At 51.5% G+C, this 71,650-nt stretch overlaps 1 long non-coding RNA gene across 1 annotated transcript; it reads right to left on the reverse strand.

Annotated features, from left to right (window-relative positions):
• Window positions 1-18,173: 18,173 nt before the first annotated feature.
• LOC129655772 (uncharacterized) lies at window positions 18,174-53,974 on the reverse strand. The gene is made up of 3 exons (XR_008716118.1): window positions 53,472-53,974; window positions 19,743-19,811; window positions 18,174-18,985 (listed from the first exon to the last, which is right to left on the reverse strand). It is a non-coding gene; the product is annotated as an uncharacterized LOC129655772 (long non-coding RNA).
• Between the last annotated feature and the right edge of the window lie 17,676 nt (window positions 53,975-71,650).

Below are 71,650 nucleotides of genomic sequence, written 5' to 3' on the forward strand. Positions count from 1 at the left end.
CCACATTAAAAAAGAAGAAAGATCTCCAATCAGTAACAGAAAGTTACATCTTAAGGGGCAAGAAAAGAGAAGAGTAAATGCAACCTGGAGCTCACAGAAGGAAGGAAACAGACTGGAGCAGAGAGAAGAGAAATGGGGAACAGCACAGCGATAAGGATCAAAACAAAAGCTGATCTCTGAAAAGATAAACGAACTTGACAAGCATTTAGCCAGAATGACTAAGAAACAAAAGAGATTTATTCATCTCACTGTCTCCAGAACTTGCAAAAAAATCCATAATCAATTCTTGAACTCTACTTCATGATAATCAGGTAAAAATATTTGAGGAAAGGGGTGAATGCATTGCTATGAATGCATTTTCAGTCATGTCCGACACTTTGCAACACCATGGACTGTAGCCCAGCAGGCTCTTCTGTCCATGGGATCACCCCAGGCAAGAATACTGAAGTGGGTTGATATTTCCTCCTCCCGGGGATCTTCCGGACCCAGGGATCAAACCCGAGTCTCCTGTGGCTCCTGATTGGCAGGTGGATTCTCCACCACCTGGGAAATGCAGAAAATAAAAGATGGATGGGCAAATGGATAGGCGGATGGACAGATGTGTTGACATGTGATAATAATGTAAGTACAGCAAACCTCAGTAGCCTAGGTGATGAGTTTAGGGTTGCTTGTCAAATGGTTTCAATTTCTCACTGAATTTGAAAACCTCCACAATAAAGTATTTGAAGAAATGACCATCCACGTGTCACCACCCACTGTGCCATCCCAGCTTTGTCACATGCTTCCTGCGGTGGAAAGACCCGGATTACACAGATCACTCCTCCAGAGCCACTCTGAGCACCCACAGCTGTGCACCAGACACTGCGTGGAGGCCTGAGCATATCAGCAAATGAACCGCACCTCTGAGCTCGAGAGCTTGTGATACGACAGGGAGACAGGCGATGGTGGGACTAGCCAGGCTGCATGGCCAGGCCGGGTGGGCAGTGCTGTTGAGAATCCCGTTCTGGACACGTCTAGTCAAGCATTTCAGAGGAGCGGGGCATGCTGTGTTTGGCTGGCAGGTGAACTCTCGGTTCGAGCCCTTCCCAGGAGGTCCCTCTGAGTCCCCCCCACCCTGTGGGTGGATGCAGTACACAGAGAAGGCCTCTTCACCTGCTGCAAGGCACGCAGCAAGCCCCCTGCAGATAACAGTGTACTATAATTTTGGTGGGATGGTGGGGGGATGCAGGAGGGGCCCTCAGGAATTTGAGGTCTAGTTCTCGAAGCAGTGTGGGCAGGGAGGGCGTGGCATTGGCGAGGCAGTGATCTCTGCTATCAGACACGATTCTGGTCAGACACCCGGCACCTCTCTGTCAGGACCCCACAGGCCTTCAGAGTGTAAGCGCTGGTCACGCAGCTACCGCCAAACCGGCAGGAGGTCTGGTGTCTCCTGGCAGGAGCAGGGTCTGCCCAAAGGCCAGGCCACCATCACAGGGGGCACTGCAGATGCAGGCAGAGTGAGTCCCTCCCCGACACCAGAACGAGCCCGTGAGGACAGCGTTGGGGGTGGAGCTGCTTTCGAGACTCAGCCCTTGCCCTCGCTGGTTCATCCCTGGGTGAACGCCAGCAGCCTTGAGTCTCTCTGTGCCACCTTATTGATGTGGTCTGATTTAGTAGAGCACCCCCAGTAACCATGGCCATCCAAGGCCATCCAAAGGTATTCCAAAGGTAAAGAAAACCAGAATTTGCAGAGTTTTCTGAGTATCATACAATAAAAGAAAAATGATCACTTAGCTACAAACTGGTGACATTTTAAAAAGTCAGAGATGAAGAAATCTACAAAAGAAGGTATCCACAGGGAACAAAACCTTCCTTGACTTCAGATTTCTCCCACACTACAGTGAACAGAAAAGGCAGCTTACTGACATGCAGGAGCTCTTTATATGTGAGGCTGACTACCATCCAACATGCTTCTGCTGTTGTCTAGCTGTGCGTGTCTGACTCTTTTGTGACCCATGGACTGTAGCCCACCAGGCTTCTCTGTCCATGGGGTTCTCCAGGGAAGAACCCTGGACTGGGTTGCCATTCCCTTCTCCAGGGGATCTTCCTGGCGCAGGGACTGAACCAACATCTCCTGCATTGCAGGCAGATTCTTTACTGCTGAGCCACCAAGGAGGCCCACCATCTGGCACGCATGTCGCCAGTCCTTTCCTTGTTTGATTTTTGACTTTTAGATGTGCTTCTGGTTGGGTTTTTGGTTTTTTTTTTTAATTATTTTGCCACTGAAATTTTATATTTTTGTGTAGTCATAATTTCTTTCTTTAGTGTTATGTTCAAAATATCTTTTTATCATTTTTAGCATATTAAAAATATTCACTTAAGTTACATTGATCTTATTGGTGGCTTCTTTAATTGTTTGGGTTACATTAAATGAATGCATTTTTATGGGAAAAATGCAGACATTATGGGAACTCATGGGCCCTCTGCCCTTCATCTTTGCATGAGTGCCAGCAGCAACTCTGCCATGTGTCGCATCAATATTTCTGCTGTGTGCTTATCTTTGTACATGTGTAGGTAAAACACCAGAATTACAATATGTGCTCACTGGCTTGTTTTTACATAAATGGAATCATTCTGTATTATTCTATAATTAGGATTTTTACATAATGTTATGTGTTGAAATTAGGAGATGCTTGCTCCTTGGAAGGAAAGCTATGATAAACCTAGACAGCATATTAGAAAGCAGAGACATCACTTTGACAACAAAGGTTCGTATAGTCAAAGCTATGGTTTTTTCCAAGAGTCAAGTACAGAGTTGGACCATAAAGAAAGCTGAGCACTGAATGCTTTCTAATTGTGGTTCTGGAGAAGACTCTTGAGAGTCCCTTGGATGGCAAGGTCAAACCAGTCAATCTTAAAGGAAATCAACCCTGAATATTCATTGGAAGGACTGATGCTGGAGCTCCAATACTTTGGCCACCAGATGGGAAACGCTGACTCACTGAAGGCAGACGGAGATGGGGGCGGCAGAGGATGAGATAGTTAGACAGCATTACCAACTCAATGGATGTGAATTTGAGCAAACTCCCGGAGATGGTGAAGGACAGAGAAGACTGATGTGCATGGGGTCGCAAAGAGCTAGACACAACTTAGTGACTGAACAACAGCAGCCCCTGTTGGCCTGGTCCCAGGCCAATCCACTTATCTGTTTTACGTGCTCCAGGTTCTGCATGGTGTTTCAGAGTAGATACCTGGAGTTTATTCAACCATCTTTCTGACCAGTGGATATTTTTTATAAACACCCTAATATAAACACTCCATGATGACATTGGACCTGACTCCTAAAACTCCTGTCACTGACATAAAATGCCAACAAGTTCACGGCTCAGACACAGCCAGTTTCCCTCAGAAGTCCCATGGCCATTTACACTCCACTCACAGGGGACGAATCCCTCTAACCCCCAGGGACACCACCAGCGATTTCTCCTGGGCTGGCAGACAAAACCTGATGTCTCAGTGCTGTTTGCTTCTCACTGATTACTGTGCAGTTAAGCAAACCTCTTTATACTTTCTTTCTGTGAGTTGCCTACATGTGTCCTGTGTCCATTTAAAATTTATGTCCATCTTACCTTATTGCTTTGTTACACTTTATGGGTCTTTATATGTTGTCTGTTATATAAATTGCAAGGGTTTTCTCCTAGACTGATACTTGTCTTTTAATTTCAGTAACCATGGATTTCATTCTATTGAAGTTTTAAAGTTTCATGTGATAAAAAATGTCCAATCTTTTCCTTTATGGTTTAGGGATTCCAGAAGGACATCTCCATTCAAGGCTTTACGACATTCTGCTCTTTGATGCTTTGATTAGCTCTTTAATCATCTGGTATTAACTGTGGCTGTGGAGAGCAGATATCTATGATGTTTTTCTCTGTGACTGGTTGCCCACCCTTCAGGGATCACGTGCCCACTGTTTTGAAATATCTGTCTTTGCCCTTTATTAAAATCCATATATCAGGGAATTCGGTCCACTGATGTATTTGGGTACTACTGTGAGCATAACAGACATTTTATATGACTAGTAATAAATCAAAATATGTAAACAAACATAAATCTCAGCACACATACACATACTGTTCATGTGTGAATGTGGGTGTGTAAGGATATGTGTGTATTGTGTATACACGAGTGTCTGTGTGCACACAGTTGAAGTGTATCTGAATTCTGGGAAGCAGACTGGAGGGTATAATGGTGATTTTCTGGGAGGCGATGGTCATATGTAACACAGATATAATGTGAGTGTGTATTTCTATGTCTGCACACACATCAACCCGCACACCTGGTGATCCCTCAGAGACGGTAGCCTGCGTGGCATCCGCAGGGTGGTTCTGGGAGGCCTGGCTCGGGCTGTCTTTCCTGGGTGGCAGAAGGCACAGCAGGGGGGCTTGTGGGTTAGTTACACCTTAGGACCTGCAAGGTGACAGTGGTCAGAGGTTCCGGCGTCACCATCACAAGGCATGTCCAGAAGACTTTTAGTGGACTCAGGCATCTGCCACCTGGAACCCAGGAGGACCAGGTACCTCCCTGAAGCCTTGTGGTCACCGGTCAGCCACCTGCCGTTCCTGAACTTCAGTCCCCAGAGGACACTGCAGAGAAGCCTAGCACCAGCTCAGAGCAGAAAAAACTCCGAGCGGTGCACCTCCCTGGCCCACCTTCCGTGGAGTCATGGGGACATCGTGCCGTGGGCCATGGCACTAACGCCTCTCGGGAGGACGATCCTGGGATCCATGTCAGGGTCCACACCCCTTCTAGACTCTAGATCCTGGATCCATCCTAGGGTCTACACCCCTTCTAGACTCTAGATCCTGGGATCCATGTCAGGGTCCACATCCTTTCTAGACTCTGGATCCTGGGATCCATGTCAGGGTCCACACCCTTTCTAGACTCTAGATCCTGGGATCCATGTCAGGGTCCACACCCCTTCTAGACTCTAGATCCTGGGATCCATGTCAGGGTCCACATCCTTTCTAGATTCTAGATCCTGGGATCCATGTCAGGGTCGACACCCTTTTTAGACTCTAGATCCTGGGATCCATGTCAGGGTCTACATCCTTTCTAGACTCTGGATCCTGGGATCCATGTCAGGGTCCACACCCCTTCTAGACTCTAGATCCTGGATCCATCTTAGGCTCTACACCCCTTCTAGACTCTAGATCCTGGATCCATCTTAGGCTCTACACCCCTTCTAGACTCTAGATCCTGGATCCATCTTAGGCTCTACACCCCTTCTAGACTCTAGATCCTGGGATCCATGTCAGGGTCTACATCCTTTCTAGACTCTGGATCCTGGGATCCATGTCAGGGTCCACACCCCTTCTAGACTCTAGATCCTGGATCCATCTTAGGCTCTACACCCCTTCTAGACTCTAGATCCTGGATCCATCTTAGGCTCTACACCCCTTCTAGACTCTAGATCCTGGGATCCATGTCAGGGTCTACATCCTTTCTAGACTCTGGATCCTGGGATCCATGTCAGGGTCCACACCCCTTCTAAATACTAGATCCTAGAAGCTAAACATGACAAGCTGACACTGAGGAAAGGAATGCTCTGGAAAAGAGGAATAAGATCATTTTAGCGAGACCAATAGCCCCCAGGCCAGAACATATTGTAAATAAACACCTTTGGTGCTGCCAACACACAGGGCTGGCCAGCAAAGAAAGTCTCTTGTCTCGAGCAAGGTCTGGGCATTTTGGGGTGTCCTTCCAGGGCATGGCTGGAGGATGGGGTGTGGTCAGGTGGACGTGGGTATCTGCTCCACCTGGCAAGTCTACCGCAGTGGGGAAATGGTCGCATTAGCTAGATGTCCCTGTACAGGAGGCCCAGCTGCCCTCTGGCTGAGGCCATGCTCTGCTCAGAGCAGAGAGGATGCTGGCTGTTGGGCATCAAGCTGGTTAACCAGGCAGCAAGTTTGCCTCACTTAACACAGTGATTTTATAAAACTATCAATATATGTAAACGATCATAAATCTCAGCACACATACACATACTGTTTATGTGTAAATGTGGGTGTGTAAGGATCTGTGTGTATTGTATATACATGAGTGTCTGTGTACACAGTTGAAGTGTATCTGAATGCTGGGAGGCAGACTGGAGGATATAATCATGATTTTCTGGGAGGCGATGGTCATATGTAACACAGATGTAAGGTGAGCATGTATTTCTATGTCTGCACACACGTCAACCCGCACACCTGGTGATCACCTGCCCCCAACACACAGAAAGGTAAAACGCAGGGTGGCCCAGTTACTTACCCGAAGCATCCCTGTTAGCCAAGGGTGGACCTAGGATTCTAGGCTGTGTCCACTCGATTCCAAAGCCCTACTTGTGATGCTGCCCTGAGACCCGTCCCCTGGAAGTCAGCAGGGTTGGTCCCACCTGGGCTGCAATGGGACTGGGCCTCTGGACCAGCTGAGCTGCTGGTGAGGCCACCTGGGCCCTTCACCACCAACAGCTGGTCGTCGGCCCCTCAGGGACAGCCCGAGCTGCCATCAGCAAGCCTCCTGGTGGAGGCAAAGACTGGCCCTATGAGCACAGTCAGGGCCCGGCTCAGGGCCTGCAGAAGCTCCCCAACCCAAAGTTCTGGGAGCTGACCAATCAGGGGCACAGTGCCCTGGGATCCTTGGTGAGCCTCCCGATCCCCCAACTCTGCAGAGACTCACCTTCCTGAAGAAAGAGAAGTGGAGGGAAGCCTGAGTCGCCTACTTCCCAAGTTTCTTTCTTTTTTCTTTCATTTTTTTGGCCATACCATGTGGCACATGGGATCTTAGTCCCCCAACCAGGGATTGGACCCGTGCTCCCTGCTGTGGAAGTACAGACTCATAACCACTGGACCGCCAGGGGCTGAGAGAAGCCTGCCTGCTCCCCAAAACCCTGCTCGGGGAAGTCCATTCCCAAGTTTCTTTAACCTGCTCCCAGTCCATGCTGCCTTTTTCAAGGAAGTTGAGTATTCTGCTTCAGGCCTATGATTCCAGCACGGAGCCCAGGAGGAAACAGCAAAGGAAGCAGGTTTCTTATTTCATTCTCCCCAGTTTTCTATAAGGGAAAACCAAGGTCTACAGAAGTTGAGGACCACTTAAAGTGAGCAAGACACGAGTGGCAAAGCCCAGAACCAGCCCCTGCAGACGCTCTCTGCAGGACCCTTTCACATCTCACCGTGGGTGTGTCCCAAAGACTCCACTCACTTGAAGCCTATGAACCCAGAATCCACCCGCAGCCGTCCGGGTGGGGTTCCACACCCACCGTGAAGATCAGTATCACAGTGGTATCATCCGCATAGACCCCAGTCTGCATGGACCACCGTTTCCTGTGAAACAGCACAGATACTATGATATGCATGTGTCGTATTCCTCATCTTCAAACAACTCAAGGTGCTTATTGTCCCTGTGGATGTGGGAAAATTGGAGGGAGATTCTCAAGCCCCTTCCTTCGTCATGGCTGGGTCTTCCAACCCTACAGCCTAAGTCTTGCTTCAGCTCACCGTACATGGGGTGTGTGTGTGTGCGTGTCAAACTGGCCCTGGCCACTGAGCAACTCCTCATCTTCCTGCTCAGCTGGAGGGACCCCAGGCCCCTGGGGAGCCTCCACCACTGTGTGGGCAGCAAGCTCAGCCCTGGTGGGTGAGAACTGTGGGAAGCCGGTCCAGAAGGAGAAGGGGCAGGAAGTCCCCCGCAGGGTGCCGGGCACCTCCCAGGAGTGGCTTTGCCTGGGGAGCTCAGTGTGGACAGCCCAGCGCGTGGTTGCTGCCCTCAAGCAAGGGCTTGGGGAGCAGGCAGGCTTCTCTCAGCCTCAGGTCTGTACTGGAGGCCACCGGTCCCTGCCAGGATGCTCTGGCGCCAGGTCTCATGGAAGGTGCTTCATAACGACCCTGGGTAATCCTCACCACAGCCAAAGGCCAGGTCCTGTTGCAGACGAGGACCCTGAGGCTCGGCGAGGTCATGTTGTGCTGGGCCCTGGTCTCGACCGTCTCAGTCTGTGTGTGGCGCTGGGTCACTGCGCCCGTGGCCCCTGGACAGAGGCATTGGAGCCCTGGGGACGAGGAGATCAGGGAAGCTTCCCCAGCAGCACACGTGTGTCTACAGCTGCCACGAGCCCATGAGACCACGACGGACACCACCCCAGGGCACAGGCCAGGGAGGAGGGGCCGAGTGGCCACAGGGTTGAAAGATCAGCTGCGCAGCTGGAGGACAAGTCCTGCGTGTCTCCGAGTCCTTGTTCGGAACTCGGGGAAGCCCCCTACATGCCCAGGCCAGACAGAGCATCTTGACCTGAGGCTGGGGGTGGCGTAGCCCCCTTTCTGTCTTTGCACTCCACGTGCTTCATGGGCAGATGGGTGAGGGGGCGGCCTCCTCGGGCTTGTGTTGGAGGATGGAAGACCGAGCCTCGGGCCAGAGCTGTGGAGGACAGGGGTGTGCCGGCCGGCCAGGGGTCCCTGAGAAGTACTCAGCCTTCAGGTCCTGCAGGCTGTGAGGATGGGACGGAGGCTCCATCCTGAGCCCCACCCCCACCCCCGGCCAGTGGCTCCCACCCTGATGGGAGCCAGCGGACCCCTCAGTGCCCACGCTGGACAGAAAAGAGGCTGGCAGAGGCCACCTGGTTTGAGCAACTCAAGAGTGAGCTGGTTGTGAAGGGGGAGGAAACTTGTTGTGTGATGAACAAATAAGGAGGTCAAAGAAGGACCACCAGGCCAACCAGGGAAGAGGCAGCAGAAGCCACCAGGGCTTTAAACAAGCAAATCGACCATGGACGAACGGAGCAGGAGACGGAGGTGCCAGCGTGGGCAACACTGTCCCGTGCACGTGTTTTCTGGACGAGGGCAAGTCAGGTTGGAGAAGCAACTCGGCAGCAGCAAGACTGGCTGGTGGTTGACACAGGGCGGTCATGGGCACACAGGAGTCCTGGTCCCACCTGGGAGGCCTGCTGCCCAGCCCATCACCACCCGGCTGAGTGAGCTCAGGCCCAGGCAACACCCCTCTGGGCCTCCGGATCCCAGGTTGCAAGGTTTGGTTCAGAAGCCAGACCCTTCGGGGGAGCGGGAGGGCAGGGCCTGGAAAAGGCCAAGTTTCCTGAACACCGTGCAGAGGGCTGACGGTGTAGCTTGTGTGCTGGACACCAGCTAGCCCTCGTCTTGCCCTAGCCAGCGCCCTGCTGCTCCAAAGAGTCCAGGACTTATTCTCATGGATGCTCAGTTTGACCCTGTGGGATGGGGTGGACTCACCCCTCCTGACCGGTCACACCCCTTGTGCGGCTGCAACCTTGGTGGGGGTAGTCTCTGCTCTGTCCTCCTCATTCTGGAAGTCTCCAATGCCTCAGCCGTGGTGCCTGGTCCTCCAGGAGTCCTTCCCATTGTCAAACACCCAGCAGCCCCCCTGGAGGGGCAGCACCTCAGTCTGAAGACGCCAGGTGGACACTGGTCCGCAGGGCACTCCACGCCCCAGCACACACGAGTCACCCTCCAGCCGCCCTGGGAAGCAAGCCAGTGCCAACACCCAGCACAAGGAGCGGGTATCTCCTAGAACAAACTCTCAAGTTTGGGCTTCACGAGAATTTCCGCCTCCTCAGAAGCATGTCTCCACCCTCTCCTGCCCGCAAATGAACCACAAGCGTCTTTCTTCTGAGCACATGTCCCGATGAAAACAGTGGAAAGTGCAGAACCACGGCCCGGAATGTGAGTAACACTGCAGAGCAAGCCCTCTGTCCTTCCGCGAGTCCTCTGTGCTCCCCAGGATTGGCCGGGGGGTTCCATGCCCTCCACACTGCCCTGCCACCCACAGCCCTGACTGGGGCTGCAGCTCGGAGACCTCACAGGATAAGGCAGACCTCTTACCACTCTCCTGGTAGTGGTCCTCCAGGGCTGGAGCAACCAAGGTATCAATCACAGTATCAATCATAAAATATGCATCATTACTCCTTCCCCTTCCAAGACACCTCGGGGGGCTCACAGCGGATTTCAGCTGCTTACTCCAAACCAAGCAGGGTGGGGGTGGGGAATACAGCCAGCCCCAAACCACGCTCCTCCCCAGCCTCTGCCTGAGCTCTCAGGGTGAGGGTGGGGCTGGCTCCCCAGCCTCCCCGTGTAAGCCCATCCTTACCCACTGCTGCCTGTCTGTCCCGCAGAAATGCCACTAGGCACCCGCGCCCGCTGTCCACATCCACCAGTGCACACTCGGCCCCGGTAAGTGCACGGTCATATTTGCTGGACAAACTGGTTGTGAAGGTATTAAGCGTGAGCTGGGTGCTTGGTACACCTGTGTTATGTATGCACAAGATTACTAAAAATTTAAAGATGAAAAAAACAAAAACTCGGAGAAGTTAATAATGCAAACTAGACTTTCAAATCCAGATATTGGTCTGTCTGAGATATTTTGTCAGTAGACGCCAGAGGATGAGATGGTTGGATGGCATCATTGACTCAATGAACGTGAGTTTGAGGAAGCCTCAGGAGTTGGTGATGGACAGGGAGGCCTGGCGTGCTGCAGTCCATGGGGTCGCAAAGGGTCGGACGCAACTGAGCGACGGAACAACAACAGCAAGGTGTATCACAGAAAGGCGGGCATGTTGCTTCTGCGCTGACCTGGAGATGGGAAGCGGATGGGTGGATGAGCAGGCGGACGGATGGGGCAGATGAACAGATGGGGCAGATGAACAGATGGGAGGAGGATGCATGGATGGATGAGTGGATGGAAGCCAGACGTGCTCAGGTGTTCATGACTGTGTTTTCTCAAGGACTTTTTGAGGACTACCTAGGCAACTGAAGCATCTGTGAAGAGAGCCGAGCACCATCTATGAAAGTGGAGAACGTTCCCCAGCTACGGTCAGAGAGAAAGGCAGCAGCAGAGGGTCAGAGAGATGCAGTGCTACTGGCTTTGAAGACAGAGGGAAAGGCACAAGCCAAGGAGTGCTGGCAGCTTCTAGAAGCCCGACAAGACAAGGCGAGGGGTTCATCTCTGGAGTCTGCAGCAAGAACACCGCCCTGTGGACACGTTAGCCCAGGGAACCTTGTGTTGGACTTCTGACTAAGAGAAGTGTGAGACAATAGATGTGTGCTGGTCAAAGGCTCTAAGTTTGTGATCAATTGTTCCAGCAGAAACAAGGAGCTAATAGAGGGGGTTTGCGTTTCAACAGAGAAGCAGCAAAGTAATTATGGCATGTCTTTCCACAGAGCTGTAGACAGCTGTCGCTCTCCTCCAAAAGGGCATTTTTTAGATCAGCGGTTACAGTCACCAAGGAGAGAGTTCTTTTATGTATATAATTCCCACTGTGATTAAAATATATATATGTGATTTTAGAGGTTATAATAGCTGATTTACAGTTATTACAAAATATAGGCTATATTCCCTGTGTTGTACAAACTACATCCGTAGAGCCCATCTTCTTTTCGAGAAGAGCCAGAAATAAGCTGGTTTCCACTGACAACAAGCAGCCGTCTGCCTCCCTGGTGGGGCTCTGTGGTCCCCAGTGGAGCGTCATTCACCCCAGCACTGCGAGAACTCAGAGCACCGCGAGAACTCAGAGGCAAACGTGAAGCAGCGGCGCGCGTCAGCAGAGTATCCACAGCTGGGCCCACCTGCCTCCACGGCGCCTGGTGAGCCCTGCCTGGGCCTCTGACCCTCCCTGTCTGCCTGCTGCAGCCTGAGCTGTGGACAGACCCCCAGCCCAGCACGGCTGCCCTGTCCACCTGATCCTGGCTTTGAGAAGGAGAGCCGGTCTACTTGCTGCGGGCAGGGAAGCCCCCAGGAGAACCCCCCATCTCCCTGGTTCCTCTGGGGAGACTGTTGGTCTTCCTTCTCCAGGAAGCAGGCGGCTGGGAAGGGCTGGGCTGTGCTCACACCCACCACATGTTCTGTCCTTCCCGGGGGACACAGTGCTGCGTTCCTGGGGCTGCACCGGGAGGACCTGCCAGGCAGCAGGGGGACTCGAGCCTGCATTCCTGCCCTGCAGGTGACACTCTTGTATGCTCTGGGGAGCGGGAACCCATCCACGGTTCCCCAGCCTGGCCTCCTCACCCCATGGAGCAGGGAATCTCCTTGGGGCTCTCACACCTCCTGGAAACACAGTTCATCACGTGAGTTTCCCCAGGTGTCTGGGGAAAACCGATTTTTCATTCTGGCTGACACGTAGTATCCTAAGTGCCTCCAAAGCAAAACTCACTCCTGTCCACAGGGCAATACTAAACTGGAACAGCCGCTATATTTAACAGAAAGCCCACATCCCGTTGCCATGACAACCTGCGTTCTAAAATTAGAAACACCGCCCACCATGGGGTAGATGCCACCGGAGGAGCTGCTCCGCTTGCCTTGATCGGTCCTCCGGCCAGGAGCTGGGGTTCCCTGCACCCAGCTGTGGACGCCCACCAGGCTCACAGCCCGTGACGGTCCTGCTGGCCCGCCCGTGAGCTTCCCTGCAGCTGCAAGTGACTTGGGGGCAGGTGGCCGTCAGTGCAGTGCCCGAGCTCCAAGATCATGCTGGCCCTTCTCCTGCTGCCTTGGCTCATGTCCACCTTCAGAGGGCAGTGCCAGCCGCTTGGCCATTTTCACAAGGTAAGGAAAGGTGTCCCTGGGGTTCCTGGCAAGTTCCACTCTTTCTCATTGGTCAGTGTGGGGTCACCTGGCAGCTCCTGGCTCTAACCCCAGGAGTGGGAAGAGGGCCTTCTCAGCTGGTTTCCGTCCAAAACAGTGTCCTGACCTTGCTGGTGGCCCTCTTTCTGTAGACACTTTATTCTCCAAACAGCATCGAGGGGTGTGGCCTCGATGCCTGACTTCTACTCATGGTGCAGAACTTGACCTTGTCTGTGACTCTGGCTCATTTTCTTCGTGTCTCTGGACTTGGGTTTTCCCAGGGAGAAGGCCAGGCAGTGGGGTCAGCCTGGACAGGTAAGGTCCCTCCAAAGTCATCTTAAATGACACAGATGTGACATTCTCATGTACAAGGAGGCCTGGTTGGGGCTTGCTCCAGGACTTGCTAAATAATCTGGACATTTCAAGATCCATGGAGGAAAGGAGACCAGGGAAGAAATAGAAAGGTAGCAGGATAAATAAGAGTTTAAAAGAAAAAACTAGGTGATTTTTCAGAAGGAAGAAAAGCATTTGGGTGAAAGCAATCTATTTTATCGGGAAAAGAGGCCCATAAGAACAGGCTAGAGGTGAAACTGAGGGCAGAAATCCCACTGACTGGGGGACTCCTGCCAGGTGATGGAGAGGGGAGGATGGACAAGACGTGGGTCCATATGTCGGAGACCCAGTGCCAGGATGGGCTCCACAGAGTTGTGCGCAGCAGCGAGAACTCCTCTTTGGCCAGAAGACGTATCTGCATGAGGGGGAGCCTGGCTGCAGACACCCCCATGTGTTTCTTTGGGTACAATTTCACCTCCGGGGCCAGGGGGACCCTGCCTTCCCACACGCGTGAGTGATGGTGCTTTCTGCAGGCGAGGGTCCCACACCACCGTTGCCTACAACTTGCACTTCTCCCCGGAAGCTCCGTGCCCTGCAAACGCACCGACTCCCAGCAGCCCCGCTCTCTCGATTCTACAGGTCTGAATGGCAGACTCAGCTCTGCGAGTGTTTCTGCACACACTTTCACGTGATGCTGATGCCCTGTCCCGGGAGGCCCAGCCCTTTTCTGAAGCCCCTGCAAGGCTGTGCACCTGGGCTGTGGGAGAAGCCCGTGGGCTCCTGTAGGACCAGGTAGCAAGGGGCAAGGCAAGGCGGCTGCTCCGGACAAGCCCTGGTGGTGATCTCTGGGGTCTGGGCAGACAGAGTGACTGAGCAGGGGAGGTCAGCCACCATCCACGCCTGCGGCTGCTGGGAAGGCGATGGAGCTGGCTGGCACGGGTCAGCCCCGGGGACACAGGAGCTCAGCTCCACCCAGCGGCCTTTGCCAAGCAACGCCTTCTTCCCCGGAGCGTAGGGCCTGTCACAGATGCAGGAACCACCAAGAGGCCTGACGTCACTTGGGACTAGGGAGCATCCAAGGTTGAAAATGAAGGGCTTGTGACCCTGCCCATTGCCCAGGGGACAAGGAGGCCCTGCCATCCGCTGCTGGTCACATATGCCTCGGCATGGACAGCAGGATTGACGTCACCAGTTTCTTGAGGGTTGGGGGTAACAGACAAATCTCAGGCTGGGCAGCACTCTTGGGACAAAATCTACAGCTTTGTGTGAAGCAAGCCGTCCTCAGGGTCAGAGAAGGGGGACCCCGTGTGAACCAAGCCAACCTTGGGGTCAGGGGAGGGGGCCCCCGTGTGAACCAAGCTGACCTCGGGGTCAGAAGAGGGGGCCCCCATGTGAACCGAGCCAACCTCGGGGTCAGAGGCGGCGGCCCCGGTGCCTGCAGGGCTGACCTGAGCATCGCATGCAGCCGGTCGGGCTTGGGAGGGGCACAGGGACCTCCCCATTTTCCAGACAAGGAAGCCAAGGCTTGGAGATGGGAAGTAACTCATGGTTTACACTCGAGGAGTCAGGATAGCGCACAGTCCAGGGCTCCTGTGACCCAGAGACCTCTTCTCAGGGCTGATGGCTGCGATTTTAGGGGGTGGAGGGTAGGGCTGCCCTTTCCACCCATCTACTGGCCCTGAGGCAAATTCTCCCAACCCGACCTCTCCCCACCCCCACCGCCTCCTCTTCCTCCCTCTGCCCTCCCACAGGCTCCCGTCCTGTGATGCCCCAGGGACTGCCCAGGCTCCAGGCAGCAGACCTGTCTCCCTCCCTCTCCGCTGCTTCTTCTCCTTTCTCTGTCTCTCTGCCCCATCTCTCTGGCTCTCTCCCTCTCTGTCCATCTCTGCCTCTGTCTCTCTTTCTGGCCAATCTCATTTTGAAGAGATTCGCTGCGGAGTCTGCAGGGGAGCAGGGTTGGATGGGGGAGCAGACGACGGTGTGTGGAGGAGACCCTGGAGCTGCCCGCATGGAGGGAGCCCTTGTTTATTCGCAGTGCCCTTGGTTTTGGCCGAGGGGCAGGACTTCGGGGCAGACCATCTGGTGGCCCTCACCCCCGCCCGCGGGCGCTCCGGGAGCAGGCATGTCCTGGTTCACCAGGGCACCCTGTTGGCCTCAGGGGACCTCAGGCATCCAGGAGCTGGTTGGGGGTAGAGTTGTATCATCCCTGGGCACCTGTGCCCCAATGAGGCACACCAGGAACCTGCACGCCCACATGTGATCAGTAGATAGAGCACGCAGGAGTCAGTCTCCCCACAGGCCAGGGCTGAGCAGGAATGCCAGCAAGTCTGCAGCCAGCTCAGCAGAAACAGGGTCTGGTGATTCAGGCAGGGAGCATGGCCTCTGCTCAGAGCTGCCCCCTCCCAGGGGACACACACAGGCAGGTGGGCAGCCCCCTGGCAGCAGCGCCCCATGTTGGCCAGGGCCTGTCCCTCGCATCTGCCGCTGCTCCCCCCTCACTCGCTGACTCAGCTTCCCCGGAAAGCCTGCCTTCCGCTCCCCCCACCCCATCTGTTCTCACAGCCTCATCTGCTGGGGGCAGTCAGTTCAAGTTCAATCACAAGAAAGGCAGGACAGATGCCATGGGGGACATTTTATTGGCAATCCCGGGAGAAAACAGGAATCTGGGCCCACGGGAAGAGCCGTGCGCAAGGGAAGAAGGCATCTGCCCCTTAGCCGGGGTGGGAGCCCAGGGTCCATTGGGTGCTCCCGAGGGTCACACCTGGCCTGGCCTCCATGGTCCTGCTGCGGACGCTCATGCCGTGAGAGTCCGAGGCGTCAGGTGAGTTTGGGGTCACACTGGCCACCCCAACATTTCACGTGGGTTTGGCATCACACTGGCCATTGGCAAAGATGAACTGAAAGTTAATCCCAAAGGAAGCCACATCAGATATGCCTGTGCAGGAGGGGAGAGCCATTACAGCAAATCGAAACCCATGACTGTCACCTCGCACCCCTGGCGTCTGAACGTGCCCCTCGCACGTGTGTGGTCTGCGGTGGGGATGCAAGGTTGCTCTCCATACACTCACACACCAGGGACAAAGGGGCTTTTGTTTCTCCATCCTGCTTGGGTCTTGCTCAAGAGCCCCGGCCCCTGGGCCTGGCCTCAGTCGCATCATCCCTGAACCAGTCCAGGAGGTTGAAGTTCACGCTGCAGGCGGCACCTCCCCTTCCACCCCCTCCTAAAGCTGGTGTGCCTGCAGGGGGAACACGGAGGTGGGGGTGACCCGGTGCTCTGGATGAGCTCTGGGGCCTTGCGGGCTTCTGACTGGGGTCCCGCCCTGGGGTGTTTCCCCGTCTCTCCGCGGGAGCCCTGACTGCTGCCCACGTGCTCTGCTCTCTTCCCCACTGGCGGCTGTTGTCCTTGCTTGCTTTACCCTCCATGTCCTGGGCCTGGTTCCCCCTGTGTCTGAGGGAGCTGATGATGCCCTAGGGTGGCCAGGTCTGCATGCCGAGGGCTCCTGCTTGCGCAGTGAATGCTCAGTAATTACCCGAAATGGCAAGTCCCAACACACAGCCGCATGCTGACGTGCTATCCGGATACTGGAGCTCTGTTAGGACAGATGCACTCAGGGAGGCCGCAGCTGGCCCGGCCCACGGCCCCTCGACGGCACCCCCAGGCTGTCGATGCTGACAGGAGGCCATGGGACCGACACCAGTGTGCTCGCGCGTGGTGACCCGGTGCCGACTGGCACTGGCACCCTCAGGCCAGACACGTCCGGGGCGGCTTGGGAGGGGGCGGCCCCTGGAGCCTCCTGCCGCCCTGCCTCCAGCAGCCTGGGAACGTGGGCTGGGGCCAGCGTTCAGAGCTGGATGAGGCCCAGACTTGCAGGGTACAGGGGTCTCTGGGAACCCCTCCCTTTTCACAGATGGAGGAGCTGAAGCCGAGGGAAGTGCCAGCGGAGCAGGCCTGGACCACACCCACTGCGGACTCTGCAGGCCCAGCAGCATGTAGATCTCTGCAGGTGTATCATTTACGTGCCATGAAACCCACCCACCTCGAGTCCACAATTTCGTGATTGTGAGTGAACCCACAGATCTGTGAAACTGGAGTCACACTCCAGTTTTAGGGCATCTCCTCCACAGCCCAGAGCCAGGCCCAGCCCCGTCCACCCTGGGCCCCCGCACGGCACCCGGCTTGCTGTCTCCCCCGGCAGCACTGAGTGGATGGGATGTGACACATCCCTAACCCAGCTGGTGGTCAGACGGGCGTCTCGGGCCGTGACCCGTGCGGACCCTGAAGCGGCCCACTGCAACTTGGGGGTCTGCAGTCTCCAGCCTGAAACTCAAGAACGAAGGTGGCCATGGGGAGGGGCGGGCGGGGGGCGCAGGGGGCCGTGCTCAGGAAGGCTGTAATAACGCAGCGGGGAGTCACACACTCGGCCCTCCCCAAACACAAAAGCAGGCATCCATCTCCTGTGGGGCTGTTGAATTCTGCCAGGCAGCACAACAAATCACAAACACCGCCACCAACGGGAAGAGAAAGGAAAATTATAGCGTGGGGCACGGCGACCTTTGTGCCAGGAAACACGCTGTCTGGATCGGAGGTGGGACTCTGGGCTCGTCACGCCCCCGCCAGCCGGGAGCTGGAGGCCCCACAGTGGCCTCACCCGCAGGTGGCCCTAGTAGAGCCCCTCGGAGCCGCCCACGTGAAGCAGCGGGGATGGGAGCCGGGAGTGGGTCCAGGGACGCACGATGCCCGCGGGACCCCGGGGGAGCATCGGGGTGAAGGGTGAGCAGAGAGGCATCTCCCAGCTCTGACTGCGGATGCCTGCCTGCCTCTCCCCTCCCCCAGCAGAGTTCACATCTTCCCAGGCTCCCACCCTGAACGGGGGGCAGACGTTCTAGTCTGGCTGGAGGTGGCCACGGCCATCCCGCCCAGTGAAGGTCCTGCTGGAACAGAGGTGATCGCTCCTGGAAGCACTCTAAGTGCGTGCGTTTATGATTTGTGTGCTGCTTGGCAGAATTCAACAGCCCTACAGGAGGTGGATGTCTGCTTTTGTGTTTGGGGAGGGCCGAGCGTGTGATTGCCCGCTGCGTTATTACACCCTTACTGAGCGCGACTCCCAGCCCTCGATGGAGTGAGCCGGACCCATGAAGGCTGGTCCTCCCTGTCTGCCGGTCACTGCCTGTCCTGACACTGACCCCGGGGTCACAGCAGCTCCAGCCTCGGCCGAGGAGGGCTCACTAGGCAAGACGGTCCTGAGAAAATCCTTTAGGGCACTGGTCTCCATTTCTGTCAAAGCGACCTTAAGAATCAGAGATGGGACTTCCCTGTGGTCCAGGGGTTAAGACTCCGCTTCCACTACAGGGTGCAGGGGTTCCATCCTCGGTTGGGGAAACAAGGTCCCACCTGCCAAGCAGCACAGCCCACAAAATAAGTAAACAAGCAAACACTCTCTTTTTTAAAAAAAGATTTATGTATCTTCAACAAATGAAGAAAAACACAGGCTTCTCAACAGAACCTAAAGAATAACTAAATGGACAAATGTGTCTAGACCAAGTCAAGATTAGCAAATAAATCTTCAAGCTTTGATTATTGATTTGATGTCAAAGGGATCATCCTTTTTTAAAAAAAAGAGTCAGAGAAGAGTTTAAATGTCAGTCACGGGGAAGGGAGGAGCTGGAGGCCTGTTCCCTCTCTTGGGCTGCAGGGCAGGTGTTTCTCTCTGGCACTGGGAGCCCCTGTGTGCAGCGCTGTCTGCTCATCTTGGGTACCAGGGACTAGGAGAAGCCGTTCAGGTTTCCAGGGGAGTCACAGGCTTCTGCCTCTCCAGGGGTGGGCACGCCCACCTTGACCTGCCCGTGGCTGTGACCTCTCCCTGTTTCGTGCCTCTCCAGGGTCCTTGGCGGGCAGAGAGAGCGGGCAGAGGGAGGTGAGTCTGTCCAGGAGTCCTTGAGTTAAGTCTCTCGTGGCGGATCCAGTCAGACAGGATAAATGCTCAAAACAGACCCTGGCTCCCAGAGAAAGTTCTGGGCTGAGAGCTGACACTTGGGAGAGCTCTGGGTCCATCAGATGTTCCTAAAAATGGAACAAGAGGAGACACAGGAGCGGCTTGGGCGACAAGGTCAATTATACCCCCAGGTCTCAAAGGCAGGAGTGCAGGGCCCCTAGGGGACCGCTGGGGGGTCAACAGGGACAATGCCCCAAGCCCTGGCCCTTCTTGGCGTTTCTGCAGGAAACACGAGGCGGGGGGGGGAGGTGACAGCCTCAGATGGACTAGGATGGACACCCCCGTAGGATTCGGGACACACAGTGACCCCCCGGGGCTCGGCACCGGGCCCTGCAGTGATGCAGGCAGAGGACCACCGCCCCCAGGGTGCCCAGCAGAGAGAGGACATGTGGGTCTGGGTGGGTGGCCTGCTGGGTGAGGCACGACCCTGCCTGGGCCTTGAGCCATTGGGACAGCCTGGCTGGCCCTGGGAGGGGAGTCTCCCAGCCCAAAAGGTTTTGAGATGTCAAAACAGCACAGTATACAGAAAATCAGAAACAGAAAGAGTGTGAGGGCCATCCCAGGAAAGAGGTGCTGAAGCTCAGGGGTGGGCTGCGATGAGGAGGGAGGGAGCTTAGCCGTTGGTAGGGGGGCTCCATACCCCACAGACATGTCACGTCCCCACAGACATGTCACATCCCCACCAGATATCACGTCCCCACAGACGTGCACATCCCCACCAGGAGCATCCCAGGTCAGGGGACACTGGAGGAGGCTCTGGAGCTCAGAACCCAGATCCAACTTGGGAACATACTCGGCTCAGGGATGTCTGGATGGTTAACTCACCATTTGACCTTGGCTTCCTTGTGTCTGAGGCAAGTGGGTTCAACAAGGTTTTCTCCGCAAGGCCTCTGGCTGCCAAACAAAACACACAAAAGGACCACAGACTGAGGTGGATTCTCTCAGAGCAGCAGGTCAGCCAGGATGTCAGCAGGGTCGGTCCCTCCTGGAGGCCAGAGAAACCCTGCCCAGCGCCCGGGCACTCCTGGGGGGCCCCCGTCCTTGGCGTTCTGCGGCGTGTGGCTGCGGCGCTCCCATCTCGGACTCCATGGTGGCATCACCGTCTCTGGTCTCTAGACCGTCCTGACTGTCTCCTCTGACCCGTGTCTCCCTGTAAACAGGAGGACACCACAGGCAGATCTAGACCCTCCTGACTGTCTCCTCTGAACCATGTCTCCCTGTAAACAGGAGGACACCCACAGAGGCTCACAGGAGAGCACGGTGAGGGACAGTGGCCCGGCGCCCAACCGGCATTATCACACGGAGTACATGGACAGATTCCCTCACCTCTGAACTCAAGAACCACAGGCCCATCTCGGACTGGGTACCATGTTAATAAACCCAGAAAGTGAGGTTCTGGAGAGGATGGTCACATGTGTCCTTTAGCTGCCTTCACAGGACAGGCAGAGAACCAGCTCCCAGTCCATTAAGGGTGCTCAGCCACGGAGTTATCAGTGTGACGTAAGAACGTGGTGGCTTTCTAGACCTCCCACATCAGCCTCATTAATTCTCCAAGAATGCTCCAAAGCCTGTAGCCCTGGGGAAAGGACTGCGAGTATTTTTATGGCAGCTCCATCCTCTAAGTCTCAATGCTGCAGCACCCTCACCTGCCCCATCTCTCACAGACCACAGCTCTTTCATGATGGAAGGACTTCTTTTTTATTGCACCTTGGTTGACCACTTTGAGCTTGGCTCCATTTGAATGTCCTCATAAGAACATGAAAGATAAGGCTGCATCATCAACCCAGGATGGACAGAGAGGCTTCGTGGGAGTTGCTGGGTTCTCGTTTCACCCTTGTCAATCGGCCCTGGGACCCACAACCTTCCTGGGAGTCCTTTCAGAGCACTCAGCAGCCAATGGGGAGGGGGCAGTCTGCGCCTCTGCCACTGATGGGACCTTTATCCAGCTGTGACCACTCCACAATTCAACTTCACATCTTCAAAATTCAGACTTAACACAATTGCTGTGGGATCCAACCGCATGAGATTTCATCAATGCCTGTGCCCGTCACCCGCTTTGGGGAGCGGTGATCACTAAGCTCACCTGAGACAGCCTCAACATTGTTAATTGGCTATACCCCAAATCAAAATGATTTTGGCGTTAAAACAAAATAAAAATTAAAAAGCCAAAGAAGCAAGCAAACAAAAGACGCTCCCAGGACAGTGCAGGGACGAGAGCGCAGCCCTGAGCACCTGTAGACCGGGGGCGGCCAGCCGCGGTCCTGGTGGGGTGGGGGCGAGCCCTGGCCTGGGGTCCTCGCTGCTGACCATCAGGGCCTCTGCTTCTCCTCCACTGGAGACAGAGAATGTCTGTCTTCCGTGCTTCCCTGTCTTCCATCTTTGTCTTTTCATCCCACTCTCTGGAACATTTCCTCAACTTTCTGTCCTCAGATTTCTGCTGTGTTTTGCCATTTTGCTTCACAACTTGACGAGCCCGCTTCCCCTTCCCAGGGGCAGCCCCTGCCCACCCCGCTGCGTCCCCCAGCCCTGCCCACAGCTCCCTTTTGTTTCAGACTCTAGCCTCCGTCACCCCCCAGAGATGCACGGCAGCTTCTTCAGGACTTCCCTCCCAGGCCCTCTGTGGTCTCTGCTTCCCTCAGGCCGAGTCCTCTCCCCTCTTCTGGATCTTTTCCTTTGCGTAGCAGGCTTTCTGAAATACATGAGCAGACAATCTAGGACAAGGAACGTTTGGAAGACTGGAGCAGAGGGTGTGCCAGCTGGGCCAGGGGTATGGCCGGTTGATGCCAGGCTGTGGGTGGTGGGGACCGTGGGTGTGGGGACACCAAGAGCTGCACGAGCTACGTGGGCCTCCGGTTGACTCAGTAAATACCAAGTGCCAGGTTCTGTCCCTAAACACTCATTCCTGCACAGAAGGAAGCTATCTCTCTTTTTTGGCTTGGGGAGATGAAACCTGCCGGATGGGAGTTCTGAGTCCTGGGGTGGGGGCGGGTCTGGGGATGTGGACCGCTGGCCGTGGAAGAGCAAGACCCTTTCGCTCAGCCCACCTCTCTCTGAGCCAGGCTTGGAGTGTTCCAGAAGCAGTGGCCCCCACCCTGCCCTGCCCTCCTGGGCCGTCACCTGCCGGCACCTGCTTTATTGCCATGAGCTCGTTTCCCTCCCTGTGCTGGTGCTGGGGTGGGGGCAGGGGAGCAGGGCGCCTGGGGGCAGGCTGGCTTTGTCCAGCATGCCCACGCCATCAGGAGCGTCCAGGGGAGCATTTCAGGATTCTCACTCAGGTGGAAGAAGTCTGCCCTGCCCCTGGAGGAGGTAGGAGCCTGTCTCGTCCACGGGCAGGCTGGTGCAGCCCTGCACGGCCATCTGGGCTGGGCTCCTCTCAGGGACTGAGACCCCTACAGGGACGTGGGGCATGCTCTCCAGCCTTGCCAAGACTGGGGTTCCAAACCAACCAAGGCTTGGCAATGGGGGTCAGCCCTGGGCCTCACTGTCCTCGTGTAAGTGGAGGGTAGAGACGAGGTGTAGCACTTGCTCCTGGCAGTCTCCAGACCAGTGCTTGCTGATTGACTGAGTGAGCAAAGCTCTGGTGCGTGGAGCTGAGTTAGAAGGAGCGTGATGGGGCGCCTGTTGCTTCTGCAGCTGGTTTAAACAGGTTACCTTCAGAACTTGGGAAGGGGCCAGTAGACACCCTGGAGTTGGCTGTTACCCTGGATAGTCAGTGGGCTGGGAAAGAGGAGACTGTTTGGGGTCATAAACATGAGCTTAATGGGCTTTAAATGAGCCTTGGGGGGTCACAGGGAAGAAAAGGGGGGCGAGCCAGAATCATCAGGAGGAACTCTCAGCGCCCAGTGCCTGCACGGCCTGCTGCTCTGCACAGGTCACCCCTCCTCACTCCACCCTAGGAGGGGAACTCTGGCCACCGGCTTCTGGCTGAGAACTGAGGCCCAAGAGGAGAACATGCTGTCCCAGGGGCCAGGGCGAAGGGGCAGACCCGGATGTGGACGCAGGCCTCTGAACCAAGCCCAAGCTCCCAGCCACTGGACTGAGTGATCCGTGGGACTCTGCTCCAGCCAGGGCCCCTCCCACCCTCTGGGGAACAGGCGTTCAGAGCAGCCCCTTCCAGCTCCACGGCCCCAGGGAGGCCCTCAGGGGCACTCAGTGCGGGAGCCTGGGTGGGGGTCTGAGGCCCAATGGTGGGCAGCAATGTAGCTTCACCCACCCACCACAGAGCCTGCCAGACCCTCCGGCTCCATCCCTGCAGTTCATCCTCTATTCGCCCACAGCCCAAATCAGCCAAGTCACTGTGGTCCGACTTAAACGTGGCCCTGATGGGGCCTCGGGCTTCCCTGAGGGCTCAGACGGTAGAGAATCCGCCTGCAGTGCAGGAGATGGGTTCAGTCCCTGGGTCAGGAAGATCCCCTGGAGGAGGGCAAGGCACCCCACTCCGGTATTTTTGCCTGGAGAATCCCATGGACAGGGGAGCCTGGCGGGCTACAGTCCCTGGGGTCACAAGAGTCAGACACTACTGAGCGAGTAAGCACACAGCTCAGGGCCTCACTGAGCGCCCTTCACCAGCTCCCATCAGCACAGGCTCTGTGTGAAAGCCCCCAGCCCTGCAGCAGACTTCCTGCCGAGGCCGTTCCTGAGAAGGGGACACCGCAGCTCTGTGACCACGGGGCCCTCACCTGCCCCAACTCACCGTCACCTGCAGACCTGCTCCCAGCAGTGTCCAGCACGCGGTGCTGGGACCCCGAGAGACGACGACTCGGCCCTGCTGCTGCCAGCCGAGAAGCCTCCCTGTGCTTAGATGAGCCCCGAGGGCAAGTTGAGGCTGGCGCCTGGACCCCGAAGGATCCGTCAGTGATGACCACCATCATGTCACTCCTGAGGGCCTTCGCCTGCTGCAGAGGGTCTCGTGGCCCCGGGCCAGCCCCGCCTCCCGGCGGGAACGCACAGCAGGACTGTGTGCGCCCGGCACCCCTGCTCTTGGTAGCACTTTCTCAGGCTGCGTGCCAAGGAGCCTGGGTGTTTCATTCCAGGCTCATCTTGCCCCTCGACTCCACTAAAGGGCAGGACACCTGGTCTGGACCCACCCACCAGGACCCCCAGAGCCTGTGAAACAGCTGCTAACCAGCTGGCTGCTGGGCCCAGCATCTTCCTGGTGTCCACCAAGACCCTGCTCTCTTTGCTCATTTCAATCTTCCGTTAATAGTTTCTGGGACACCAGGCAACTTAAGTAGTGTAAAAGTGAATTTTAGGAACCATCAATATGAGCCCTGCCGATGGAAGAAGGAGGCGCAGAGAGGCCACGATGGCTTCCCAAGGCCACACAGCTGGTTAGCCATGGACGGGGCCGAGGCCCAGGCTCCCAGCACCGACCTCACGCTGTGTCCCGCGGCCTCACCCCACCCCACGCCCAGGCAAGCCCCAGGCAGCCCCAGGAGCACTGTTCCTCCCGTGGGAGAGTCTGGTTCTGCAGGACTGACGGAGCCACACAGGAGCCTGGCAACAGCAACCTCCTCTGTCTCTGACCTGCCTCAGGCCAGGGGAGCGGCTGGGATCCAGACGGCCTGGCCTGCTGTCGTACCCCAGCCCCCCACCCCGGCTCCCGGGAATGGCCATCCTTGAACCAGGCCTGTTGGTGGGGTAATCGCTTCCAGAAGGCTGGATGTTTGGTTGCTGGCTGGACATAGGCCTGCACTGCGCCTTGCCATCGATGGGATATGTTTCCCGTGTCCAGGGGAGGAAGGGCCTTCCTTCTGAAGTTAATAGGAGGCAGAAAATTGCTTTTGTGATGGTCTCTGAAATAAGCTGCAAAGTGCCCGGGGCAGAGAGCAGGAGGCCTGGATTGGGGTCCACCCAGCCTTGGTCACAGCCCTCTGCCAAGCATGGCAGGGCCCTGGGGCCCGAGGCAGTAGGGGCCTAGTGTCAAGGGGCCGGGTGGTGCCCAATTGTCCGCGCTGGCACTGGGCCCCAGGGTTTCCCAGAGCTGGCGAGCGGAGCCTTTGCAGCTGCCATGGGCACAGGGTGAGTCTTCTGCGTTATGTTTGGGTAGGAGGGGGCTCAAGACAGGTCCAGCCAGGTCTGACCCTCCTGGAGGACCACAGGCCCCGCCCCGGATACACAGAGTCTAGGTCAGCTAGTACGGCTGGGCGAAGGCCCCCAGGAGGCTCTTTACAGGAAAGGTGATGCTTCCCTTGGATGATGGCCTCGGCTGGCCTGCAGACACCCCTTTCTTGGGGCCCTTGCCCTGCACCCTCGCAGGCTTTCGGCCAAGTCCGCAGGAGAGGCGGACAAGCTGGCCGGGCCCCGCCCTCAGCCGCAGCCCCAGCAGCCCTGCTGTCTGGCCTCCCAGCCTCTTTCTCTCTCTGGTCCTGAGGCCATAGGAGGCCGTGGCAGAATCTGCAGAGCCCTGCCTCTGAGAGGAGGGCATCGTTTGGATGTGAATGCGACCCTCTTGGTCTCATCTCTTGCAGAGAAGAGCAGGGACATCTACCGTGGGGGGTCCTCCCAGGACTAGTGGAGGCCCGGATCCAATACCCGAACTCGACACGGGGCCCAGAGGAGCGTGGCACAAGGCAGAGTGTGGAACCTGGGGGTGCGGGTAAACCCAGGTCGAATGCACGCGGGCAGTCCAGCCAAGGCGCTGGTACGAAAGGACCGGGGGGCATGCCCCGGAGTGAGGCGACAGGTGGAACCAGGGTGGTGAGCACTCTGGTGAGAACAGGAGGAGAACCGACTGTGTTCATGATGACTGACGTTTCCCACCACACGTTTCTACCTCTTTATCACACACCGGAAATAACTCACTTGCCAAAATTTGAGTCATTCTTCACTTTCTTACATGTCGCTCCAATCCATCAGCACATTAAAATAGCTGTGCCTTCAAAATACACTCGGGATCCTCCTGGGCAAGGCGGAGCCGTGAATCAAGGATCTGTGAAGCAGCAGAACTGGCCATGAGCTTCACACGCATGAGTTCTCATGGAAGCCAGCTGAAGCAGGCGCCGTGACTGGGAGGTGGGGCGCTGTCGGCCTCCGAGCGTCGGGGACGCTGAGGCCCAGGAGGGGCTCCTGCTGCTGGGACAGGAGCTGGACCCCTGTCCAGATCTCCTGCGGGGTCAGGCGGGCAGGGGCGGGGCCAGCCCCCTGCAAACTGCAGCAGACGGCATGAAGGACAGGGAGGGCGGGGCTTGGGCAGGACTCTGCTGGTGGAGTGCTCGCTTCATCAGGGGACTCGATCCCACAGGCCACCTGCCTCTGAAACCCCGCAGGACCTTCCCAAGTTCCAAAGAGCAAGTTGAATCAGAGAAGTGAGGAAGTGCAGGAACAAGGAAAGCAGTCAAGCGAGACACAAATGTGTGCTTAGCGGTCAGTCGTGTCTGACTCTGCGACCCCATGGACTGCAGCCCGCCAGGCTCCTCTGTCCATGGGGATGCTCCAGGCAAGACTACTGGAGTGGGGGACCATTTCCTTCTCCAGGGGATCTTCCCAACACAGGGATTGAACCCAGGTCTCCCACATTGCAGGTGGATTCTTTACCAGCTAAGCCACTAGGGAAGCCCAAGAATACTGGAGTGGGTAGCCTATCCCTTCTCCAGCGGATCTTCCTGACCCAGAAGTCAAATCAGGGTCTCCTGCATTGCAGGCGGATTCTTCACCAACTGAGCTACCAGGGAAGCCCACTGTCACCTAAGAGTGGCCTTAAAACCAATGACAGTCGTCTTTACAAGAAAAGAGAAAGATTTGGGTATAGAGGCAAAGAGCACACACCGAGAAAAAAGCTGAGTGAAGACAGAAGCAGAGACTGGAGGGATGCGTCTACAAGGCAAGACCCACCACGTGTCACTGGCTGCCCCTGAAGCTGGAAAGAGGCCTGAAATGGACTCATCTTCAGAACCGACAGAAGGAACCAAGCCTGCTGACACCTTGACTTTGGACGTCTGGCCTCCAGAATGGGAGAGAGTGAATGTCTGCTGCTGTAAGCCTGTCCAAGTACACACCACTGGCACCCTAGAGAACCAGCAGGTATGCAGTGTGATGAGGGCCGAGGGGTCTGCTGTACACAGCAGTGCTTAAAGACTCAGGCTGTGTGAGCTCCATTAGCAGAAGAACTCACACACAGTTAAAAGATGCCAGCTTTCAATTTTCTAATCAGGGTCATCAGATGCTCTGAACAGAAAACCGACTCACTAAATTCTAGGAAAGGATTCCATTTTTTAAGAATTTAATTTATGGGCTCAAAGTAAAGCCTTGGGAAATTCATCCATTTGAAAGGGACACATCTGATAATATTGCTAGTCTAATTTAGTTGAAAAGGGCAACATTAAAATAAAGTCGGGGCTTCCCTGCTGCTCCAATGATTAAGAATCCACCTCATGCAATATAGGGGACACAAGTTCATCCCCTGGTCCGGGAAGACCCCACATACTTTGGGGCAACTAAGCCCGTTCCCCACAAGTACTGAGCTGTGCTCTAGAGCCCTGTGAGCCACAGCCGCTGAAACCCGTGCACAGAGCCCGTGCTCCACAGCAAGAGAAGCCACGGCAATGAGACCAGAGCACCGCAGCTAGAGAAAGCCCATGCATAGCATAAACACCCAGTGCAGTCAAAAATAACAACTAATTAATTTAAAAAATAAAGTTAGTTTTTTTGTAGTGACAATACAGAGTTTGTTGGTAGAATGATGTTCTTGTTAAATGGAAGAGCTTAAGGATATAAACTGGGGATTGCATAGGGTACAAACATAATTCATGATTTTTCCCAACACCCTGATCATCTAGGGCTTCCCTGGTAGCTCAGCTGGTAAAGAATCTGCCTGAAATGCAAGAGACTCTGGTTTGATTCCTGGGTCAGGAAGATACCCTGGAGAAGGGAAAGGCTACCCACTCCAGTATTCTTGCCTAGAAAATGCCATGGACAGAGGAGCTTGGTGGGCTATAGTCCATGGGGTCACAAAAAGTCAGACACAAGTGAGTGATTTTCACTTTTCATGACAGTCTACCAAACTAACTGAAGCTACAGCCCTCACATTTCACAATATTATGAAACATATATTTATTTACACATAGACACACACATAGCTGGGATAACTGAAGTATAATTTTTTTGTGATTAAGCTAATGTTGGAAACAAATGTTGGCAAATATAATGAGAGTAAATTTTTTTTCTCATTGTGTCTGTTATGAATTTAATTTTAGTAATATCTGAGTTCTGCAGGACCTTAATGCCCTACAATGCTATACTGATCCTTTCTTTTTTTCCGGATATCTTGATCGAAAGTATGAATTGAATGGAGTGTCATAGAACTTTGACTTTTGAAGATGTTGACAAGTATAATTATTCAAAACAAAACCTTAAACAAACAGCATTAAAAATGAGCTAAAAAAAAAAACCAGAAAAGGATAGCTTCATTTCAATCATGAAACTAAATAGTAAATAAATCAAAATTAATAAATACTAGCTACTATTGCTAGAATACTTCTGCCAATAATAATTATAAAATCTAAAAGTGAAAGTGAAGTTTGCTCAGTTGTGTCCAACTCTTTGCAACCCCATGGGCTATAGACTCTACGGAATTCTCCGGGCCAGAATACTGGAGTGGGAAGCCTTTCCCTTCTCCATGGGATCTTCCCAACCTAGGGATTGAACTGGGGTCTCCTGCATTGCAGGTGGATTCTTTACCAACTGAGCTATCAGGGAAGCCCAAAAAACTGGTTTATAACCAATCATGTCAAGGTACTGAGGATAAACTAAATAAGGAAGAAATGAGAAGGGATATAATCCCTGAAAAATAAGAAAGTACCCAGAAAATTAAACCCAGGAAAATAATTCTCCTCTGAATTTCTTTTTACTCAAAAGACAAAAATTAAACTCACTGGTGATTGAGATAGAGTTAGCAGAGAAAGGTTTTAAAATTACTACAGTTAATATGTCAAATAGTGGGGGGAAATACACAAAATGGAAGATACAGTGTTTCATTGAGAATTGAAATCTATAAAGAAAGTCAAACAGACATTGTAGAACTGAAAATATAATATCTAAAATGAGATATTCATTTAGTGGATTTAAAAATACACAGATGCTGGAGGACAGAGACAGAAAATATAAAGATGAGTTAATAGAAAATACCCAAGATGAAAAAGAGAAATAAAAGAAAAAGTAAAAAAAAAACTAGAGCGACATGGAATCACAGTAAAGGGTCTGATAGAAATCAAATGACAATGGGATATTTTAAATTAAACGGGTAGGGGTGGGAAGAGGAGATCCTGCCAATCTAAAAATCTATATGTAGAAATCTTTTAAATGTTGGTGGGAATGCAAAATAGTACAGCCACTATGGAGAACAGTGTGGAGATTCCTTAAAAAACTGGAAATAGAACTGCCTTATGATCCAGCAATCCCACTGCTGGGCATACACACTGAGGAAACCAGAAGGGAAAGAGACACGTGTACCCCAATGTTCATCGCAGCACTGTTTATAATAGCCAGGACATGGAAGCAACCTAGATGTCCATCAGCAGATGAATGGATAAGAAAGCTGTGGTACATATACACAATGGAGTATTATTCAGCCATTAAAAAGAATACATTTGAATCAGTTCTAATGAGGTGGATGAAACTGGAGCCTATTATACAGAGTGAAGTAAGCCAGAAAGAAAAACACCGATACAGTATACTAACGCATATATATGGAATTTAGAAAGGTGGTAACAATAACCCTGTATATGAGACAGCAAAAGAGACACTGATGTATAGAACAGTCTTATGGACTCTGTGGGAGAGGGAGAGGGTGGGAAGATTTGGGAGAATGACATTGAAACATGTATAATATCATGTATGAAACGAGTTGCCAGTCCAGGTTCGATGCATGATACTGGATGCTTGGGGCTGATGCACTGGGATGACCCAGAGGGATGGAATGGGGAGGGAGGAGGGAGGAGGGTTCAGGATGGGGAACACATGTATACCTGTGGAGGATTCATTTCAATATTTGGCAAAACCAATACAATATTGTAAAGCTTAAAAATAAAATAAAATAAAAATAAAATGAAAGCATAAATAATGACATTTTCAAAAAAACAGAAGCAAAAAGAATTCATTGCCAGCAGACGCACACTTCAAAAAAATAGTAAAGGAAGTTCATAAATGGAAGGAAAACAGTGCCAGCTTGAAGCTGAAACAACAAAAGCACCAGAGAAAGACAAATATTGTGTGTAAACATCGGAGAATATTAATTGTCTGAAACAGCAATAGCTTCTATGTCAGTATTAAAAACAGGTAAAAATTAGCATCATGAATAGGAGGAGGTAAAAGGAATGCTATTCCTGTCTGTCCTTATTTGTCAGTTATGGTACCAAGAAGCAGATACCAAAACTAAGCTATACTTGCAGAAGATGTACTGGGGCGCCTCTGAGAAGGAAGAGGCACAAGGCAGCAGGAGTAGGTGAACGGACCCTCAGCCCCGATGCTGGTTCCACTCTTGTGGATGGAGAGAGGGAAGGAGGAAGGCTTGGCAGGAAGAGACGGGGACTGTTTGTTGTGAGGCTCTGAGAAAGCCTTGGCCAGTCCCAGCAGGCCACTGGGGAGCCCCTGGTGAAGATTACCTGTTGAAGGAATCCTTGGGCAGGAATAGGCTGGCTTTGCACTCCCTCCAAGCTCCATCATTGCCAGAGAACAACTGGGGAAGAGACCATGGCCTTGGCTGGAGGCTACAAGGGATCAGAAAGAGCTACCCCCAACTCCTTTCCCTGCAGCAATGTCTCTTGAATCCACATGAGCATTGCTTTAAATGCAGTAAACATTCTGCTTTACAGTAGATTGTAATCAATCAAGGATACATACTGTAATCTCTAGACAACCTCTAAAATAGAAGTATAAAAGTATATACCTTAATATTCAGCAAAATTGAATAAAAAGCACTTGATTAACAATATCTTCAAAAAGATAATGTAAAGGAACAAATGAGCAAAACAGATGGGAAAAAAATAAGATTAACAGTAATTGCATCAGTAATTACAGACAGATGGTTCAGTTGCTCAGTCATGTCCAACTCTTTGCAACACCATGGACTGCAGCACACCAGGCTTCCCTGTCCATCACCAACTCCCGGAGCTTGCTAAAACTTATCCATTGAGTTGGTGATGCCATCCAACCATCTCGTCTTCTGTCGTCCCCTTCTCCTCCTGCCTTCAATCTTTCCCAGCATCAGGGTCTTTTCCAGTGAGTCAATTCTTCACGTCCAGTGGCCAAAGTATTGGAGTTTTAGCATCAGTCCTTCCAATGAAGATTTAGGATTGATTTCCTTTAGGATTCACTGGTTGGATCTCCTTGCATTACAAGGGACTCTCAAGAGTCTTCTCCAACACCCAGTTCAAAAGAATCAATTGTTTGGCACTCAGCTTTCTTTATGGTCCAACTCTCACATCCATACATGACTCCTGGAGGAACCATAGTTTTGAATAGATCCATTAAATGCAAGGATCAAAGTCAAATAAAGACACGAAGATGTTCAATTAACAAGAGCACCAGCCATTTACAAGATTTAATTTTGAAATTTCGTGGTATGGTTTGGCATATCTCAATTATGAAAACAAAATCTTTTGAGAGAATATTTTAAGTTGGATAATTTTACTCTATACTGAAACAGAATTCAATTGAGAAGTCTTAAAATTTTTTAGGATCTAAATATGGTGAAACATTCAAATGAATCTTAAGTATAACTTATTTAACAAGTTTCATTTTATACATATATTTGCCAAAGAAAAGTACTCTGAAAGGGGGAATAAAAAGAGTACCTGAGAAAATATTTGGCCTGAAATATTTACACATTTATTTATGAAAAAAATAAAATTAAGATTTTCTTTCATTTAGAAGAATTATTCTGAGGTTACTTGATCAGATCAGATCAGATCAGTCGTTCAGTCGTGTCCAACTCTTTGCGACCCCATGAATCGAAGCACGCCAGGCCTCCCTGTCCATCACCAACTCCCACAGTTCACTGAGACTCACGTCCATCGAGTCAGTGATGCCATCCAGCCACCTCATCCTCTGTCGTCCCCTTCTCCTCCTGCCCCCAATCCCTCCCAGCATCAGAGTCTTTTCCAATGAGTTAACTCTTCGCATGAGGTGGCCAAAGGACTGGAGTTTCAGCTTTAGCATCGTTCCTTCCAAAGAAATCCCAGGGCTGATCTCCTTCAGAATGGACTGGTTGGATCTCCTTGCAGTCCAAGGGACTCTCAAGAGTCTTTTCCAACATCACAGTTCAAAAGCATCAATTCTTCGGCGCTCAGCCTTCTTCACAGTCCAACTCTCACATCCATACATGATCACAGGAAAAACCATAGCCTTGACTAGACAAACCTTTGTTGGCAAAGTAATGTCTCTGCTTTTGAATATGCTTTCTAGGTTGGTCATAACCTTCCTTCCAAGGAGTAAGCGTCTTTTAATTTCATGGCTGCAGTCACCATCTGTAGTGATTTTGGAGCCCAGAAAAATAAAGTCTGACACTGTTTCCACTGTTTCCCCATCGATTTCCCATGAAGTGGTGGGACTGGATGCCATGATCTTCGTTTTCTGAATGTTGAGCTTTAAGCCTACTTTTTCACTCTCCACTTTCACTTTCATCAAGAGGCTTTTTAGTTCCTCTTCACTTTCTGCCATAAGGGTGGTGTCATCTGCATATCTGAGGTTATTGATATTTCTCCTGGCAATCTTGATTCCAGCTTGTGTTTCTTCCAGTCCAGCATTTCTCATGATGTACTCTGCACATAAGTTAAATAAACAGGGTGACAATATACAGCCTTGACGAACTCCTTTTCCTATTTGGAACCAGTCTGTTGTTCCATGTCCAGTTCTAACTGTTGCTTCCTGACCTGCATACAAATTTCTCAAGAGGCAGATCAGGTGGTCTGATATTACCATCTCTTGAAGAATTTTCCACAGTTTATTGTGATCCACACAGTCAAAGGCTTTGGCATAGTCAATAAAGCAGAAATAGATGTTTTTCTGGAACCTCATCAGAAAGTTCACAGTTCACATATTGCTGAAGCCTGGCTTGGAGAATTTTGAGCATTACTTTACTAGCGTGTGAAATGAGTGCAATTGTGAAGCTACTTGTTAATTCTTACTTGTTAATTCTCAACAGAGAAATAGCATCCTATGATCAGTAGCAAAGAGTCAGTTGAAGTGTGTCTGCAATTGCAGATTTATTAATGAGAAAACAGAACTTGGAAGAAGATTCCAGTTTTATGAAGAGACAGAAGAGATAAAGTTCATGGAAAAAGAATTGGTCAAGCAATGGGTTAAAGTGTTTGAATATATTTCAAGAAGAATGGGCTTATAATATTATTTTAGTGTTCAGATAACCAGAAGTTTACTTTATTTTGCTTTAATGAATACAGGTGCATGTTATTTTTAACAAGAATTTTATTTTTTTTAATTTATTTACTGGTAAAACTGTTTTATGTATCCAGCAATTCAAAATGGTATGGACCTAACAGAAGCAGAAGGTATTTAAAAAACGTGGAAAGAATACACAGAAGAACTATACAAAAAAGGTTTTCATGACCCAGATAACCATGATGGTGTGATCACTCACCTAGAGACAGAATCCTTTGCATCCTGGAATGCGAAGTCAAGTGGGCCTTAGGAAGCATCACTATGAACAAAGCTGGTGGAGGTGATGAAATTCCAGTTGAGCTACTTCAAATCCTAAAAGATGATGCTGTGAAAGTGTTGCACTCAATATGCCAGCAAATCTAGAAAACTCAGCAGTGGCCATAGGACTGGAAAAGGTCAGTTTTCATTCCAATCCCAAATAAAGGCAATGCCAAAGAAACATTCAAACTATTACACAATTGAACTCTTCTCACATGCTAGCAAAGTAATGCTCAAAATTCTCCAAGCCAGGCTTCAACAGTACCTGAACCATGAACTTCCAGATGTTCAAGCTGGATTTAGAACAGACAGAGGAACCAGAGATCAAATTGCCAACATCTGTTGGATCATCAAAAAAGCAAGAGAGTTCCAGAAAAACATCCACTTCTTCTTTATTGACTATACCAAAGCCTTTGACTTTATGGATCACAATAAACTATGGAAAATTTTTAAAGTGATGGGAATACCAGACCACCTGACCTGCCTCCTGAGAAATCTTTTGCAGGTCAAGAAGAAACAGAACTGGACATGGAACAACAGACTGGCTACAAATCAGGAAAGGAGTATGTCAAGGCTGTATACTGTCACCCTGCTTATTTAACTTATATGTAGTGTACATCATGAGAAATGCTGGACTGGATGAAGCACAAGCTGAAATCAAGGTTGTCCGGAGAAGTATCAATAACCTCAGATATGCAGATGGCACCACACTTAACAGCAGAAAGTGAAGAAGAACTAAAGATGGAAGTGAAAGAGGAGAGTGAAAAAGTTGGCTTAAAGCTCAACATTCAGAAAATGAAGATCATGGCATCCAGTCCCATCACTTCATGGCAGATAGATGGGGAAACAATGGAAACAGTGAGACTATTTTTGGGGGGCTCCAAAATCACTACAGATGGTGACTGTAGCCATGAAATTAAAGACACTTACTCCTTGGAATAAAAGCTATGACCAACCTAGACAGCATATTCAAAAGCAGAGATATTACTTTGCAAACAAAAGTCCGTCTAGTCAAAACTATGTTTTTTTCCAGTAGTCATGTATGGATGTGAGATTTGGACCATAAAGAAGGCCGAGTGCTGTAGAATTTATGCTTTTGAACTATGTTGTTGGGGAAGACTCTTGAGAGTCCCTTGGGCTGCAAGGAGATCCAACCAGTCCATCCTAAGGCAAATCCGTCCTGAATATTCACTGGAAGGACTGATGCTGAAGCTGAAATTCCAATACTTTGGCTACCTGATGAGAAGAACTGACTCATTTGAAAAGACCCTGATGCTGGGAGAGATTGAAGGCAGGAGGAGAAAGGGATGAAAGAGGATGAGATGTTGGATGGCATCACTGACTCAATGGACATGACTTTGAGCAAACTCTGGGAGTTGCTGATGGACAGGGAAGCCTGGTGTGCTGCAGTCCATGGGGTCGCAAAGAGTCGGACATGACTGAGCGAGTGAACTGAACTAAACTGAATTCAATGCAATTATTTTCTTGATCCATAAGTAAATTTCAAGAAATTCACATTTTCATCATTTTTATTATTCCCATACTCTTGGTACTATCCTTGTTTGATGGTATCCTTTGAAACCCAGCAGTGAAAATTGGAGTCATAGCAGGTGACTTTGGATGAGCCAGTGTGTGTTACCATGATAAGGGCATGATGGCATATTATTCATTAGAATGGAGAGAGTTAGAAATGAAATTGGGAGCGACTGTGGTGTGTCTGCCCCAGGCACATTGGTACGTTGGAAGGCGTTACCCTCAGGAAGACTTTAGGCTGCAGAAGCCACCTAGTCCAGCCCCAAGACCATTTTCTCAATTGGAACAGACAGCAGAGAAAGGCAAGGTGACAAGGTGTCACAGAGGCAGTCCTGTTGGTATTCAGAAAGCAGTGCGCTGATGAACACGACCCTGTTTATGAGCCAGATCCGACATTTCCTTGTTACTGAAAGCCAAGAGCAAAGGGCAAGTTAACAGTAAAGAGATACATTATCAAGAATCAAGATGCCGAAGGTCAAACTTCATCTTACCACTAGCATTTGAAAAGGTTACTCATCCCACTTGGAATATCAAGTGGTAGTTGATTGGGTTTTAGAGCTTTTCCTATCTTTATCCTTTGCAAACTGTCTGGATGCCAATGCCCAATAACTCAGATCTCCAGACCAGCAAACAGGAAATTACTAAGATACTTTTAGTTAAATCCTGACTTTTTAATTAAAGTGATGGATAGAGCTCTTAGCATAAACATTCTATGTTCCCCCTTCTAACAAACATCTTAAGCAGAGTGAAAAGGAAAAAATACTTCAGTATTAACTTAACCTTTCTCATGAGTACACTAGCTTGTATTTATTCTAGATTAGCAGAACTATTGTCAAAAATAGGCTCAAGAAATAAGCTAATAAGCTGATACAGTGTAAGAATGAACACACATACAATATGTTGTTTTTGTTCAGTCACTAAGTTGTGTCTGACTGTTTGCAACCCCATGGACTGCAGCACGCCAGGCCTCCCTGTCCTTCACCATCTCTCGCAGTTTACTCAAACTCATGTCCATTGAGTCGGTGATGCCATCCAACCATCTCATCCTCTGTTGCCCCTTCTCCTCCTGCCTTCAGTCTTTCTCAGCATCAGGGTCTTTTCCAGTGAGTCAGCTCTTCGCATCAGGTGGCCAAAGTATTGTAGCTTCAGCTTCAGTATCATTCCTTCCAATGAATATTTAGGGCTAATTTCCTTTAGGATGGACTGGTTTTATCTCCTCATTATCCAAGGGACTCTCAAGAGTCTTCTCCAGCACCACAGTTTGAAAGCATCAATTCTTCAGTGCTCTGCCTTCTTTATGGTCCAACTCTCACATCCATACATGACTACTGGGAAAACCATAGCTTTAACTATAGGGACCTTTGCTGGAAAAGTGATGTCTCTGTTCTTTAATATGCTGTTTAGGTTGGTCATAGCTTTTCTTCCAAGGAGCAAGCCTCACTATAGTTAAAATAGATAACCAACACAGACCTCCTGTACAGCACAGGGAACTCTGCTTAATATGCTATAATAAACTAAATGGGAAAAGACTCTGAAAAGAATAGATATATGTATATGTATAACTAAACCACTGTGCTTTACACATGGAACTAACTCAACAATGCAAATCAATTACAGTCCAATATAAAATAAAATACAGATAAAAAGATAAAAAAAGTGAACATATTAGCAAAAACCAAGGGCTGCATGATTAAATTATTTTAGTTTCCATGTTTCCATTTTCATCCTGGTTTGGACGCCCCTCCTGCTGTGGATGTTAGCCGCACAGCCTGACTCCACATGCGGATGTTGGGGGTGGGGTGGGGAGAGGGTCAGTTTTCCTAGGTGAATCTTGGAAACCTCAGGGCCATAAGGTGAACCCCACCCCCAGGTCTCCAAGTCTGCAGAGTCACACCACTGCTGAGGGCCGCTTTACCTACAGCCTGAGCTCAGTCTCAGCTACACTGTTAGGGCCTGGTTCCCAGGGCGCTCATCCACTCCCAGGAAGGCATTCCAGGAATTCTGGGGGCAGGTTGGAGGTCCATCTTGCAGAAGTGGACGCCCCACTCAGAGGTGCTGAGTGTCCAGCTCAAGTGGTCTGGAGACAGGTGACCTCCAGGGACTTGGGACTCACTCCCGGGCCCTGCTGGCCAAGTTTCCAGGCTAAGAGGTTACAAATGGACATTTCCTTCCAACCATAGAGAATTCCAAGGATGGACAGTCAGGAAATAGCACCATCTGAGAGCTGGCACTAAAAGTTATGTGCCTTGAGCCGTTCACTTTTCTGTGTCTCAGTTTCCTTGCTGGTAAAACAGGGGGGCTGAGTCAGAGCCCCCACATTCTCCTTTGTACACCCCAGAACCCTGGGTGAGTTTAAACCATATACACATGCGTTGAAAACAATGTTCATTTTTCTAAAATTGGAAGGTATAATCAAGGCGTAGTCTTTTCAAGAAGTATACTTCAGTTATCCTGTTCCTGGTTGGAATTCCAATAGCACTCCATTACATAAATATTATATAACACCCCTCGCTACAAAAAACCAGAGAAGTCAGGCGGGTGAAGAACAGAACTATTACAGAGAACAGTGAGAAGTATTACTCACCATCAGCCACTTAATTCCAAGGATTAGGAGCCAAGCAGAATACTACACAGTAAGTGAACATCACCTAATTAAAACCTCCTTTATAAACGGTGCCATTAGATTCGCTACAGCCACGGATCGCGGGAGTGTGTCATTATGCAGCATTATTACGGCCCTAAGACACTTCTCTGGGACATGACTCAGAGTTCATAAACCCAGCAAGGACCCGCGCTCCCGATTCCAGCCAATTTTCAGAGCACTGTGAAAAATACAGTTACGCCAGGGTGTGCTTTTCACCCCAGAACGGTTGTTACCATTTTGTTGACAGGGGTGGAGTAGATGAGCGGAGGGAGCTCATGCAGGAAGAGACGGGGGATGTGGCTGAGGAATGAGGTGGGAATCAGAGTTGGCCAGGCCGCCAGCTCCTCACCTGCAGGGCTGGGGGGCCTTGGCAAGAGTGGGGGCGGGCCACGGCCCCGACTCCTCTGTGAGCCCACCTGGTTTCTGGAGCAGGGCCATCCCCAAACAAGAGGTCGGAACTGTCCTACAAGGGGCCTTAAGGCTGTGCAGCGGTGCTGAATAGAAGGAAGAGAATCACCCACTTCTCTCCACCACCGCCCACCCCCGCCAGTTTCCCAGCCAGGGCGTAGAGGGGCGGTCACAGGCACAGACCAGAGAGTGGGGCCTTGCTGCTGGGAACTCTTCTCTACCCCAATGCTGCCTGCCCCAGGGTGGAGACCCCCGGAGCAGGCAGCCTCTCCTTCCTTCCTTTCTGTGGGGAGAGGGGCTTCCTGAAAGGTGAGTCTGATGCAGGAACCAGGTGTGTGGGCTCAGTTCAGCCCTGCACCCCACTCTTCTTTGCAGGAGCCAAGCGTTCTGCTGCCGGCCCAGCCCATCCACACCAGATCCGGGCCAGGCCCCCTCAGAGGGAAATCTCTGTGTTTCCACCTGAGAAGTGAAACCGGTCCGCCTAGTCACACAGGGTTAGGTGCTGGAGGTTTGGTCCCTAAGTCGTGCCCGACTCTTGTGACCCCATGGACTGTAGCCCGCCAGGCTGCTCTGTCCATGGGATTCTCCAGGCAAGAATACTGGAGTGGGTTGCCATGCCCTCCTCCAGGGGATCTTCCCAACCCAGGGATCAAAGCTGGGTCTCCTGCATTGCAGGCAGGATTTCCCTCCATTGTAGGCAGAATCTTTACTGACTGAGCTACAAGGGAAGATAACCCTCTACAGGGTGAGCAGGTTAGTGAAAACTGATAAGCCATACTGGACTAGTGAATCTGATAAGTCCATCAGTCAGGTTCACCAGAGGAACTGGGCCAAGGAAACAAACGTGGACCTGAGGCCAGGTGCCTAGGGATAGCAACTGGCCAGGTGTGGGGTCCAAGGAGGCTGAGCTCCCTGCCCGGGGTTCACCCGCTGGGATCTGGCAGTTCGATGACCAGGAGGGACGAGGTTCTTCCCAGGGCTCTAGCCCAGCTGGGATGTGTCACAGGTTAAGGCGGTGGGTGGGGGTCTGCGGCTGCTCCTCCCCCACCCTACCCTTCCCCACTCGGGGTGCTGTGAGCACCTCCCCCACCCATCTATCAGCTGCCATCCCGGCCAGGACTTGCTGCACCAGCCAAGGACTAAAGCTGCATTCCCTCAGAGCAGGGTGTGACGGGATGACACCAGCTTCTCTGGTCAGTCGTGTCTGACTCTTTGAGACCCCATGGACTGCAGCCCGCTAGACTCCTCTGTCCATGGGATTCTCCAGGCAAGAATACTGGAGTGGGTTGCCATTTTCTTCCCCCGGAGATCTTCGCCACCCAGGAATCAAACCTGTGTCTCCTGTGTCTCCTGCATTGGCAGGTGGATTCTTTACCATTGTGCCATCTGCGAAGCCCTTTTCTCTGGATTGTGGTTTAATCACATGTTTCCTGGAATCTCTGCAGTTACATATCCATCACTCCAAAGCACGTTTCCAAGACAAACCATTCAATATCACAGTAATCCAAGTCTATGCCCCAAACACTAATGCCAATGAAGCTGAAGTTGAACAGTTCTATGAAGACCTACAAGACCTTCTAGAACTAACACCAAGAAAAGATATCCTTTTCATCATAGGGAACCAGAATGCAAAAGTAGGAAGTCAAGAGATACCTGGAGTAACAGGTAAGGTTGGCTTTGGAGTACAAAATGAAGCGGGGCAAAGGCTAATAGAGTTTTGCCAAGAGAACACACTGGTCATAGTAAACACCCTCTTCCAACAACACAAGAGAAGACTCTACACATGGACATCACCAGATGGTCATCACTGAAATCATATTGTTATATTCTTTGCAGCAAAGATGGAGAAGCTCTATACAGTCAGAAAAAACAAGACCAGGAGCTGACTGTGACTCAGAGCATGAACTCCTTGTTGCCAAATTCAGACTTAAATTGAAGAAAGCAGGGAAAACCATTAGGCCGTTTAGGTATGACCTAAATCAAATCCCTTTTGATTATACTGTGGAAGTGACAAATAGAGTCAAGGGATTAGATCTGTTAGATAGAGTGCCTGAGGAACTATAAATGGAGGTTTGTGACATTGCACAGGAGGCAGTGATCAAGACCATCCCCAGAAAACCAGAAAAAGAAATGCAAAAAGGCAAAATGGTTGTCTGAGGAGGGCTTATAAATATCTGAGAAAAGAAGAGAAGTGAAAGGCAAAGGGGAAAAGGAAAAATATACCCATTTGAATGCAGAGTTTCAAAGAATAGCAAGGAGAGATAAGAAAGTCTTCCTCGGTGATCAATGCAAAGAAATAGAGGGTAAGAATAGAATGGGAAAGACTAGAGATCTCTTTAAGAAAATTAGAGATACCAAGGGAATATTTTATGCAAAGATGGGCACAACAAAGGGCAGAAACAGTATGGACTTAACAGAAGCAGAACATATTAAGAAGAGGTGCCAAGAATACACAGAAGAAAGATCTTAATGACCTTAACCACAATGGTGTGATCACTCACATAGAGCCTGACATCCTGGAGTCCGAAGTCAAATGGGCCTTAGGAAGCATCACTGCAAACAAAGCTAGTGGAGGTGATGGAATTCCAGCTGAGCTATCTCAAACCCTAAAATAAGATGCTGTCAAAGTGCTGCACTCAGTATGCCAGCAAATTAGAAGAACTCAGGAGTGGCCATGGGACTGGAAATGGTTAGTTTTCCTTCCAGTCCCAAAGAAAGGCAATGCCAAAGAATGTAAAATAGAGAGCCAGTGCGAGTTTCTCCCCTTGCTTAATTTTATCTAAAATAAGTCAGTATTTTCAATACAATGCAAAGGGCTGAGATGCTTGGGCTCCATTTGCTTCCTACTTTCTCGGTGTGTAACTCTGCACCCATTTAACCCTTTTACTAGGATGTGGTCATCCTTGTTCTAAACAGTCAGCGTCCACTCTGGCTGCCCCTGCCTTTACTCTTTTCTGCTGTTCCTTCCTTCACTTCCATGCTTCACTGGCATCATTTCCCTTCTACTGGCATGATCCCCTTCCACACTGCCTTTAGTTCATGGTTTTATTTTTAACTTTAATTTTTTTATTTTGTATTGGGGTGTAGCCGATTAACAATGTTGTGATAGTCTCAGGTGAAATAGTGAAGGAACTCAGCCATACATACACATGTATCCATTCTCCCCCAAACCCACCTCCCATCCAGGCTGGCACATAACGTTGGGCAGAATTCCATGGGCTATACAGTATGTCTTTGTTGTTTATCCAAATTAAATATAGCAAAGTGAACATGACTTTCCCAAAGTCCCTAAGTATCCTTTCCCCCTGGCAACCGTAAGTTTTGATTGCAAGTTTTCTCAGACTTTATTTGAAAATGCCTCTGTGTTACCTTTACTTTCAGAGGGTATTTTCACTGGGCATAGAAGTCTAAGTTGGCAATTCTTTTCTTTTCTTGTAAGATGTCATTCAATTGTCTTCTGACTTCTATGTTTTTTGTTGAGAAAGCAGTTGTCAGGTTACCTCTTTGAAAATAATGTACACCCCCCACCTCCCACTCTAGTATCTTTTTTTTCATAAATGTTTTTAAATTGTGGTGAAAGACACATAACATAGAATTCACTATTTGTAAGTGTAGCATGAAGTGGTATTGAGTACATCTGTATTGTTCTGTGAGCCTCACCATCCGTCTCGAGAACTCTCTTCATCGTGCAGAGCTGAAGCTCTGTACTTACTGAACAATAACTCCCCCTCCTCCTCCCCCAGCTGTTATTCTACTTCCCTTCTCTGTGATTTTGTCAACTCCAAGTGCCTCATATAAGTGGAATCACATAGTATCTGTGACTGGCTTATTTCATTTAATGTAATGTCCTCAAGCCTGTCAGAATTTCCTTCCTTTTAAAAGGTGACCAGCATGCCATTGTATTTATAGATGACATTTTGTTTATCCACTCATATGTAGATGGACCCCTACTCCAGTATTCTTGCCTGGAGAATTCCAGGGACAGAGGAACCACTGTGTATGCTTAGCTGTGACTTTTTCTTTTTTTTAATTCTACTTGTGGTTTATAACATTTCTTGTTCTATGGACTGATGCTTTTAGCGTTTGGGGGCTTGCTCAGCTAGTGCATCTTCAAAGCTGTTCTGTCCTCTCCTCTGGGGCTTCGACTATAGACACATCAGACTTTTTTCGCCATCTCGCATGCTTCTTTTATGTTCTTTTTCTGCATTTATTATCATTTTGCCTCTTAATGTGTCTTTCTGGGTACTTTCATTTTGCAGATAGTTTTCACTTTCATCTCAGATTCAAAGGATTTGTTAACAAAATAAGCCCACTCGTCATATACAAATAAATAATATCAATATTTATTAGAGAGCTATCTAGCTTTCTTTCAGTATACTAACATTAAAAGAAAAAAGAAATAGAAACAGCAGAGGATACAACACCAAATCAGGTTTTGACCAACATCCAGGCTTAAACAGCACTGGGAAGTCCTGTGGCGCCGCACGTGCTGCTCCTGCTGCTGCTGAGTCGCTCAGTCGTGTCCGACTCCAGCGACCTCATGGACGGCAGCCCACCAGGCTCCTCCATCCATGGGGTTTTCCAGGCAAGAGTGCTGGAGTGGTAGCCGTTGCCTCCTCCGGCCCAGCACACGGGGAGTCCCAGCTGGGAAAAGGCCGCAGGCAGCTCACTCACTCCGTGGGTGAGCCTGCAAACGCTGCGAGGCTCCGGCTGCAAACGCTGCGAGGCTCCGGCTTACAACCCGGGTGCCGCTGTCCTTGTCATCGGTCTGCGAGCAACTGCAGCTCCGGTTCCACGTTAATGCAGTTTGTTTTGTCTGATAAAACTGGGAATGCTGGTAAGCCCAGGCTTGGTTAATCAGACTTCCTCCAGGAGCTCAGCAACCTCAGGATCGTCCTCTCTCTTATCTATGGTGCTGTGAGTCTTGCACTCTCAGCCGGAAGTCAGGGCATTCACAGGCAGGGCAGTGTCCAGGCACGTTAGAAGCCAAGTCCAAGATCTTCTCTGCTTTGTCTCGGAAGCTTAAACACGACTATCTACTTAATTTCCTGAACAACTTTCTACTGGCCCATCTTCCAGTTCACTCATCTCTTTCATTGTCTCTGATTTGCTATTAAATCCATCTCTGCCTTCTTACACTTGCTATTTTATCTCCCAGCTCTAGTCCATTTTAGCCTTTTTCATAATTTATAGTTCTTCATCAAAACTTTCCATGTAATTAACTATTTATTTAAATACATTAGCCAGTGGTGTTAAAATCTGTAACACCTCCTGTGTCTATATCTTCTCTAAGTCTGTTCCCAACATTTGTTTTTCTTGCCTGGATTTTGGTCATTTAGTATTGTCTCTAGTATGTCTGGTAATTTTTGACTGAATGTTTGACAGTAAGTATAAACTGTTTCAGGCTTCCCTAGTGGCTCAGATAGTAAATAATCCATGTGCAATGCAGAAGACCCAGATTCAATCCCTGGGTCAGGCAGGTCCCCTGGAGAAGAGAATGGCAACCTACTCCAGTATTCTTGCTGTGAGAATTCCAGGCACAGAGGAGCCTTGCAGGCTACAGTCCATGGAGTTGCAAAGAATCTGATGCAACTGAATGACTTTCACTCACTCATAAAATATTTCAGGCATAGATTAAGATTCTGGATTACATTATCTTCCCCCAAGGAAATCTTTTTGGCTTCTGGTGGTTCCTTAACAGGGAAGGAAGTTTGCCTCCAGCACTTTGAGTTGGGCTGAGTGGATCTGTGGGAAGACATGCCTGGTGGACTTTGGCTGATGCTGGGGTTCCTACCAGGCCCTTCCTCTCTGGGAGGCACTTTTCTCTGTTTGCCGTCCCCAGCTCTTTGGGTTTCTGGAGCTTCAGACTCTCAGCTAGGGTCTTCTGCCCAGTTTTCTAGTCTTTGGCGCCAATGCTGGTAAATAACTTAAGGAAGGAAGAAGAAGCAAATCTGGACTCATTTCTGTGAGTTTTCCTTCTCTCTAGGATCTTGACCTCTCAATTACCCTTTGCCTTGGCAGCTCTTCAGTACCTTTAAATTGATTTTTAAAATGTATTTTATCTAGATTTTTTGAAATGGTTCTCGATGGCACTGGTGAATGTGGTTCACTGTTACAAGAAGCAAACGTTTCCCTTTTGACATTTTAATGCCTATTTTGGCACAGGTGGGTGATGAAAATGAACGTCACCCCTTCTTCTTATCTTCACAAGCAAGTAGATTATTAGACCACCAATGACAAATGTCTATTGAGCCTATTTGCAAGGTATACCAGAGGCTTTTCCCAGGGAGCTTTCAGAGCACTAGGAAGAGGGGCAGATGCTTTGTGACCATTTAAAGACAGCTTTACCTTACATCATCTTGTCCTATTGGAAGGGAACAATAACCGTAAGTGGTAACCCATTTAATGGGCTGAGGCCAGTCCCTAGCACACAGCGAGTGCTCACTCAGTGCTCCTTGCTGACTTCCGGAAGCACCTTCCTGCTCTCCTTAGAGCTTTGCGTTCCTGTCTCCTACCTTCAAAAGCTCTTATAAGAAGTTGGCATAAACTAGGAGTTTGGGATTAATAGATACACACTCAGTTCAGTTCAGTTCAGTCGCTCAATCGTGTCTGACTCTTTGCGACCCCATGAATCGCACCTAAAATAGATAAACAACAAGGACCTGGATACATGTCTATGTGTGGCCGAGTCCCTTTGCTGTCCATCTGAAGCTATCATGACCTTGTTCATAAGCTACATGCCAATAGGGAACTATATTCAATACCTACAACAGAAAAGAATCTAAAACAATATATATATATATATACACACACACACACACATACATAATTGTTGCTATTGTTTAGTAGCTAAGTCATGTCTGACTCTTTGCAACCCCCTGAACTATAGACCCACCAGGCTCCTCTGCCCATGGGATTTCCCAGGCAATAATATTGGAGTGGGTTGCCATTTCCTTCTCCAGGGCATCTTTCCGGCCCAGGAATTGAACCCACACCTCCTGCACTGGCAGGTGGATTCTTTACCCTGGGCCACCTGGGAAGCCTATATATATGTATATGTAAATCTATACATATATATAGATACACAAACTTATATACACACATATATATGAATCACTCTGCTGTACAGTAGAAGCTAACAAAAATTGTAAATCAATTAGACTACAATAAAAAATATTTTTAAAAATTGAGAATTGCATGTGTATCAACCATTCCTTCAGACAACCAAGGGATGAAATGTGAGTTGTAACCAAAAGCAAAGAACAAGGAAAGTGACCACATCCTGCATTTCTCTTCTCTTCTCCTCCAACTTCGAAAAGTTGGAAGAAACTACATTTATCAAAAACCCAGGAGAGTTACCCTAGACCCAGGACTTGTTTCTTTGCTTTCCTCCTCCCCTTGAAACATAACAATGAAAACACAAAACAAAATACATTAGCAATGTTTTTTTACAGATAAACTGTCAAAGAATAAAGGATGAAAGGGAAAGCTACAGATTGAAAGAGACTTTATAAACATCAGTCAAACCCACTGTGTTAACCTTATTTGGATTCTTATTCAAACAAAATATTAAAAGATTAAATTGACGTTAATGAGACAATCGAAAATGTGAGCACTTAATATTTGATGATATTAAGAAAGTTTTAACATCCACAAAACCATTATCCTGCCTAAGTATATGAGTCCTTATCTCTTAGAAATACACATGAAGATGGTACAGAAGAGATTTTATGATGTCTTGATTGGCTTCTAAAAAATATGGAGGAAGAGGGGAATAGGAGTGAGTTTCGATTTTAAAAAGAGGAAAAAGACTGCCCAAGGGAGGATGCTTGAGTGCTCCAAAAGGTTAAAACTGCACCCAGAGTTAGTGAGCATTTCTAAGACTTCTGCTTTTTTGGATCAGCTACTACTCAGCCTTATCTCTTCTCATTTCCTTCTTTAAATTCTGTGTAAACCATTAGCTTCTGTACTAATCCCCATGCTGAGCAGTAGGTTTGGCAATATCGTTGCAGGTAATCAAAGTCCTCATTTCATTTATCTCCTTTCCCATTAAGGGACCAAGTCTCTCATCTCCACGGGTCCCTGGTCCCCCAGAGCCACGGGAAAGACAATAGCAATTTGAGGCAGGATTTGAGTCCCCAGATGGTCACTAAGCGCCAGCCACTGGGGATACTAAGCCAAGCACTGCAGCTGGCGGAGCAGCCCTCGGCGCTGTGATGGGGAGGTGGGGGCAAAGCATGAGCTCTATGTCTGGAGCTGGAATTCCCACTGAAAAGTTGGTCCCATATGGGAAGACCCTAACCCCAGCACCCTTACACACCCCCTTACTTGTTGGAGACAGAACAGACATCCTGGGTTCTAGCAGCAGCATTCTGGGTGTCCACCAGCCACACAAGCCTGGGGAATCTTCTAGCCTGCCTGAGCAGCAGAATCCTCATTTAGAAAACGAAGCCAGCGTTCTTCCCCTGCCTTCTTCCTTAAAGGGAATTAAGGTCAAAGGAGTTAAATCTTAGGAAAGAGTTTAGGGAACTTCAGAGCAAAGCATTATAAGAAGGGGAGGGACCATTACAAGAACCCAGAAGCCTTGGGTCAGTACAAACTGCTGGAGAAACATGGCTTGATGCCAGCTGTTTAGGTAAAAGAAATCAATGGTAACTGAAGACAGAAGCTTTTTGGTGTTGGAGTCTTTAGAAGACAGGACTTGGGAAGAGCAAATCACTTATCCAAAGCCATCTCAGGTGTCCCTACCTCATCTCTGCTGCCCCCCCAAACAGCGACGTCACAAGCAGGGTTCACTGGCTGATCCCTTCTTGTGTTTTCTCTAGTCTGGTGACAACATCTCAGTCCCGGTGGTCTGTCCCCTGCCGTGAGCCCAACTTTAGTCAGGCTCAGGTAAGAGGAGACAGGACGAAACGTACCCCTCAGCCCACCCTGGCAGGCACAGCCCCTTCTCCATAATGCAAGAGGCTCCTCATGGTTGGCACATTGGCTCTGTTCAGTTCAGTTCATTTCAGTTCAGTCACTCAGTCGTGTCTAATTCTTTGCAACCCCATGGACGCACGCCAGGCCTCCCTGTCCATCACCAACTCCCAGGATTTACTCAAACTCATGTCCATTGAGTCGATGATGCCATCCAACCATCTAATCCTCTGTCATCCCCTTTTCCTCCTACCTTAAATCTTTCCCAGCATCAGGGTCTTTTCCAATAAGTCGGTTCTTCACATCAGGTGGCCAAAGTATTGGAGTTTCAGCTTCAGCTTCAGTCATTCCAATGAATATTCAGGACTGATCTCCTTTAGGCTGGACTGGTTGGATCTCCTTGCAGTCCAAGGGACTCTCAAGAGTCTTCTCCAACACCACAGTTCAAAAGCATCAATTCTTCGGTGCTCAGTTCAGTTCAGTTGCTCAGTCGTATCCGATTATTTGCAACCCCATGAACTGCAGCACGCCAGGACTCCCTATCCATCACCAACTCCCAGAATTCACCCAAACTCATGTCCCTCGAGTCAGTGATGCCATCTAGCCATCTCATCCTGTGTCATCCCCTTCTCCTCCTGCCCCCAATCCCTCCCAGCATCAGAGTCTTTTCCAATGAGTCAACTCTTCGCACGAGGTGGCCCAAGTATTGGAGTTTCAGCTTTAGCATCATTCCTTCCAAAGAACACCCAGGATTGATCTCCTTTAGAATGGACTGGTTGGATCTCCCTGCAGTCCAAGGGACTCTCAAGAGTCTTCTCCAACACCACACTTCAAAAGCATCAATTCTTCAGCACTCAGCTTTCTTTATATTCCAACTCTCATATCCATACATGACCACTGGAAAAACCATAGCTTTGACTAGACGGACCTTTGTTGGCAAAGTATGTCTCTGCTTTTTAATATGCTATCTAGGTTGGTCATAACTTTCCTTCCAAGGAGTAAGTGTCTTTTAATTTCATGGCTGCAGTCACCATCTGCAGTGATTCTGGAGCCCCAAAAAATAGTCTGCCACTGTTTCCACTGTTTCCCCATCTATTTCCCATGAAGTGATGGGACCGGATGCCATGATCTTAGTTTTCTGAATGTTGAGTTTTAAGCCAACTTTTCTTTCTCTTCTTTCACTTTCATCAAGAGGCTCTTTAGTTCTTCTTCACTTTCTGCCATAAGGGTGGTGTCATCTGCATATCTGAGGTTATTGATATTTCTCCTGGCAATCTTGATCCCAGCTGGTGCTTTATCCAGCCCAGCTTTTCGCATGATATATTCTGCATATAAGTTAAATAAGCAAAGTGACAATATACAGCCTTGACTTACTCCTTTCCTGATTTGGAACCAGTTTGTTGTTCCATGTCCATTTCTAACTGTTGCTTCTTGACCTGCATATAGATTTCTCAGGAGGCAGGTCTGGCGGTCTGGTACTCCCATCTCTTTAAGAATTGGCTCTGTAGTTGACTCAAAGCCAATGAGGCACTGATCATGCTGGGGCAATAAAATCCGTCAACAGTCTCCACCCCACTTGCCCTCTTTGTGAAGATGATCCACAAGAATGAAGCATGGGGAATCCCTGGTTGTCCACTGGCTGACTCCACATCCCAGTGCAGGGGGCCCGGGTTAGACCCTGGTCAGGGAACTAGATCTCACAGCTAAGAGCTCACATGCTGCAACTGAAGGTCCCCTTCTCAAAGAACCAGCACGCCACAGCTAAGTCTGGCATGGTCAAACAAATAATAAATAAGATAAATACTTTAAAGAAAGAATGCAGCGTGGAGTCAGGCACCTGCCCACTGCCCGGCACCATTTCCCCAGGGAAACACTGGCGCGGAAGCCCTGAGTCAGGAATCCTGGGTAGCAGTCCACTCAAGGGATTTCTGATACCCTCAGTGACAACCACAGAGGTTCAATAGCAAAGCGCATGGAGAAAAGGGATTGGGGGCAGGTGTTCCCCCTACCTGTGCTTCCTGCCTAAGAGGGGCAGCCTCTGGGATGGGGTGAGACCCCCAGGGCCTGCCACACTCTGCCAGAAGGTGTGAGGGCTGCACCCCAGGCCATGCCAACCATCTTGTGTCTACACCCACACCGGAACGGTTCTCTGTCCCGTCTCTGGGCTGGGTGGGTGGAGATGCCTCCGCAGAGTGGGCCACTGGCAGGAGGAGGGACCTGAGCCCAGAAGCAGTCTGGGGCTCCCAGGACTTTGTTCAGTCTTTCTGGAAAAGATACTTTACACCCTCCAGTTATCTGGGAGCAAGCCCCAGTTTCCTGTGAGAGAGCTGTGGGGGGTGGTGCAGACCTGCCTGAACTGAGGGGTGGGGTTGCGGGTCTGTCTGTCTGGACTGAAGGGTGGGGGTCTGTCTGTCTGTCTGGGCTGAGGAGTAGGGGTGCATGTCTGTCTGTCTGACTGAGGGGAAGAGGTATGGGTGTGTCTGTCTGGACTGAGGGGTGGGGGTCTGTCTGTCTGGAATGAGGGGCAGGGGTGCGGGTCTGTCTGAATGAGGGGTGGGGGTGAGGGTCTGTATGACTGAGGGGTGAGGGTCTGTCTGACTTAGGGGTGGGGATCTGTCTGTCTGGACTGAGGGGCAGGGGTGCGGGTCTGTCTGAATGAGGGGTGGGGGTGAGGGTCTCTATGACTGAGGGGTGAGAGTCTGTCTGACTTAGGGGTGAGGGTCTGTCTGTCTGGACTGAGAGGTGGGGGTCTGTCTGTCTGGACTGAGGGGGGTGGTGCAGGTCTGTTTGTCTGACTGAGGGGCGGAGGTCTGTCTGAGTGTCTGGACTGAGGGGTGGGGGTCTGTCTGTCTGGACTGAGGGGGGTGGTGCAGGTCTGTTTGTCTGACTGAGGGGCGGGGGTCTGTCTGTCCGTCTGGACTGAGGGTGGGGGTCTATCTGTCTGTCTGACTAGGGGGGAGCGGGGGATCTGTCTGTCTGACTGAAGGGTGTAGGTCTGTCTGTTTGGACTGAGGGGCGGGGGTGTGGGTCTGTCTATCTGACTGAGGGGTGGGGGTCTGTCTGTCTGACTGAGGGGCGGGGGTCTGTCTGTCTGGACTGAGGGGTGAGATGGCATCCTGCCTGGGCCGGGCTGGCCGTTGTGTCTGCTCCAGACACCAGTCTTCCAGCAGGGCAGGTGATCGCCTTCCACAGACAGGCTGCACCAGGGGGTTCTCAGGGCACAGCGAGAGGGACCGGGTAGCCCATCCCCCATTGCGGAAGCCCACCCCCACGTTCCGTTTAAGGACCCTCTAGGTGGACAAAGGATTCTGCAGCCTCTGCTGTGAGGAAACGACCTCAAGATGCAGGGAAACCCACTATGTACCCATGTACATACACGCCTGGGTGTGTGTGTGTGTATGAATATATAGTCCTGAGTCACTGCTCACAGCAGGAGGAAGGCAATTTTTAGACACTGTCTGCTCTGTGCTCCTAGTAAATTCACGGGACTCTGTAGAAAGAGACGAGGAGGGAGATGGTGAGGTGACAGACTAAGATGAAAACGGAACTGGCTGAGAGGCAGGGCCCCCAAGCATTCAGGCAGTAGCCTGGAGCTGCCCCAGCAGGGGAGGTGGGGGCTCTAGAGACGCCACAGGGACCCAGGGACCCGTGTAGGGACGCAGAGACAGAGGAGTGAGAGAAGAGGAAAGGCGCCGGACGGACAGGATGGTGTCATGAGGACGAGACGTCGACCCCGGGGAAGTCACTCCCCGAGCTGGGGGGACGAGACCATGGCACCCGGGACGGTCAGTGCAGCCGTCCTGAACCCACACAGCCCGAGCCCAGCCTCCTGTAAAGGTCGCACCACGTCTGAGGACAAAGTGTGACCTTATACGAGTGCCTCTGTGTATCCTGCACTCTCATCTGTGTTTGAAAATATAGAAACGTGCCGCAGAGAGTGGACAGACGTGCTTCAGTGATGCGGCCAGGAGCCGAGCTGGTGAGGGCAGCGCCCAGTCTCTGCCTAGGAGGTACGTTGACGTGGAGACACTGACCCCGCACCATCACCCAGCCTGGCCCTTCCCTCCTGACCCGTGTGACGTGCTCTGATCATTAGAAGTAATAGAGAATCAGGGAGTTTTACAGCCGGGCTCCAGCCCCCGCACCAGACACATCATCCTGGACACCCCCTTCAGGCCTCTCCACCCGGAGTCAGCCCCACCCTGTGCACGCCGGCCGGCTGTGCCTGTCCTGGTCCTCACGGCCTCCCCCACACAACCAGCATCCCCGCTGCCTGGTGAGCTCCTTCTCATCCTCCACTGCCCCCTCCAAGGACTCCTCTTCCAAGAGCCTCCCTGATGTTCGCCAGGCCTCCCCTACTTGTGCCGTGCTCCCATTGTGGGTCTGAGCTTGGGAGTCATCACACATGGCAGTCTCCAGCGGCTTCCTGGGGCCTGGCACTGACTGTCCTTGCTCAGCGTCTGAACGTCTTCCCTGAGTTCCACGGTGTAAACTTGCAGGCCAGCATCCTCCCCTGGACTGAGCCACACGCACACAGGGTGTCCGCACACCCACCTTTGCTCACTGCCGCCGCGGCCCTGGGGGGTACAGAACGGACTCCCAGCATCTCAGCTCTTCACGGGGTCAGGAGGGACGGATGGGTGGCCCCAAACTCCAGCTGACCAGTCCCCACCTTGGGGTCAGCCCTCTCCAAGTACACCTTGGCCGTGATCCCTTGGAGCCCACCACCCTGCCAGAGAAGGCCACCAGCATCTCTGACATGATGGAGGGAAAGGGGACAGATGGCCTGTCCTCCAGAGGGAAGGGAACAAGTTAAAGACAGCGGAGGACACGTGTCACCAGAGAGGGACAAAGGTAGGCACCAATGAGAGCAGGCTCACCAGGAGCCAAGCACTTCTGGGAGCCTGTCAGGGTGCAGTCAGCCAGCTCTGGTCGGTGTGGAGGAGACCCTGGTGGTGTCAGCTACCCCGAGTGCTGGGAAGTGAAGGCGGCTTGCACAGGTGACAGGTGTGTTGTCATAGATTTGCCATGGCCTGTGAAATCCAGACCACCTTGAGCCACAGGCCACGCTCGTGGGTGCCTCCCTGTCCCCGACCCAGCACTGGAGGGGTCCCAGGGCCACACCCAGAGCCCGCAGGTCTAGGTGGTCCTTGGAGTCCATCTGTCTGCAACTCTGTGCCCAGTTCATCTGCTCAGACAGCAGGGGAGCTGCATCCATGGGGGAAACCGAGGCTCAGCTGGAGGGAACCGCTGTCCAGGGACCCACGGCCAGGACAACAGGTGACCCTGGGCACTGCCTCTGACCAGTCTGCATAGCTGGGCCACCCCCGTCCCTCTCTGACCCTGGGTTTCTCCCCCTGTGAAACACAGGGGCTGCCTTCCAGCATCTCCAGTAGACGATGCTCATCTCTGCTCAGTCCTGACTATAAGATGAAGGAGCTCAGGCCCCTGTTTGGCCCAGTCTTGTGGGAAGGTGGTGGCAACACCGGACCCAAGACAGGCTGCCCAGGCATTTTCTCCAAGCACCTGAGCTCTGTGAGGGTGCCAGGGTGGGGGCCACTGGCAGGGATGACTTGCTGGCCGGACTTTGCTTGAGGTTGAGAGGAGGGCCGGGGGGCTGCAGGACCCCAGAGCACCAGGCAGCCCTGTATTCCATCACTGCTCTGCCCTCCTGCATAACGAGCGGGCGGCAGTCTTGCCAAGAATCAGCCTCTCCTGCTGCCCCTCACTCCCAGCACCCGCCCAGGGGAGCCCATCTCTGAAGCCCCTCACTTCTGCCCAGAGTGCCCAGGGGCCAGGGAGCAGCCTCTGATTGCAGGGGGGCTTGGCTATGGCCTGTGGAGCGGGTGGGCCCAGGGCTGAACTCTGTCCTCTAGAACCGCGGAGTCTCAGGGCAACGTCCGAGGGGTCACCCGGGCATTTCTCCTCCTTGGGGTCTTCATCAGAGTTCCGGAGAGATGATTCCAAACCACATTCCAGGGAGGTTGAGAGACAGGTTCAGGCCTCAGTCCCTCAAGGGGAGGCTGAAATGAACCCAGCTGGTATCACAGGCCATCAGGATACCAGGGGTGGAAATGAACCCGGCAGGTGTCACAGGCCATCAGGATGCCAGGGCAGACCCACATTCTTCCTCAGAGGCTACGTTCCATGACTGAGACGGTCGATCCCTCAAGGGTCATGTTCAGGGGTCAGAGCAGACTCAAACACGTGGCGGGGTCGCGTGGGGCACTCTCTAGCCTGCGGGCCGGGACTGAGCCCGTGGGGTAGGGCGGGGTGCACCAGGCCGGGGCCCCAGAAGGCAGGTGAGCTGGAGGGTGCAGACTGTGGCTCCCACCCGACCAGGCCTAACAAGGGGCCCGCACCCCTGAACAGGGGCGGGATGGCCAGACTGTACTCACATGAGTCCGCCCACCCGATGCTTGTAGAGTCAGCAGAGAAGAAGCAGGGGAAGCCGTGCTAATTCCTCGGCGTCACAGTGGATGGAAGGAGCCCAGGCCTCAGCCTGGGAGGGGCCAGCTGCCAGCAAGCCGGTCCCAGATGGCAGCCCCCACGCCGGGCCCCCTGGAGGCACTGCTGGTCTCTGAAGGCCCAGCATGGCTGTGCGAGTGGGAGCCTGGGCAGCGGACAGGAAGGATGGCCGCTAGGCTGGGACGGGTGGCCCATGGAACGCCCAGGGTCCTCCGCGGTGTGACGGGTGCTCTGGACCTCTTCAAATACACCACCCAGAGCAGGAATGCTCAGCCTACCACGCACAGCTCTGCACTTATCTTCGAAACTTTATTCTTTGTTTCTATAGAAATGATACAGGCCCAAAGTGGAAAAAACCCAAGCCATCCAGAAACAGAGAAAGGAGAGCTTCTCCAAGCTCAGCCGCCTGGACACGACCGTGGCTGAACTTGGCTCGGCGCCCTTCTGCCTATAAAAGCAGAATGAGAAAAGAAGCCCGGCCAAGGCCAAGCCCGTAGCAAATCACGGAGAGGGAACGGTGTGCGGAAAGTCTGGAAAAGGACCAGACCTCGTTCTTTCCAAACGCACCCAAGGGAGATGACCCTGCAGAGTGAGAGGAATCAACTTGTTTATACAAACTCAAGCTACGGTTATGCTCAAACCAGGTCACAGCAAGCACGCTGCTCTGAAATTGGCTTTTTCTATCAACAATGTGATATAGAAATAGTTTAGTATCAACAAATAGCTATGTATGTCATTTTTTTACTACTGTGTGATATTCCATGTATTTACCATAGCTGACATAACCAACCTCCATTTAAGACCTATTGACAGCTTTTATTGCTCTGTTTTTTCTATTTTACTTAAAAAAAAAAAAAAGTAATATTGTAAGGGCATCTTTGGGCTTCCCTGGTAGCTCATCTGGTAAAGAATCCACCTGCAATGCAGGAGAGCCCAGTTCGCTTCCTGTGTCAGGAAGATCCCCTGGAGAAGGGATAGGCTACCCACTCCACTATTCATGGGCTTCCCTGGTGGCTCAGACAGTAAAGAATCTGCCTGTGATGCGGGAGACCTGGGTTCGATCCCTGGGTTGGGAAGAGCCCCTGGAGAAGGGAAAGGCTACCCACTCCAGTACTCTTGCCTGGAGCATCCCACGGACAGAGGAGCCTGGTGGGCTACAGTCCATGGGGTCGCAGAGAGTCGGATACGGCTGAGCGACTAAGCCCACAGCACAGCACGAGGGCATCTTCATGCCCTCTTCTCTTCACTCCGTGTCATTATTTACTTTACAACAAATAATGACTCAAAAGGCACAGACATTTGTTTCATGATACCTATTTCCAAACTGTCTTCTAGATCATTCTCTTTCTAAATTTTAAAAACTTTTTATTTTGTATTGGGGTATAGCCAATTAACAGTGTTGTGATAATTTCAGGTGAACAGTGAAGGGACTCAGCCAACATATTAGATCATTCTGATTTAAGATTCCTACCAAATATGCAGGAATGTTCTCACCAACATAGAGATTTTTTCCAATACAATTTCTGAATTCCAGTAGGAATTTTTTTTTTTAATCTTATTGCTGAGCTTAGCCCTGTGTCATATTTTTTTCTTCTGTTTTGTGTGTGGCTGTGCAAGGAGATCCAACCAGTCCATTCTGAAGGAGATCAGCCCTAGGATTTCTTTGGAAGGAATGATGCTAAAGCTGAAACTCCAGTACTCTGGCCACCTCATGCAAAGAGTTGACTCATTGGAAAAGACTCTGATGCTGGGAGGGATTGGGGGCAGGAGGAGAAGGGGACGACAGAGGATGAGATGGCTGGATGGCATCACTGACTTGATGGATGTGAGTCTGAGTGAACTGTGGGAGTTGGTGATGGACAGGGAGGCCTGGCGTGCTGCGATTCATGGGGTCGCAAAGAGTCGGACACGACTGAGCGACTGAACTGAACTGACTGAACTGTGCTGCCCTTTCTGTTCTTGGGGTGACTTGATTTCTAATTTATTCCTAAAAACCCGTATATATGTGGATTTTTTTGTCAGGCGTATGAAAAATATGGTCCCCAAATGTTGACCTTGTGGGAGGTATTTCTCATCCATCTATTTTACACTTTCCTGTGGTCACATTTGTCAGTATTTCCCATTATGGTTTCTAGAGCTGGGACATCCAAAAAAAAAAAAGACCTTTTCAATGAGGCTCCATTCTAGAAGATTCACAATCTGGTTTTTGCTGTATAATTTTCTGATGGTTCTGGATGTCTTTAGTTCTAAAGACATTGGACACAAACTGTCCTTTTTCTCCACCTGCTGAACCATTTCTCCCAAACATTTTATTGAAAACTAAAACCAATCTCGCTCTTGGTCTGAAATCCACCATTCTGTCTACCCAGCCCTGCCCCACCCACACCTGGATTCAGCGACAGAAGTTTTAGTTACAGTTTAATTCCTGACAGGCTTGATCCTCCAACATGGCTCTATTTGAGAATTTTTCTTACTATTGTCTTCTTTTTTAATTTTTGGTGAGAAATCTTTGAGTTTTATAATGAGAATCATCTTACTTGATGAACAGAAAAATTAGTACAGGAATAAATCATGAGGGCACGGGGTCCCTGATGATCTTTTCCCACTTCCTGCAACTGGCCCCGAGGCATCATCATAAAACCCCAGTTCAGTTCATTTCACTTCAGTTCAGTCGCTCAGTCATGTCTGACTCTTTGCAACCCCATGGACTGCAGCACCTCAGGCCTCCCTGTCCATCACCAACTCCCAGAGCTTACTCAAACTCAGGTCCATTGAGTCAGTGATGCCATCCAATCATCTCTTCCTCTGTCATCCCCTTCTCCTCCCACCTTCAATCTTTCCCAGCATCAGGGTCTTTTCAAATGAGTCAGCTCTCCGCATCAGGTGGCCAAAGTATTGGAGCTTCAGCTTTAGCATCAGTCCTTCCAATGAATATTCAGGACTGATTTCCTTTAGGATGGACTGGTTGGATCTCCTTGCAGTCCAAGGGACTCTCAAGAGTCTTCTCCAACACCACAGTTCAAAAGCATCAATTCTTTGGCACTCAGCTTTCTTTATAGTCCAACTCTCAGGAATCCTGGAATCAGAGGACACTGGAGAGACTCCAAGGGCCCTGTCTCCTCTGCACTCATACGTGGAAATATTTGAAACAGATATTCACTGGTTGACTTTTTGTTTGTCTTTTTGTTGTAAGGCATCTTCCTTTCTTAAACAGCAAAGAGATCCAACCAGTCCATCCTAAAGGAAATCAGTCCTGAATATTCATTGGAAAGATTGATGCTAAAGCTGAAGCTCCAATACTTTGGCCATCTGATGTGAAGAGCTGACTCCTTGGAAAAGACCCTGATGCTGGGAAGGATTGAAGGCAGGGGAAGGGGACCACAGAGGATGAGGCAGTTGGATGGCATCACCAATTCAATGCACATGAACATGGGCAAACTCTGGGAAGTGGTGAGGGACAGGGAGGCCTGGCATGCTGCAGTCCTTGGGGTCACAGAGAGTCGGACATGACTTGACGACTAAACAACAATAATCTTCCTTTTTGGTGACTCTAATCCCTCTCCACTCAAGACTCATCTGATGTCCTTGAGTTGGGGCCTTGTGTCCCAGCCCTCGGTCTGTGTGTCCAGGCGTCTCCAAGGTGGCCCCACCCCTCCCCTCCCTGGAGTCTGGGCCTTGCTTGGCTGGTGGGCTGGGGGGAGGGACTGAGCAGTCACCGCTCTGGTCTGCCCTCCTCCCCAGGCATCACATCTGTCACCTCTCTCCACTCTCTGGCGTTCCCTGAGCTAGCATCTCTGCAGAAGGTTTACTCAATGCCAGGGGCACCTGCTTGTCAGGGTCTCCTGTCTGGCGCTTGGTTCAGCTACCTACTGCTGTGTACCCAACAACCCAGCACTTGGACGGCAACGTGTCATGACGTTCTCTGACCGTCTGAGGGTCACCTGGGCTCAGGTGGGGAATCCTTGCCTGCAGTAGCTCGTGGGGTCAGGTGGAGGGCAGATGAGAGACCTGAAGGTGCCCGGGTCAGAAGTCCCAGAAGGCCATGTCATCACACGGCCACCCCCTTAGCCACTGTGTCTGGAACAAGAACAGTCTGGGGGGTCTCTCTCATGCATCTGAAGATTACCTGAAGGGGCAGGCTTCACATGGGGGTTACAGGGTGCCCGAGGTGCCCAGGATCCAAGTACCATGGCATGGGGGCACTGACTGAAGGCCGGGTGTAAAGCTTGGCCCTGAGGGAGAGGTGCAAGTCCAATCTCCTCTGCAGGAAAAGCAGACCTGGCCAAGGGCACTGGCGGCGGCCTTGGGGCCTGGCGCAGCCTTGGAGGCATGGAAAAGGTGCTGCAGAAAAATCACCCAGCACGGGGCTCCTCACCAACCTGAGCGAGTGGGGACACTTGAAACATACTTAATTTCCCTTAGAAATAACAATCAATTACGCTTCTTGTACCTGAGTGTCAAGAGCAATGAATATCTCTAGCCATTTTAAGTTTCCATAAGCCACAGAGACTGTTAAAAATACTGGGTGGATAGATGGGGGGTTGGAAGCGTAGATGGATAGATGGATGGATGAATATATGGATGGGTGGAGGAATGGATGGATGGATGGGGTAGATGGATGGATGGGTGGGGTAGATGGATGGATGGATGGGTGGGGTAGATGGATGGATGGAAGGATAGATGCAGGGAGGGAGGGAGGGATGGGCAGGTGTTAAAAGGACATTTAGGAGCATGACATCTCTTTGAAGATGAGTTTTCTGATCTTAAAAATTCGAATGTGGTCTGTTTACTGACTTGTGATGTCAAATGTGATGTCGTGATGTTTGGAAGAAAATAGTTTCAACTACTCACTTCTTTCCTTTGCACTTCAGTGACACATTGTCATGTAGAACTGCCTCCTTTTTCACAATATGTGCTCTCGAATCAACCCTGGCACTCCTGAGCACTGCAGATCAGCCTCATGGGCGAGATTTGGTCTCCTTGGCCCGCCTGCAGTTCTATGCACGGGGCAGCGTGAGTCCGGTGAGACCCAGTGGCCTTGAGATGAGTCAAGTGTGAGTTCGGTCCTTCTCTCTGCAGCTAGCTCTGCAGGCTGGGTCTTCGTCCAGACGCTTGGCCTTTGAAAGTAAGGTGATCTAACTGGGACACAGTCAGGAATGTGCGGCTGGGTGCCCTGCCAGCTGCCTCTGGGAAATGGACAAAAACACATGCCACGCGGGAGAGCGTGTCCCCTGTGGAGTATCAGGTCACTCTGCAGCCATGTCCCCCGTGATTGTGTAAAACAGGAGAGCAGAGCGAACATGCTTAAACACAAACAGGCCAAATGAACGTAAGGGTTTGGTAGGATTCTCGCTCATTAGGTGTCAGCCCGGGCTGCTCGAGGATGCGTCAGCCACGGGAGCCCTGAAGCCGCCTCCACGTTCCAGGATCTCCAGCGGAGCTTGTCGGACTCCAGGGTGCTCTGGTCCCCGGGGCCTGTGAAAGTGGAGATCCTGTTTCAGGAGGCCAGGGCCGGGCCTGAGCGGCTGCATTTCTCACAAGCTCCAGCTGAGGCTGATGCTGCTGTTCATGAGCCACACACGGAGAGCAGGGTGTGAGCCGAGGTGGAAGGGGGCTCTTCTGAGAGGGCCTGGGGGATGGCGGGAGCCCACCTGGTCCTGACGCAGTTGGCACCTGCTCCTTTGCGCCCACCGCCTGCCCCTCTGCTCCTGACTCTGCCCGCTTCTCTTCCCTTGTCACACGGTCTCATCCCACTCACGGCTCAGCTGAGACGTCCCATCACTGGAGGACTCCCCGGGCCATTGCCCACATTCGCAGCCCCTGGGACACTGGGGAGTCAGGGACACTGGGCTGTGACCCAGCCCTGGCCCTGCTGTGTAAGCACAGACTGTCGCTGGGCCCGAGTTTCACGCTTGTACACCTGGAACCGGGCAGGAGCTAACGCTGTAGGAGCAGACGTTCTTCAGAAACTAGTGCAATGTGGAAAAGAGACCTCAGAGTAGATCTGGACCCAAATCAGAATACAGTGTGGACATGAGGGAACTACAGACGAGAAGTGGAGTGACATTCAGTGGACGGACAATTATAAGAGCAAACATCGGGGTGAAGGGGCTCTGGCTAAAGCAACCCAACAGGATTCTTGCTGAAGGCAGGCCTGGGAGGTCAGACATCCCCCGGGGTGGTGGTGGGGAGGTAAGGACCCCAATCAGACATGGAATGTGATTAGACATGGATGGTGGGTTTTTTGGTGAAACTGACCCAGCAGGGTTCCTACTAAAAACGGATGTTACAGGGAAATGCACGCATGGGCCCAGGAGAAGGTCTGGGATCCTGACTGATGTCTGCTTGAGCTAAGAATCTCTGCACCACCTGAGAAGCCAACCTTCTGCACAGAAAGCCCTGGAAAGCTTTATGCAAATTCAAGCGAAGTGAAAGTCACCCAGTCGTGCCCGACTCTTTGCGACTCCATGGACTATACAGTCCATGGAATTCTCCCGGCCAGAACACTGGGGTGGGTAGCTTTTCTCTTCTCCAGGGGATCTTCCAAACCCAGGGATCGAACCCAGGTCTCCCACATTGCAGGCAGATTCTTTACCAGCTGAGCCACAAGGGAAGCCCATTGCAAATTCAAGAGACTGTGAATAATTTTGAGGTCTCTGTCAGAGGGCTTCCTCTCCTTAAGATGCTAGAGGGCAATTGCAGGCCCTGTGGGGCCTCAGCTCAACGCTGTGCAGGAGAAGGGCACAGCCAGTGCCCCTGGGCCCTGCCCTGTGCCGCTGAGGACAGGACCTTCCCAGAGGACAAGGGGCCTGCACTTTTCTCACCACCCCAGGTCCTTGGAGGCCCAGTCAGTGCCCCAGAACCAGGCCGCCCTCCCTGGTTCTCCCTTCCGTCCAGGTTGTGGTTCCGGGTCCTGCACCTGCTGGGGGAGGCGGGCCCGTAACACACCGCGACCACAGGGCCCCCCATGCTCACTGTGGGCCTCCTGGTGGACGCAGGCTCAGCCCCTTGATGAGTCGCACAGGCTGCGGGGATGCGCGGGGGGCCGCGAACCAGCCGGGGGCCTCTGCCGGGAGCTCAGCCCTGAGTAGCACTGGCACCTCAGGGGCTCGGAGGGAGACTCGAGGGATTTCTGCTGCTAGGAAAACGTGGAGTGCTTCCAGATTTGGAGAAGCACAGGCTTCTCAGATCTGCCGCCAGAGACCTCATCCTCTGGTCAGAAGGGACTCTGAACAGATTTTCTCCTCTGGACAGGAGGGAGTTTCCACTCCACAACAGGTGTCTTCCCCAGCCCTGCTGCTCAGGCTCCAGATCAGAATGGTCTAGACTCGGCTCCTGGCCTGGACCACCCAGCTTGTGGGGTCACAGGCGTCCTCTGGGGGCGTCACCTGGCCTCCAAGCCTTCTCTGCCGGGGGGGACAGGACGGAGCTGAGTCGGGCTGGCTGTGGTCGGCTGACTGTTGTGCAGTGGGTGAGTCGACGGTCCTCCCAAGCCCTCTCCCATATAAAACGGAGAGGCCGGAGCAGGCGTGGTCAGAGCCTGTTTCCCGCTGACGTTACGCTCTGTGGACAGGCCTGCCTCTGACACCTCTGTGTTTCCATGTGCCGAGTACATGGGTTTGAATGTGTTTCAATGCTGCAGAGAGTGTGTGATGTAAAGTGTATGACTGTGCAGGATTGTTTGCTCCAACCCCTAACTTTCTCCTTTTACAGGGGCCTCAGGGTCCTTGTATCTGCTGGGTTCAGTCTCTATGCATTTCTTCAAATCACAGAAGCAATTTGAAAATGTCATTGGCTTGAAAGGACTTCTCTGTGGTGCTTTAGGGAAACAGAAGAGAGAGATGGAGAAGTCTTCCTTGCCCTTCTGATAAAGGCACTAATCCCATCATGGGCCCCACCCTCGTGAGCTCATCTAACCCCAGTCACCCTCTCAGATAGCGCCTCCTAACACTGCCACTCTGGGGGCTAGGACCTCAACATGTGAATTTAGGGATGAGACAAACATTCGGTCCATAAGGGTGTTGTTAACAGAAAAAGATATTCTTTTATGATGAACTGTTTCTGTACTGCTATTATCAGCTTCCTTGTCTGGAGCAATTACAAATATTCATAAAAGTCACTTCTAGAAATGACCCTGGAAGCAGGAACAAATTCCATTCCATGAACACACACACCCCCCCACACATGCACACAGCCTGCTGTGAAATTCCAAAATGTGTTACATGCAAACACGTGTGTTACCATGCTTCTAAGCTCACCATCACACATGACCATGCACTCCTCAGAATAAGACAGAAGAGTGGGAGACAGCAGAGATTTTCCTGCCGGAAAGTCAGTGTCAACGTCTCGGCGCTGTTTCTGCGTCTTCGAGTCAGCCTCGGAACGTGTCCACACCCACCTCTCTTCTCCCTCAGATGCTACCCCTTGCTGGTCCAAACCTGAGATCACCATTTTCCCTGCAGACAGATTCTTTCTCACTGCCAAGCCTTCGTTCCCTTGGCAGATGGCCCCACCCTGCAAGGCTCCCATGGGGTGTCCAGGGCTCCTGTTCCCCACCCACCCCCAGCACCCCACCAAATGTGCTCACCTTCTCCCACCCCTAGAATCCGCCCCTCCCCACCCCAGTCAGGGCTCCTGCAAACACCAGGCCCAGATGCCAGGGTTCCTTCCTTTCCCATCCATCCACCCTCCTCCCTCCAGCTGAAAGGGGAGTTTTCTGAAAGAGGAATCTGTGCTGGACTGTGGCTCCCATGCCCTCAGGATCTCAGCTGTGTCCCCTGACATGCAAGCTCCAGGTAACCTGGGTTTGCCTCCCTCTCCACCACCTTGCTCTTCATGGCCCTGATGTTCGCTCATTCATCAAACGCTCGGGATTTCTAAAGTGTTGAATGAAGAAATGAATGGAGGAACAAATGAAGAGAGCGCTGAGGGACTCAGCCTCCCAGCATGTCCTCCCATGTCCCCAGCCTGGAACGCTGTCCCTCCTCCTTGCAGGGCTGAGTGTAACCAAGGACCTGGATTGTGCCTGGCTGGATTTCAGAGCTGTGATGGGCCAGGGGCTGCTGCTGCTGCTGAGGCCCTCCCACACCCTTTCAAAGGACAGGGTCTGGAGAGGGCTGTCCCACCTGCCATCGACTAGCCTGAAGACCCCCGAGTCATCTTAGCTGGGGCCTCACATACAGTGGAGCAGAGACAAGTCACCTCCATCCTGCTGGGTCCTGCCTAGATTTCTCACCCACACGAGTGGCAGGAGATGACGAAACGATTGCTGCTTTAAGCTATTCCGTCCCAGGTGATTTGTTATTTGGCGAGCGGCAGCTGACGCAGCCGTTAACATTGCAAGTCCCGCCAAGGGCCGGGCAGTGCCCCCAGGGCCCCGTGCCCAGTGAGTTCAGTCGCCACCACTTCAATGTGGGAGGGGCTGCTACCCACCCAGTCACGGGCGAGGAAACACGTGCAGAGGCTCAGGTGCGCTGCCCAGGGCTCTACAGCCCACGAGGGCAGACTGAGTGTGACAGTTTTCCAAATGCATCTGAAGAGCTTCAGACTCTTGAAACCAATGGGCCTTGCCTCAATCAGATGTCATGGGGTCATTCGGGTGACCTGCAGCGTCCTTCTCTCTCCTGTTAGCCGAGGGCGGAGGTGATCCCTCATAGGAGGCAGGGTGACCGGCTCCCGTCAGCTGCTGGAAGAGCCTCTGTGCTTTCAGGGAGGCAGGTGTCCAGAGCTGCAGAGCATCCTCCTCACCTGGGAACAGGCCTGCTTCCAAGCACCTGCTCTGCTCTCTCATCTCGGCAGTGAGTGAGCCCCCTCCCGAGCCCCGGGGTCTGCCCGCTTCACCCAGGTCCCCTCCCTGCCCCTTCCCCCATCACCCACCCCCCACCCAAACTGGCCTCCTCTCTGGCACCCTTCACCTGGAGCTCTGCACACATCATTCACCCACTTGCTCCAGAGACCCTGGGACCCAGGCTCCATTGGAGCAGGACATATCTGATCTGACAGGGACATACCTGATCAGGACATACCTGATGCAGGACAAACCTGGTCCCCCAGTGTCACCAGCTCCCAGACCAGAGCCGAGCGCGTACTTTACGTTAGCGAATTACTCCCCACTCTCAGGGCGCAGACACATGCGCCCCCCGCAGGATTGCAGCACCGGGGCCGCTGAGGGGGCCGTGAGGGCCTGGGGCCCATGACTCGATGTGAGCAGGCTGCTGTCCCTGCCAGGCCCCGCTGGAGGGAGGAGCCGGGGGCTGAGCCCAGCCGCATGAGGAACGCGGCCTCCCGGCGCCTGCGGATGTGTCCTGACTCTTCTCCAGGCTCCCGGAGGAGAGTCTGGAAGGACGGAGCAGAGACGGGGTGGGGTGCCGGGGACCTCTCTGCGGGCACCGCCCCCGCCGGGACTGGCAGGTGTCGTCGTGAGGATGGTTAACAGGGACAAGCAGTGGACCAGTCAGCCGAGGACATGGCAGCCCCGCGAGGGCCGCCCCCTCGCCCTCTGTCCTCGGGTCCTGGAGCGCCCGCTGGGGTGAGGACGTCCCTCCTTTAAGATGGGATCCTCAGCCTGGAGCGTTTTTTTAATTTATTCATTTAACTGGAGGATAATCACTTAACAATATTGTGACTTTTTGCCATACATCATCATGAATCGGCCATAGGCGTACGTGTCCCCTCCATCCTGAACCCTGCTCCTACCTCCCTCCCCACCCCACCCCGCCAGGTGGTCACAGAGCACCCGCTTTGGAGCATCAAACTTGCACAGGCTATGTTACATTGTTTGGCATTGCCTTTCTTTGGGATTGGAATGAAAACTGACCTTTTCCAGTCCTGTGGCCACTGCTGAGTTTTCCAAATTTGCTGGCATATTGAGTGCAGCACTTTCACAGCATCATCTTTCAGGATTTGAAATAGCTCAACTGGAATTCCATTGCCTCCACTAGCTTTGTTCACAGTGATGCTTCCTAAGGCCCACTTGATTCTCACTACAGTATGTCTGGCTCTAGGTGAGCTGGATTTACAAAAGGCAGAGGAACAAGAGATCAAATGGCTGACATCTGATGGGTCATAAAAAAAGAAGAGAGTTCCAGAAAAACTTCTACTTCTGCTTTATTGACTATGCTAAAGCCTTTAACTGTATGGATCACAACAAACTGTGGAAAATTCTTCAAGAGATGGGAATATCAGACCACCTGACCTGCCTCTTAAGAAATCTGTATGCAGGTCAGGAAGCAATAGTTGGAACTGGACATGGAACAATAGACTGGTTCCGAATAGGAAAGGAGTATGTCAAGGCTGTATATTGTCACCCTGTTTATTTAACTTATGTGTGGAGTATATATCATGTGAAATGCCAGGCTGGATGAAGCATAAGCTGGAATCAAGATTGCCAGAGAAATACCAATAATCTCATACATGCAGATGATCCTTATGGCAGAAAGTGGAGAAGAACTAAAGAGCTTGCTGAAAGTGAAAGAGGAGAGTGAAAAAGCTGACTTAAAACTCAACATTCTAAAAACTAAGATCATGGCATCTGGTCCCATCACTTCATGACAAATAGATGGGGAAACAATGGAAACAGTGACAGACTTTATTTTCTTGGGCTCCAAAATCGCTGCAGATGGTGACTGCAGCCATGAAATTGAAAGATGCTTTCTCCATGGAAGAAAAGCTATGACCAACCTAGACAGCATATTAAAAAGCAGAGACATTACTTTGCCAACAAGGGTCCATCTAGTCAAAGCTATGATTTTTCCAGTAGTCGTGTATAGATGGAAGAGTTGGACTATAAAGAAAGCTGAGTGCCAAAGAATTGATGCTTTTGAACTGTGTTGTTGGGGCAGACTCTTGAGAGTCCCTTGGACTGCAAGGGATCCAGCCAGTCAATCCTAAAGGAAATCAGTCCTGAATATTCACTGGGTTAATGCTGATGTTGAAGCTCCAATACTTTGGCCACTTGGTGCAAAGAACTGACTCATTGGAAAAGACCCTGATGCTGGGAAAGATTGAAGACAGGAGGAGAAGGGGACGATACAGGGTGAGACGGTTGGATGGCATCACTGACTCAATGGACATGAGTTTGAACAAGCTCCCGGAGTTGGTGATGGACAGGGAAGCCTGGTGTGCTGCAGTCCATGGGCTCACAAAGAGCAACTGAACTGAACAGGTCTATTTTATATTTGGTAATGCATATGTTTCAATGCTAGTCTCTCAAATCATGCCACCTTCTCCTTCCCCTACTGTGTCCACAAATCTGTTCTTTACATCTGTGTCTCCTTTGCTGCCCTGCACATAGGCCCCGAGTGTTTACCCAGACAGGCAGGCAGGGACCAGCGGGCCTCCTGGTTGAACAGAAGGCCTGCCTGCCCCACACGGCTCAGGAGTGAGCAGCACCCGACTTGGAGGTTCAGACACAGACTGGGACCTTGTGTTACCTCCTTCTCCAGGGTCAACCTAGCTGGATGCCCTGTCGCCCCTTCCCCAGCATTTCTGCAGCTGCCTCCACTTCGGGGCCTCTCTGGGCAGCAGGTGGGAGTGAGGTGGGCCCAGGTAGGAGGCACCAGGCCCAGTGGGGAGAGGCTCACACTCTTGTCCAGCAACCAGGACAGACGCCAGGCCTTCCCGTGTGTCGCTGAGACGTCACTGCACAGCAGTGTGGTCCCGGAAGCCACGATCACAGTCCTGCCAGTTTCTCCTTCTTCCATCACGACCCCAGAGTCCCGCCAATCCATGGGTGCTCACGGATGGCTTACCTCACACTTCCTGAGCCCTGTCTGCGAAAGGGATCCTGTCCGTTTTAAGAGCTTGAAGGACGCTGTGTCCAAGTTAATCCCCTTCCACGGGAACTGTAAGAGCTTAAATCCTTGCAGCAGAAAGAGAGCATTTGGCAAACCAGTGCTAAAATTCTCAAAACAAACTTATTAGTTAATGCAGCCTGTCACCATGACAACCAAACAGCCTGGAAACAAACCCTTAGCACACGGATTTATTACTGTGGAAGGTTTAGCTAATGCCGTTCCAGAGGTGTATTATTTTCCACTTTCAGTTATAATAAAAAACCTAATTTAAAATCCTGCATGAGAGCACAGTCTGCCAGAGACCTCCGTCCACAAAAGCAAAGCCCCCAGAGCACGCAGCTGGGTGTCTGCACCTCCCCGTCCCCAACCGTCTCAGGTGTGCGAGGGGCGCAGGTGTGTCCTCTGCAGGTGGCTGCCCTCCTTGGACAGAGTGACGCACCAGGGGTCAGTAGGGACCACGAGGCCTAGGCCAGGGGCCCAGCTAGGGCTCAGGGCTTCCTTCCCAAGTTCACTCCAGGAGACACCGATGGGACCCAGCCCTGTTTGCAGCTCATGAAGCAGTCACTATGTGACCGGAAGGTGGGATGCCGCTCCTGAACCCTCCCCCACCTTGTTTTGGAACTCTGATTTCTTTCCAGAAGAGGAACCCCCTCCAAGGGGTGTGACCAGGGGTCATGGCACCCCCTTTCCCTCTTGGTGCTGTGACCTTCCCCATGACCTTCCCCCTGCTCCCCTGTCGCCCCCCAGAAAGCCCCTCCTTCACCCCCTCTTCCCTTGACCCAACAGCGTCCAGTCCAGCCAGGGTCCTGACCAGGGCTGACTGCACCACAGCCCTGTGAGATCCCAGCCCCTCAGCAGGTGGCCCAACTGCAGGGGAGGGTTTCCAGGGACAGATCTGTAGACTGCGACCCTGCAGGCAATGAAAGGGCCAGGAGATACGAGGCTGACTGGTCACCTTGGAGACGTCTTGGGTGGGGCCAAGGGAACGTTTAGAGAGCACCGGGATGGCCGGTGTGGCACCATGGACAGGACCGCCAGGGCCAAGGGTGGCAAGAGTCGGGGCCAGGAGACACGTTGCTGGCTGGGGTCCATCTGTACTGACCTGGGCCCATCGCCACTCTGGTTAATGTCGGCCTTGACTGGGAAGGTGGTGAACAGGGACAAGAGCGTACCGTGCTCAGGAGGGGGTCAGTGTCTTTACCAGCCTGAGTCTGACAGCGGGCCTGTGAAATACGGGTAATGACAGTGGGAGTTAGCAGAAGGGTTATGCCGGGTTCTACTGGAAGTGTTCCTCAAGGGTCAGTTCACCTGTCCACCAGGTATCAGGGTCAGGACTGTCGCTACCCCCGATGTACAGATGCCCTGTCTCTGGGCTGAGTGTTTGCCTCCATCCTTGGAGCCCAAGCCCCAGCCAAGTGGAAGGGCCTCAGGGCTCAAGCCGTTGGCAGCAGACCCGTGCCACCGCCCGCCTTCCAGAAGCCCATCAGGCAGGCCTGGAGCTCTGGGGGCCGATGGAAAATCAGGGCCTGGAGTACACCAGGGAAGGCTGAAGCAGCTGGCACTGAGGGACCATCCCTTGCTGCCTCCCAACCCCAAGCTCAATGCTAAGCCCCATCCCACTGGGCACCCCCATCCACAGCCTGACATGATGGCATCTGCCTCTAGGGCAGCGGGGACAGCTGCCCACCCCCAGACCTTTCTCAGCAGTGGCCACAGTGGGGGGAGGGGCTGGCCACTGAGTTTGATACGTATCACCCCCTGCTCCTCCTCCAAGCTGGATGGGGCCATCACCCAAGGGCACTGCTGGGCCAGGACTTGGCCAGAGGGAAGGTGGGCACATGGAGCCCTGGGGCCTACACCAAGGCGGGAGCAGGTGGGACCCAGGGTGCCTGCATGACGGACTGCTTTTCTGGGCCGGGCCTGGAAATGCAGACACGAGTAAGAGTCTGGAACAGAGCTTCTCTCCTGGACAAGAAGGTGTCCGACCTGAGGGGAAAATCCAGGATCCTGGGCTGAAGCTGGGAAACAGTGGGGCTGGCAGGAGGTTAGAGGGTTTAGACCAAAGAGGCAGGAAGGCCATATCCAGATGGGAGACACCGAGAGAAGGAGCATCCTTAGAAGAAGCAGGTCCTGAAGAGGGGAGGAGGGAAGTCAGAGGTCAGACGGGACCTAGGGATGGTGGGGAGGGGCAGGCGTCCAGATCTCCAGAGCCTGGAGGTCACAGGGTCAGAGGAGGCTTGTGGGGTGGGGTGGGGGGTAGCCCCCTGCAAGGACATGAACGCAACAGAAATGAGGTGATGATCAGTGGAGATGGTCCGTTAAGAGCTGGGGGTGGATCCAGGACACAGGAGGGAGGTTCCCAGTGGGGCTGCAGGACAGTGGGCAGGGTCTCCCCTGAGCCGACCACTCAGAGGAGTGTAGCGCCAGGGCCTCTGAGGAGAGGGCAGGAAGCTGAGGCAAGGGTCTCTGAGCAAAGAGCGGGATCTTTTCTCCTGAGGGGCAGGAGAGGGACAGACAGAGACTCCTGCACAGCCCTGGTGGCAGCCAGGCCTGGAGCGCCTGCTCACTGGGCACTGAGGGGCGGTGTCTGCATTTCATCCAGCTGTGGTCAGCATCCTGAGAGATGAGTGGGCAGGGGAAGGGACGTGGGGTCAGGGTACTAGTGGACCGGCAGTGGCGGGAGCGGCTACTGTGAATGAAAACGTTCCTGCCGAATCAGGAAACAGAGGAGGCTGCAGCCATCAAGCCATCACACAGCAGCCGCCCCCAGAGGTGCACCCGCGGGGACTCAGGATGAGACAGCTGAGGACACTGACCCCAGACAGCTGAGTGCACAGCAAAGGAACAATTGCAGTGAGCCCGGACCCCTGCATCTTCCCATCCACAGAAATCGTTTAATTCTTTAACTTGAGATGTCTTTGCTACGCTCAGTCACTCAATCATGTCCGACTTTCTGCGACTGTTTGTGACCGACTCTTTGTGGACCCACGTCTCCTGCATGGCAGGCAGATTCTTTACCATCTGAGCCAACATGGAGGTTCCCAATAGTAGGCTCTATAGGCCATATGTCTTGCATAGTTGCAGATACTCTACTCTGCCATAGAATTCTCAACACAAGAATTCTATCAGCTTCCTGATGGCTCCAATGGCAAAGAGTCTGCCTGGGTTTGATTCTTGGGTTGGGAAGATTCTGGGTTGGGAAGATCCCCTGAAAAAGGAAATGGCAACCCACTCCAATATTCTTGCCTGGAAAATCCCATGGATGGAGAAGCCTGGTGGGCTACAGTTCATGGGGTCTCAAAGAGTCAGACACGACTGAGCAGCTGATACACACACTCTCTACTCTGCCATGGAATTCTCCAGGCAAGAATACTGGAATGGGTTGTCATCCCTTCTCCAGGGGATCTTCCTGACCCAGGGATTGAACCCAGGTCTCCTACATTGCAGACAGATTCTTTACCGTCTCAGCCACCAGGGAAGCTCATGGTGTCTAGTTTTCTTTAACAGTAATCCTTTGATGTTCCAACTACCTGACCTTGGTTGCAAAAACTCCTATATATCCTGCCTCGCTCCCCTCTCCCACCATGCCTTGTCTCTTTGGAGCTGTATATCAGAGTCACCTGAGATGCTGTGTCCCACATTTAAGGCCTCAATTTTGCCCACCAAATAAAACATAACTCTTGTCTTTTATGCTGTGCATTTCTTTCCAGTTGACACTCCAGAGGGACTACTGCTCAGTCCTCCACTTGTATTGAGCAAAGCACCTTCACTTGACTCTGGGGAGGAAGCAGTCAGGGGGGCATCAGTGGACAGGGGGTGCTGTGGGTGCCACTGGATGAAAATAGCAAAGGCCTGAGGCCACAAGAGACATCGAGAAATGGATGAACATGATCCCGTCATTTTTCATTTTATTGCCAAGCCTTTTTTCCCATCACCTTTCTTGTAGGAGCAACACCCAGCTTCTCTAGGGTAATTCCTTCCCCCACTCTCGGTTGCACTTGGCTCTGCAAGGACCAAAAGGTTGTTGTGGACTTTGCCACTTTCATCTGGGTTCATTCTGACCTTGTGGCAAACACTTTGTTCTGTCAAAGACAGAGGCTCATTCATCGCTCATGAAAGAACTGAATAAGACATAAAATTCAGTTGTGGACAAGAGCAATTATCCAAGGGTAATTACGTGCCATTTTTTCAGTACTAGCTAAAAAAAAAAGCATTGGATTTTCCCCCCAATTCAAATGTATTATTATTGGTAGAAATAACATAAAATAAAGTCAACAAAAATTGAAATTGCATGCAATAAAAATTGTTATAGATAAAAATTGAACAACAAAAAAGTCATTGTTAATATTGGGAACTATGAAACTGAACCAGGGAAAATGAGAGCTGGTAGAAATAATTAACAGAAAATGAAACTGACATTATGTAAAAATACACATGTTAAATTCATTGATTCAGATTGACGGAAGAATAAAAAAAAATTCTTAAAATTTTGATCTGTGCAAATTACCCAAGAAATTTGGCTTTGTGGAAATAATGGCCACAAAAGAATACACATTAGCAGAAGATACAATCGTTGAAATTAGAGATCGTTAAAAAACAAAAACAAAAGCCTAAAAAACCCCACAAGAATGGGTGAATCAAATTGTCACTGAAAAATGACAATGGAAACAGTCTGGTTAACTGCTCTGTGTAGAAACTGATCCAAGAAGTAAACCGACTTAATGGGATCAGCTTCAGAAAACGCGCTCCGGGCAGACCTCCAGAGCTGCTGGTACGCTTCTGATGAAGATGATGGTGCATGGATGTGGACTCAGAAGCTTTCTCAGGATGAGAAAGTCTACTGGTCAAAACGGTGACGCCAGACAGCTTAACTGGACGGACCCTCAGTGACCGCCAGGCTTCCCCTCAGCACTGGTGGGTTGGTCCTGCCACGCCTGCAGCCATGACCCGTCCAGTGACCACGTGAGAGCCAAGCACAGCTGGTGAGAGCGCTTTGATGAGATTTAACACTCGACCTCCGCCAGAAGGAAAGTCTCTTTCTTTATTCTAGGTCACAAGCCAGAAGAATCCAGAATTGGGCTCCAGTGGCCACCGTGGCAGCCAGGTGGAGACATGCTTGAAGAACAAAGTCTGTCCAAACTGAGACAGAGGAGGAGAGGGGACAGGAGACGGGGGCTTAGAAAGAACAGACCACCTCCCCCGAGCACACAGGTCCAGCTGCGCTTGCGGCCTTCCGTTCCTGTTCTGGGCAAGCCAGTCACTGAAGTTGGGTTTCTGTGACTTGTGACCCAAAGGGTCTGAACAGTACAGGAGTT

The sequence above is a fragment of the Bubalus kerabau genome, chromosome 6 (assembly GCF_029407905.1).
Source record: "Bubalus kerabau isolate K-KA32 ecotype Philippines breed swamp buffalo chromosome 6, PCC_UOA_SB_1v2, whole genome shotgun sequence".
Taxonomy (NCBI): Eukaryota; Metazoa; Chordata; class Mammalia; order Artiodactyla; family Bovidae; genus Bubalus; species Bubalus kerabau.